General features: G+C 42.4%; 5 protein-coding genes across 5 annotated transcripts; 2 read left to right on the forward strand and 3 right to left on the reverse strand.

Moving 5' to 3' along the window:
• Positions 1 to 882: 882 nt before the first annotated feature.
• On the reverse strand, positions 883 to 22,518 carry LOC125155090 (olfactory receptor 10R2-like). The gene is given in 9 exon segments (XM_047839878.1): positions 883 to 1,035; positions 5,174 to 5,521; positions 5,524 to 5,657; positions 5,660 to 6,047; positions 6,050 to 6,137; positions 9,258 to 9,384; positions 9,600 to 9,678; positions 21,741 to 21,939; positions 22,316 to 22,518. Coding segments are annotated over 9 exon segments (1,719 nt in total).
• A 2,317-nt stretch (positions 22,519 to 24,835) lies between these two features.
• LOC125155780 (olfactory receptor 10R2-like) lies at positions 24,836 to 25,804 on the reverse strand. Its single transcript, XM_047841421.1, is given in 3 exon segments — positions 24,836 to 25,279; positions 25,282 to 25,629; positions 25,631 to 25,804. Coding segments are annotated over 3 exon segments (966 nt in total).
• A 6,457-nt stretch (positions 25,805 to 32,261) lies between these two features.
• LOC125155485 (olfactory receptor 10K1-like) lies at positions 32,262 to 34,134 on the reverse strand. Its single transcript, XM_047840852.1, has one exon. The coding sequence runs from the start codon at positions 33,201 to 33,203 to the stop codon at positions 32,262 to 32,264; it is 942 nt and encodes a 313-aa protein (XP_047696808.1). The 5' UTR covers positions 33,204 to 34,134.
• Positions 34,135 to 49,592: 15,458 nt separating this feature from the next.
• Positions 49,593 to 50,543, forward strand: LOC125155091 (olfactory receptor 10T2-like). Its single transcript, XM_047839879.1, has one exon. It carries the CDS (start codon positions 49,593 to 49,595, stop codon positions 50,541 to 50,543), a length of 951 nt encoding a protein of 316 aa, XP_047695835.1.
• Positions 50,544 to 64,074: 13,531 nt separating this feature from the next.
• Positions 64,075 to 65,019, forward strand: LOC125155604 (olfactory receptor 10K2-like). The gene has a single exon (XM_047841048.1). The coding sequence runs from the start codon at positions 64,075 to 64,077 to the stop codon at positions 65,017 to 65,019; it is 945 nt and encodes a 314-aa protein (XP_047697004.1).
• Positions 65,020 to 72,089: the final 7,070 nt, after the last annotated feature.

Raw genomic sequence — 72,089 nt, forward strand, 5'->3', positions numbered from 1 at the left:
TTTGTTGCATGAAGTGTGACTGTATCCCTTTTTGCTGCGATGGTGTTTCCTTTATTTATTTTTCTCATCTTCACAGTTCTGATTTGAAGTCGTGTATAAGATCACTTCATTCCTGCATCTTCTCAATGGTTTCTTCCTTGTCTTTTCCCTTTTCCATTCCTACTTGGTGAGACTGGGCTTCCCATTCAAGGATCCTTCTCCGGCTTTTGTCCAGTTTTAGTCTAGTGACGGCCACCTCGCCACGTGGTATTTGCGGTCGCTTACTGCACTCGCTTCCAAATCAGTTCGATGCCCTCACGCCGGGTTTCAAGTGTCTTAGGGTGCGGAAAGGAGCTGTCATCCCCCCGCTGGGTGACCGCATCGCCCTGAGCGCAAGCGTGCCAGGTGCCTGCACCTGCCTGGACGCGCGCCCCGAGGGGGCGCCCGGGGACCTGGCTTACCGCTCGCTCCCGGCGTCTTTCCCGAATTTTCTCTCGTAGGTGCACAAGTCAGCTCTGTGCCACAGGCTTGCTGGGGTCCCTTCGTGCACGGCAGAGCCCTCTGTGCCCAACCCTGTCCTCGGTGTCTGGGAAACGGCCTCACGGTCTTGGGGCCCCGGTCGTGCCTCCTGAACCCCAAGGCACCGGAGGGCCCTCTGCGGTTTCTCTCGTTTGAAAGGTTTAGTAACAGAACCTCTCACTTCTAGTACTTAAGATTTCAAAGCATATTTTTGTCTCACTTTCATCATGATCGCGGAGTAACGTCCACCGTGAGCGTTCTGTAAAATTATTTAACTTCAACTGCTTAACCCCCAAACCTAGATGTGAGAATAACACGGCGCCCAGGGCAGGTGGGTCAGAGATCCTGCGTTGCTCCCCACGTGCAGCATGTTTAAAAACCAAATTAGGCTTTCCCTTGGGGGCCTGTGATTGGGGTCCGGGTTCTGCGTTTCACACTCTGGACCCTGTGGCCGGTCACACGGAGGCGAAATCGTTCACTCCTCCACTCTCGGGGGACGTTACACTTCTTGTTGCCCGATGTCTGAAAACTGCAGTTCTACGTGTTTTTTCCAGTATTTAGTTTGTTACGGTGGGGTCCAAGCCACTTTATGTTAACCCCTCTTGGTAGGAGCAAGACTTATTTCCCTCACTGATATTCATTAAGTTACTCAACATCATATCTATCTATATCTACATGTATATATATGTAGATATATATGTACATATATATGTAGATATAGATAGATATGATGTTGAGTAACTTAATGAATATATATATTCATATGAATATATATGTGTGTGTGTGTGTATGTGTGTGTAGGTATACATACACATGATATTTTCATTTACAAATGTGTAGGAAGGGGATCGCCCCTTCTCTACGTGAGGAGTTTGGGGCACTAAGTGCAGATTTAACATTTGGAAAGCAGGAACGATGTTCCTTTCACCTCTGTATCTTTCCCCACGTAGCAGGTGCTTAGGAAGTAGGTGAGGAAAGAGTGCATCACCGGGGCGCCTGGGTGGTTCAGGGGGTTAAGCGTCTGACTCTTGATTTCGGCTCAGGTGGTGATCTCGCAGTTCATGGGATCCAGCCCCGGGTCAGGCTCTGTGCGACAGTGTGGAGCCTGCTTCGGATTGTCCCTCTCTCTCTGCCCCTCCCCTGCTCTCTCTGTCTCTCTCAAAATAAATAAATAGACTTTAAAAAAAAAAAGAGTAAATCATGGATGGAGTCTGAAAGCTGGTGTGTTAATTTACTGCATTGATATCACTCAATTGACTCCTTCCCCCATTTTCCAAGATCTTTCCTAAGGCCACTTTTCCTGCCTAAAACTTCACAAATCGAGGGGAAGGGAACAGGTCTTTTCTGGGATCAGCTGTCTGAGTTCCTTCCAAACTGCTCCAGTTCTCTCCACGTTTTGAAGGGCGTGTGTGCTTTGGCATAACTACGCTGAAAGCATCCAATCTGCACAATCAACACAGTCTTATTTTGTGTCTATTCACATAATGTCAGTTCCTCGATCCCTGTTGTCCAACATGGGCGGGGGGAAGCCCTGATTACATAGAGAGGGATACTGGAGCACCAAATAGGGAACAAAGAGAACACAGGCAATATGAAAAGGAAGTATGTTTGAGAACACTGAAGGGGGTGCCTTGTGCTGTAACAGGAATGAAAAAAGGTATTGGAATAATTGTGGGGCGAGGACATGTGTAAAGCCGGTGACAAGAGGAACAGGGAGATTCAATCTGCTACCTGGTGTTTTTCCTAAAGTATGATGCAATGTCCTGGGGCAACAAGATGTTTGGCAGGACTGAGAGAGAGGGCTGCGGAGGAGAGCAGTTAATGGATGTTTTAATTAGAAGTGAGCATATGTACAACAGCTTCTGCGGAGACTAGGTTGACTTTTTTTTTCATTAAAAAATGTAAAAATTTTACCAAGTAGTTTTGGGCATTCATTTGAAGATGTCGATTATCACTTTAGTGTAATAATCTGATTTATTACACAATTTTCTCCAGCAACATTTAACTGCAAAGGTAATGATGATGAAGTCAGTTAAATAGCTAGATTTTTAAGATATTCCTCTCCTCTTTTATTATATAAACTAACATTTAAAAACGACAAGTGTCTATAGTGAAACTCTGAGGAGAATAATCAGGTGAGATCGCTTGAAGTTCTGACTGTAGAATTAGGAAAAAAAGTCTGATGAGCACGGAGAGTCTTGTAGGGAAAAGCCAGTCTTCCGCATCATCTCTGGATCTAGAAACTCTACCCTCTGCACCTTTCATGCCCTCTTAATCTAAAAAAAAAAAATCTATGCTGAATTAATATAAATCCTAGTGGGGTTTTGTTAAAATGGATAAGAAAGGGAAGTCCTGATGATAAAGCAAACACCACAAGCTTAAGGGCAGTTATAAATAGCATCAATGTTATTGGGGCATCATTGCCATGACCGTGACTTGTAAGTGGGATGTGGTGGGGATATGAGAGACCGGACAGGGAACAAAACTGTGACCACCTGTTTCTGTGACCATAGAGGGGACTTTTCAAGAACCTCAAAAGACTTCCTGATCCCACTTCAGAAAGTCATGTCCAATTTCCCTCAGGCTTCTGCTTCTACCAGCTGACTTTATAAGATTGCCCAAGCTCTGTTGCAACAGAGGAAACTTGTACCGCGTCCCAAATCATCTCGCCTGCCTGCCCACCAATCTGGCATTCTTTACCAGAGTGTACTTTGAGAAAGGGAAGAACTATTCCTTTTTAGGACTCACAGATGTTGGAGGAGAGCATGTGATCCCCGTGGAGCAGAAGTCAAGTGTGAGGGCTCCTACATGGGACTTCTGGAGATCAATCAAATGATTCTGTTCTGTGGAGCACCCAGGATGAAGATGGGAAACATCTGAGCATGTGAACCATCACGGCGGGCGCTTGGCCGCCATTTGTATCTAGTCATAGATACATTGGGTATAAATCGGTATTGGACTCCATGCAGCCACTGTTAATTGTGTTTCTACAGAATACATAGACTCTTTAGCCTTCAAATCCAGAAGAAGGAACAGAACGGAGTTATAAGAGAGATAACCAGTAGGCTTGGTGTTATAAAGTATAAAAAAACTGGATATTCTGGCCCAAAGTCAAAGGCAGAGATTTAAGGGGAAAAATATGAACTATGAGCTTGCCTTAAAGAATAATACAACTAAACCAAACTAACCAAAATAGGCTTCGCAAGGATAGGACTGGGGATAATACAACATAAAACCCCTTAACCTAAAGGACATATGAGTCCAGGAAGAGCACATATGTGACAGAAATTACCAAGAAATGAGAGGGGAAAAAAATCTACACTGTATTAATATAAAATTGACTTCCAGAACAAGGCAGACGACTATACTCCCACCTGGAATGGTGCACCCATTTCCTGGTGACCCATTTGAAGAATACTGTTGACAAAATGGGAAATACCTTGAGAATAACCCAGAGAACGATGACCAGGATTTTGAGGGGTCTGTAACCTGTGATTTGTCATGAAGGTCAAAAGAGTCACCCGCTGAGTTAAAGGTGCTGCAAAGGAAACACGTGCTATCGTCTTCAAATATCTGAGTTGCTGCTGTGTACGTGAGATACTAGGTACAAGATACGCATCTCCAGAGGTAATAACTAGGACCGGAAGGAGGAAGACACACAAAGGTGGGACTTGATAACACTTAGGGATGTTGGACAGTGTCTGGCTCCTGTTTAGCAGTCAGGCAGAGCCAGGATACTGCAGGTGGGACTCCAGAACGACAGGGCAGTGGAAGCGACAGCCTTGGATCCTTTCCAACACCGGTGGCTCATGGCTGTAGTAATGCTTCTCCATTACATGTATCCTATTTACCCACGATTTTTGTGAAGGGTCCTACTGAGATTTTCTTAAATCACTGAGAAGCTCTGATAGTCGAACCTCCTAACCCAAGTTACCTATCTTTCCTGGAATGGAATAAAATCAGTCCCAATTAAATATTCTGAAAAAGCAAAATACTTGTGCAAGTTTAAGAGTGTTTGAGGGGTGTTTGGGTGGCTCAGCCGGTTGAGTGTCCAACTCTTGATTCCGGCTCAGGTTCATGCACGATTGCATAGTTTGTGGGATGCAACCCCAAGCAGGTTCCATGCTGGGCACGGGGCGTGCTTGGGGTTCTCTCTCTCCCTCTCTTTTGGCCTCTCCCCCACTCGCACTCTGTCTCCCTCAAAATAAATAAATAAGACTTGAAAGAAAAGTATTTGAGGCTTGTATCTGACTAACAATCAGCCCAGGTTTACAGCTGCACTCCACAATGCCTACCAAAATAATACCCTGGGGAAGCTTGTACTGTGAGGTTACACCGTGCTATGTAAATGGAAGATGACAGTGCCATCAGCTTCATAATTATAGCCGTGTCCTCAGAAACGGTGGTTGCACAGACATGAAGTGTTGTCATCACAACGCTTTAGGATCGGGGCGCCTGGGTGGCTCAGTCGGTTAAGTGTCTGACTTTGGCTCACGTCATGATCTCACAGTTTGTGAGTTCGAGCCCCACGTTGGGCTCTTTGCTGACGGCTCAGGGCCTGGGACTGCTTCGGATTCTGTGTCTCCCTCTCTCTCTGCTCCTCCCTGACTTGTGCTCCGTCTCTCTCTGTCTCTCAAAAATAAATAAATGTAAAAAAAATTTGTTTAAAAAAAACCAAAGCTTTAGGATAAAATTCTCTTCGGCCAATCACTTTCCAAACGGCCATCTCGACAGCCTTGTTTCTGAGGCTATACACCACGGGGTTCAACAGCGGAGTCACAACTGTGTAGGCCACTGTCGCAAGCCTGTCTTTGCTGGATGAGAACTTGGCTGAAGGCCGCAGGTAGACAGGGGAGGCACGGCCATGGTGGACGATGACCACAGTGAGGTGGGAGGCACAGGTGGGGAGGGCTTTCCGCTTGCCGTCAGTGGATGGGATCTTCAAGATGGTGTGGACAATGAAGCCATACGAGATGCAGAAAAAAGTCAGGGAGATCATGAGTGTTGGGACCCCACCAATGAGCTGATGATCAGCTCATGGATGTAGGTTTCAGTACATGCAAGTTGGATAACTGACAAGATGTCGCAGAACCAGTGGTTGATCTTATTGGGGCCACAGAAAGGGAGTTCAAAGACTAAGAGGGAGCCTATCAGTGAGAACAAAAGCCAATCACAGCACAAGTGGCCACCAGCTGTCCGCATATGTGCCAGCTCATGAGGATAGGGTACCGAAGTGGATGACAGATGGCAGCATAGTGGTCATAACCCATGACCCCCAGCCGCATGCAATTAGTGACAGCAAAACCAAAGAAGGAAAGCATCCGAGTGGCACCGTCGACAAATGAGGTTGTTCTGAGCGGGGACAACAGATTTATGAGCATCTTGGGCAGGATGACCAGAGTGTAGCATGTCTCAGAGATGGGAAGGATCCCCAGGAAGAAGCACATAGGTACGTGGAAGCTGCGAGCCAGGCATACGACAGTGACAATGGTGATGTTCCCACTGAGAACGATCAGATACAGGCACAGAAATACAGCAAAGAGGATGAGCTTTGGATTTCTCCGAGGTTGGAGAAGCCCAGCAGCAACCTCTGTGACAGAGGAGAAATTAGCTTGGTTGACTTGGTCCCCAAGATTGACCTACAGAGAACAGGAATGAAGAAGCAGATTGTTTACTCTGAAAGAGGCGGGCGGCTTGTCCCACTATGATAGAGTAACCACAAATAGAAGGAGGAAGGCGAAGGCAGGCAGGAAATGCCCAAACGATCATGTCAGTTTATAGAACTGTTTCAAAAAATGTAGAATTACACCTGTTTCCAGGGACATTTTGGCATCTCTTGCAGTGCTTAAGTCTAGGTAATGTTTTCACACTGCCCAGTTCAAACGGAGGCGTCTGAAGAGTTCCTGTGTGACAATCCCAACTCTGTCATTTTTCGTCTGTGCCTGTCTTCCCATCTGTAACGTAAAGATGTTAACGGCATCTCTCTCCCGGGGCTCTTATGGAAGTGAAAGCACTTTGCGCAGCACATGCACATTGTAAACTGTTAGTAAATGTCAGCCTCTGCTGCATATGTTGTTTAATCTTCAGGAAATGGTTGCTAGTCCTTCTTAAGTTTCCTTTTGGATGTGCTTTAAGTGTATCTCCACCTGTTTTGTGTGTTTTTTTACCCTGTTTTATTTAAAAAAAAAAACTACTGAGCCAACATTCAAACCCAACTCCTATTTGTGCATATTTTTAGTGATGATAATAATGCATTGACATTAGTTTATCTTTGGACCGAATCCCGCAACCTGTTCGACCCACTGGAGAGAGGGGTGTCGGCAGGAGGCTTTGTGCACCGAAATAGCTCTAAGACCATTTCAGGATCTTACGGTCACGCGGGGCATTGGTCTTACCCCCTGCTTACCACTTTGCCAGGAAGAGCAAACTGATTTAGAGTTCTCCTATAAGTAATTTTAAGCTTCAAACAGAAATCCATCCAACCCATCAGACCTCTCCTCGATCTGAACCATTATATTTCTGCACGTTTTCCTTGGATTTCCAACAGAGCTCACCTCTGCGTTGGGCACACCTGTCCTCGAGGGGTTCAGCTCCCTGTAATTTCTCCTTGCTAAAGGATGGACAGATGCTTGCCCCTCCATTCAACTGAAAGCAAGTATGAATTTAATAAAGTAAGAAAGAAACATCCAGACCAACCAAATAATTGAAAACAATAAAAGCACAGAATAGATTGCAAAATGAAATTCTTTAGCTAATGTAGCTCAATTCCAGAGCCCGGCTGACTGCTGATCCCACACCTCTGGGGGATCGTGCCTTCACCCACGTCAGCTCTGAGTGCATTCGTGTTGGGTTCCCTTGCTTTCACGAGAGCACTGGAAGTGTGAGTGTCCGCTTTATTTTTCCATCTGTGATTCTGGCTCTTCAAAACCCTTTATGCATCACTTGATGGCTAACAAAAGATCACCACCAGGGTCTTCCCTGAGGAACATAATTCATCTACCTCCTCAGTTCCCATCTCTGAGGCTTAGATGCTTTGTCCACACAACGTTTGGGTGGTGAGGTCTAAAGACAGCAGAAGGTCTGTAAGGAAAGACATCTCAGACACTTGCTTCTTTCACTCTTTGGTCACCCATTAGACTTTTCTGGTATACCACTGTCGCTAGAGAATAGTTTCATGAGACATTTGAGAATGGAAGCTGAATGAACTAAATGTTGAGTGATGCCCTATTTTATTTTCTCTCCCCAAAGCCCTATACTGTCCTCCGTTTTTCCAAACTACCACACGTGTGCGTCCCTTACTCTCCTCACATGCTCTTTGTAACCCTCACTAACGAGACAGACTGAAGCTCATGGGATCATTAGGGCTTTTCTAAAATTATCGCTGGTGCCTGGCACTTGTCTATCACTGGACCCAAACACTATCTTCACTTGATTCCCCCACGTAAAGTAACCCAACGGGGGTTATTTCCCTTTGCTCCCTTGGCACACCGTGAGTAGAATCCAGTGACACCCAGAGACCTCACCAAAGGAGACTAAAAAAATTAATGTTGCTATAATTGTTTCTATCCTGAAATGGCTTTATTCTCTTCCTTTCTACTACGACATCTCCATGCGCCAAACTGTGTACTCCTACTTCCTCTGCTGAGAATTCTGGGAAGTATCCCCTGAAGCATCATAGAAGAACTTTTCTTTTGTCTCTCATTAGCTGTGGTTCTGACACGCTGGTTTATATTTGTACTTTCCCAAGCTCCTGGGAGCCATTATTACAATTTTATTTTTGGCACGGTTCCAATCCTTACAATGAGGAAAGAGGATGCAGGCAACCCCGTGGGCTCAAATCTCACAGGGCCAGTTGGATAAAAAGAGAACAGGAAACAAACCCTGACGTTGGCAATGAGTTGGCAATTAGTCCCAGGTTGCCTCGTAGCTCATTAGGAGCTGAAAACCGTGGCAGGTGAAGGACAGAGATGTGCATGTGAAAACCCATATGGTAGGAGGCGACGCAGGGCTGTCTCTTCTGGGGTCTTTCACGTGAGGGAGAAGCCCCTTCCTTGGACATCCCCAGGAAAAATCAAGTCTTGTTCTGGCATTGCAAAAGAAGAAACAAAGCTCTCTCTGTCGGTCAAGTTCCTCTGAACCTCTCAAATTACGTTTCTGCACCAAGGAGAGGATGTGGGAGCACGGCGTGGTGTCTTAGCTGGCAGAACTGAGTCCTCCACGAGCAGCAGTGAGGAGTAGATTTGAGGACCAAGGGAAGGGGTGGGGTGTTTACACGCAGGTCACATATGTGACACCACACTTTTCCTAGCTTCCTGGAGATGACAAGGTCTCCAATCAGTGTCAGCCCCAAGGGTAGGGAATAGGACCAAAACCTGTGGGTAATACCTTCCAAGGCTTGGCGAGCCCAATGGTCTTCATTCTTCCCTGTAATTCTCTCTCTTTTTTAAAAAATGTATTTATTTATTTTGAGAGAGAGAGAGAGAGAGAGAGAGAGGCAGAGAGAAAGGGAGACAGAGAATCCAAGCAGGGTCCACACCGTCAGCACAGAGCCCAACGTGGGGCTTGAACTCACCAACGGTGAGATCACGACCTGAGCCGAATGACCAGAAATCAAGAGTCGACGCTTAACGGACTAAGCCCACCCAGGCACCCCATCTTCCCTGCGATTCTCTGATAGCCTGACCCAAGACAGACAAGTTCCTTGGGAATCATTATTCTTCCTCTTCAGTGACATAATATAAAAATTCCACCGTCTGTACCTTCCCTCATGAATCATGACTGAGTCACACAGGGATGTCTGAGAGCACTGAGTGCACTTGACAGGGAGTGTTGCTGCAGGTTCGGGAGTGGCCCTGGACAGAGATGTTCCTATTGGCAGGTCCCAGCCTGCAGAGCAGCAGAAATTCCTAAGTGAGCTCATTCCTGACTCAGACTCCTCGTCTTTCCAGTTAGATCATTTTCAGAGGCTACCAGCTGAGATCTGACAACAGCTACTGCTGCTTCCAGTAATTGTCAAATGTGCACATGACCCCTGGCAAGAGCTGCTGAATCCCAGGGTTCCTGGGACATCTGGTCCGCTCAGTGCATCTTCCTGAATAAACGTTTCTGCACAGGGACGGGGGCCTCGCTGCGGCACAACACCTGTTCAAAGACCTCCAAGGTTTCCAAGCAGGAAGAAATCTGAAAAATACCACAGTTAGTCACATTTCTGGGGTCAGTTTTGGACACAGTTATGGATTTAGTCCCTCCTTCAGGCACTGGGAGATACTTTTTCAGGAAGTTAAAATTAGCCACTATTTTTTATTAGAGCTTAAACTCAGGTTTCCAGCAAACGTAGAGGAAACATACTCCATCTCAAATATTTCAGTATGGTCCATGCATGCAATCAAAGCAATAGCCCTGGACAGGCTAATCGCACATTCACAGAAAAGATTATCAACTAAATTCAAATGGAGACACTTCTTCTTGAGGAAAGTTTTGTTTGCAAATGCTGTGTATCACCCCCACTGACTTCATCCCCAAGGCTCTAGATCTTCCCGACTACAATGGTGGCTTTCGTGGCCGTGGAAAGACTGTTATCAGGCACCAATCCCAAGTTTGAACAATGTGAACACAGGAAGCATAGGTTTCAGTTATATTTTCCAGCAACTGCTGTAGGAAATTACTTCTAATTTTTATATTTACATTCTTTAGGATTCTGTGAGACGAACGCTCTCAAGAATCTGCATTTCTGTTGCTTCTCTCTCTGCACCTTGCCTTGTATTAAAGTAAAGGGAAAAGGTACTAAGTGAAGAAAAAGAGGATAGTATATAACAAAGGTACAATTTAAAATCTTTTTAAAATATGGGATCTCAAAGAAGAAAAAGTAAAATGAGAATTTCTTTTTTTTTTAATTTTTTTTAATAATGTTTATTTATTTTTGAGACAGAGAGAGACAGAGCATGAACAGGGGAGGAGCAGAGAGAGAGGGAGACACAGAATCTGAAACAGGCTCCAGGCTCTGAGCTGTCAGCACAGAGTCCAACACGGGGCTCGAACTCACGGACCGTGAGATCATGACCTGAGCCGAAGTCGGACGCTTAACCGACCAAGCCACCCAGGTGCCCCAAAATGAGAATTTCTAATACATAAAGTTGTAAACAGTTTTGAACTAAGAAAGACATCTGTGTTTTATATAATAAAAGCAGCTGTTAGAAGAAGCTGTTAAACTTTTTTTTTAATTTTTACTTTTTTTTTTTTTAATTTTTTTTGCAACATTTATTTATTTTCGGGACAGAGAGAGACAGAGCATGAACGGGGGAGGGGCAGAGAGAGAGAGGGAGACACAGAATCGGAAACAGGCTCCAGGCTCTGAGCCATCAACCCAGAGCCTGAGGCGGGGCTAGAACTCACGGACCGCAAGATCGTGACCTGGCTGAAGTCAGACACTTAACCGACTGCGCCACCCAGGCGCCCCTAATTTTTACTTTTTTAATGTTTATTTATTTGAGAGAGAGAGCACGTGAACACGCATGAGCAGGGGAGGGGCAGAGAGAGAAGAGACACAGAATACAAAGCAGGCTCCAGGCTCTGAGCCATCAGCACAGAGCCTGATGTTGATGCGGGGCTTGAACTCATGAATAATGAGGGCATGACCTGAGCTGAAGTGGGACGCCTAACTGGCTGAGCCATTCAGGTTCCCCAAAGCTGTTAAACTTTAAAATTACTATGTAATATAAAAACTAACAAGATATGATGGTTACTTTTTTCTATGTAAATTTGACTGGGCCACGTGGTACCCAGATATTTAGTTGTATATTATTCTGGGTGGGTCTGTGAGTTTTTTCTGGATGAGAATAACATTTGAATCAGTAGACTGAGAAAAACAGATTGCACTCCCCTACGTGGGTGGGCCTCGTCTAGTCAGGTGAACGTCTGAATTGAACAAAAAGGCTGAGTAGAAGAGGTTTCTTTCTCTGAGCCTGGCTACCATAGAGCTAGGACTTTAGTCTCCAGCCTTAGCATCTGCACATGGACTGGAATTTACACCACTGGCTTTCCTGGTTCTCAGATGTTTAGACTTGTACTGGAATGATACCATTGGTTCTCTTGGTTTTCCAATCTGCTGACTGAAGATCTTGGGAATTCTCAGCCTCCATAATTGCTTCAGCCAAATCCTTATAATAAATACCTACGTATTCATCTATTTGATGCATCTAGATGATCTATCTATATAAGATATATGGATATTCTACTGATTCTGTTCCTCTGGAGAATCCAGACCAATACACAAAACAGGCTATGCACATAAATCATAGAAATAAAAATAGAAAGAAAAAAGAAAAAAAATCTTTCAAATTACACTATAAAAAGAAGACTGTGTTATGTTAGTACCTTTGGCTTTCAAGAGAAAGAAGTAAAACATGATTTAGCATAAGGAAAGGGAATCTGTTAGCTTAAACAATGGGGAAGTTCATGACAAACCTGATCAGATATGGCTCAATTCGGGAACTTGCATTATGGGTTATTCTGAGTCTTGACTCAGAGGCCAACCTCAGAGAAATGTCTTTATCCATAATTTACTTCTCTTTAGCGCGTCCCACAATTTATGATTATTGTCTATTAAATAGACAATATAATGTCTGTGATTATATCTCTCTTTTCCAACCCTGTGGGGATCTTTCCCTCTGTTCTACTAAATGTTTAGACTCCATATCTAAGATATTGCCTGATACACAATAGACATTCAATAAATATTTGTTGAGTGAATGCATTTTGATTGAATAAATCTTTTTCCCATTCTCTTTCACTTGACCTAGCTTTACTCCTTGTGCTAGATTTCTTTTAAAAAAATTTAATGTTTATTTATTTTGAGAGAGAGAGAGAGAGAGAGAGAGAGCTAGGGAGGGGCATAGAGAGCTGGGGAAAGGCGTAGAGAGAGGGAGAGAAAGAATCCCAAACAGCACAGAGCCTGATATTGGGCTCAAACTCACGAACCGTGAGATCTTGACCCAAGTCAAATCAAGAGTCAGATGCTTAACTGACTGAGCCACCCAGGTGCCCCTTTGTGCTAGATTTCTTACTCCATGAGCTGGCTTTATCCAAATAACAGGATAACAATGGGGACAAAAGTCTTAAACCTCCATTTTTAGTGATGCAATTCAAAAGACTGAGAGATTCAGTCTACACAGCTATATATGGAATTTAATCAATGTTCTTCCTCTATAGAAGAGAAGGTGGGACACTGTGTGATAGATTTCATGGACCTTTTTAACCAGCCCTATGCTGAGGAATGGAGGGGGTAGGGTTTGTCTCAACAGGAACTCTTGAAATGGTTCCTAGATGGGGCGCCTGGGTGGCGCAGTCGGTTAAGCGTCTGACTTCAGCCAGGTCACGATCTCGCAGTCTGTGAGTTCGAGCCCCGCGTCAGGCTCTGGGCTGATGGCTCAGAGCCTGGAGCCTGTTTCCGATTCTGTGTCTCCCTCTCTCTCTGCCCCTCCCCCGTTCATGCTCTGTCTCTCTCTGTCCAAAAATAAATAAACGTTGAAAAAAAAAATTAAAAAAAAAAAAAGAAATGGTTCCTAGATAAATTGTTTTGTTGTACTGAAAAAAGTGAAAAATAAAATCCAATTTAAATTGGATTCAGTACATAAAAACGAAGAACCATCCATCACACCCATATCTGAACATACATCAGCACATCAGGAGATTAGCTCAGGCAAACTGTGAGTCACAGACCATGATGTCATCAGACCGTGAAGTCATCAGAACTCAGTCTGTTTTCCTAGCTCTCCTTTTTTCTCTATTTCAATTTCACCCTCCCTGGGGTTTTCCTCATTAAACTGAAAACGGGAGGCAAAACTGAGGCCATCTTTCTTTTATATTGCTTGTACAGAGAAGCAAAATAGTAAGAATCTGAGTATATTGTAGGAATTAGATTCAGTTTCTGCTCCCAAGTGTTGTACTCAGAGAAAGCAGTTAAATAGTGACAGCAGCAACATTTCCTTGGCTACAGATTTCAGCTATTGTCCTGTGTCCTTGGATCAATGATGCCAGTGACAGACTCTTGACCTTTTCAAACATCCCGATCATTTATAGTTTTTTAATTAAATTTTCTTCTAACAACACTTACATAATTTCCTATTTCCTGCGTTAATTTCCAACTGAATCACTGATTAAGTAGTAATTAGGGAATAATTTTATTACATAAAAACATTTCATTTCTATTATGAGGTTAAAACTTTCTTAAAAGTAACGGCAAGCAGCAATTCTGCTTCTGGTCTCACTGAGTAAGTCCCTACAAGACCAACCCTCCTAAAGACAATTACTACAAAATCTGGAAAAAACACAAAGGGCAACTAGCTGAAGGCACTAAAGACAGGATAACAGCAGGCAGACCCAGAGTGTAGTCAACACTTGGAAGTAGGTAAGTACACAGCGTAAGTTTTCAGTTTTAATGAAGGCCACAGTCAGCACTGTTTGTGAAAAGATTAAGATTCAAAAAAGAAACCGACAGGTTTCCCAGCACAAAGAACCAGGGGATAGCGTTTGGGGTAACCAGAATGCTGGGAGGTGAAGATAAAATCCTGGAAATGGGAGAACCAGAGAGAGAGCTTCCTTCCACATATATGTTCTGCCCAAATGTCTAGCTGATCCCTGAAGTCTGTATGTGTGGGAAAGACTCAAAGCAGCCCAGAGTCTGAAAGGATTAAACAGAGATTTGAACCACCACCCCAGAGAACAAGTGTTGAGTTTTAGTCCAACCAAGTTACTTGCCTCCTAAAACTAAAAACATCAGCAATTGTCAAACTATTTTAGCCGAGTCTCTACAACATAATATTCATCAGGTCACACTTCATAAAAAATTTAATATTTATTTGTTTTTGAAAGGGAGAGAGACAGAGCATGAGCGGGGAAGAGGCAGAAAGAGAGACACAGAAACTGAGCTGTCAGCACAGAGCCTGACATGGGGCTTGAACGCAAGAACCATGAGATCATGACCTGAGCTGAAATCAAGAGTCAGACACTTAACCGACTGAGCCATGCAAGCATCCAATCACAGCGTTATTTCTATCGCTCAGTAATAATGTTCACCGCTTCCTTCCTCTGTTACCTCCATTCTGATGTTAATTTTATCCTTTGAAGGTTTTTTTTTCTTTTTTTCAGATAATGTATTTTCAGTTCTACCTTCTTTGGGGGGGGGGGTGTCTTTTTTTGTAGTTTCTGTTTCTCCTCTGAGACTTGTTGGATGCTCAACATCACAAGAACATTTTATGTATGTTACTGGACATAGTTATCATAGCTGATTTAAAATCCTGGCCTACTAATTTCAACATTGAGTTACATCTCAGTAGGTCTATATTGATTGACTTCTTTCTCAAGAATGGCCATATTTTTTGGGTCTTGTATATGGAAAGTAATTTTGGATTTAAAGTGTGACTTGATGGGGGCGCCTGGGTGGCTCAGTTGGTTAAGCGTCCAACTTTGGCTCAGGTCATGATCTCACAGTTCTTGAGTTCAAGCCCCAGGTTAGGCTCCTCACTGACATCACAGAACCTGCTTGGCATTCTCTGTCTCCTTCTCTCTCTCTGCTCCCCTGCTCATACTCTCTCTCAAAATAAATGAAAAAAAAAAAAAGACTCAGTGTGAACAAGACAAGAAAACAATGAAAACAGACACACAGAACCCCAAGCATATGGGGAACCACACAGATCAGTCTGACTCATGTGTAATTCGCACTCTAGAAAAGAATGAGCTAGAGAATAAGGCAGAAAAACTATTTGAAAAAATAAAGGCCAGAAATTCCACAAATATTTTTCAAGATACGAATTTACAGATTCAAGAATCCCAACAAATCTCAAGCAGGATAAATATGAAGAAATCCATACCTTGGTGCATCAGAGCCAAACTGTGGCGGCAGAGAGGGGGAGAAGCATATCTTGAAAGCCGATCCCTCCTCCCCCCCAAAAAAAATTAGGGCCAGAAAACAGTGGAACAGAAATGTAAAAATGGTAAGAGAAAAAAGTTAATAAAACTACTAGTTTGGAATTATATTTCCATTGAAAATACTCTTTAGGACTGAAGGTAAAATAAAGACATGTTTACATAATGGGAAACTAAGAGAATTTGTCCCAATAAGCTTAGATTGGGCTAGCTTAAATACAGAAGAAAGGTTTTCAAGCTAAAGGGAAATTGTACAAGACAGAAACTCGAGTAGCGGGGTGTTAGAGAGTACATATGTGAATTTTCCCTCAGTAAATAAACCTGGCACCTAGCTTGAGGGACAAGGCTTGAAATCTAGAATATGCTAAATAATTAGTGACAGATTGGCCTTCTTGGAAGTATGTGTTTCCGTTCAAAAGTGGAGGAAACCTAAGACCTTGGAACCGGGTGTTCATCTTCCAAAGGACTGCAAATAACAAGGGAACAAATGTTCTTCTCCCTCTGTTAGATCGGGAGGGTAAGAACTGTTCCACTCCAAATAAGCTCCCAGATTCCTAACTTCAGGGTTATTCCTATGCAGTACAGACCTTCATGTGTGTTCGTCAACATCTGGCTCTCATCACACAACCCAGAAGGATTAGATCAATAGGAAACTCATCAGTTAGTGCTGTAAGTAATCATCTATTCATCCTCCAAAACTTCCTAAAGGATAATATGAACAAATATAGATATTAAAGATCTATCATCAAAAAGAAATCAATATTACAATTATAAATATTTAAGTAAACACAAAAGATGATTTTTTTCTTCTTAATGTCTTTAGAATACTTATGAATAAAGCAAAAATTACTACATTTTCCTATGAGTTTTTAATGCACACAGAAGTAGTAGACTAGCATAAGGGATGGGGTGGGGATAAATGGATCCAAGTAATTCCAAAGCTTCTCCATTTCAAGTGTAGCCACAACATTAACTCTAGTGGGCTGTGAAAATTATGGATGGAATTGTGTTTCGGCTCTAAAACTTCCTCTAATTGCTCTCAATGTGATACTGGAACCCTTCTCCATTGTCAGCCAACACGACACTAAGTTTTGTCAGTAGAAGACGCTGAGGGGACAGCAGCACTAGATGGGGACCCTGTCCCTGGTTCTGCTGTGCTCTCTTTAGCTTGGAGGCCTACAGTGCAAGGGACACCCAGTGGTATTCCCTCCCACCATTTCAGCTGCACTGTCCCCACCAGCAAATCTCCCAGAAATTTCCATAGTGAGGCACTTCACATGAGTGGCTTCTGCAGTGTCACCAACGGTGGCTCCCCAGCAGGTTCAGAGGTGTAGCTCTTCCCATGGATGGCTTCCCTGAGAAACCTGGAGGGCAGGATCCAGAGGGAATTGCACTGATTCCAAAGCTACCTCTAAAAAGACAGTTTGGTATTAATAAATTTAGGCAAACAGATCCAAATAGAGTGTCCAGAAATGGATCCACGTTTGTGTAGGCAATTAATATCCTGCAAGACTGCCAGGAATTCAGTTCAATAATCTTTCCAACAATGATGCATTTGGATAGAGGAAGAATCTTGTCATCTTCTCTTACCATATAAACATTTAACTGGAAATGAATCATACCCTGCCTGGAAGAGCTAATATTATAAAACTTATTAAAAAAAATCACATTGGAAAAAATCTTAGTGAAATTGGGTTTTGCAAACATTTCTTAAATAAGACTCAAAACATATGAGCTATAAAATTCAAAATCAATAAATTAGACCTTACCAAAACAAAACTCTGTTCTTCAAAAGACACTGGTAAAAAAAAAATGAAAATAGGGGTGCCTGGGTGGCTCAGTCGGTTGAGTGACTGACTTCGGCTCAGGTCATGATCTCAGGGTTGGTGAGTTCAAGCCCCGCGTCAGGCTCTGTGCTGACAGCTGGGAGCCTGGAGCCTGCTTCGGATTCTGTGTCTCCCTCTCTCTCTGCCCCTCCCCCACTCATGCTCTGTCTCTCTCTGTCTCAGAAATAAATAAACACGAAAAAAATTTTTTAATTAAAAAAAATGAAAAGTAAACCACAACATGACTGAAATATTTTGATAATACATATGTGACCAAACAAAGTACGTGGAAAATAGAAAGAACTCACACAATTCAATTAGGAGACAAGGAATCCAATCCAAAAATTGGAAAGGCAGATGCATTCCAGTTCAGAAATGAGTACAAGATGTTAGAAAGAGGCTCAACTAAAGAAAACACAGAAATAGCCGATGGACACACAAAAAGATATTCGGCATCTTTAGTCGTGAAGGAAATTCAAATTCAGCCACATCCAGTTCCATTACGGATCTACCCGATGGATGAAATTAAGACCGATCCATTGTGTTGAGTGTGACGGGTAGCTGGTACCTCTCACCCATTGCTGTGGAGAAAGTCGGACAGCAAACTTCTTTGCCTAATTGTTGGGCAATCTTTTAGAAAGCTAACTTATATGTGCTACATGACTCGGCAATTCCACGCCTAGATATTTGTTCCACAGAATAACAACATCCCATATGTTACGGAAATGTGTGAAAATTGAGAAGGGCACCATGACCGGGTGCCTGCACAGACACTCTGCAGTGTATTTAGACAAAGGAGCAGAAACAATGAACTCCTAGGTCACACACAGTGTGGCTACATTTCAAAAAATATGCTTCATGGAAGAGACCAAAAAAGCAAAAAGAGTACACACTATACGATTCCATTCATATGAAATTCTAGTATCATCGAATGCGGTGGTGTCTAGGAAACTGACCAGGAGGGGGCACGAGGGACAATGTTGGGGTGACAGAATGCTTCCTATGGATCATGGCGGTGGTTACATGGTATATATATTTGTCAAAACACCTAAAACCATACACTTAAAGTGGGTGTCTTTTATTATACATAAATTATGCCTCAATATCTTTGGTTAAGAGATGAAACATAAACGAACCCAACACCATGTATAAAAGCTCATGGTAGAAACTTGCTACCAGCAAATGTAAGAGGAGTTTTCCCTAACCTTGGTTTAGGAAAATGTTTTTTAGACAAGACCCAAGAAGCACTAAAAATGAAAGAATAAATTTATGAGTACATTTAAGCAAAATGAAAAAGCTCACTCACATTCAAAACATTACTGAGAAAATAGAAATGCTGGCTACAGACTTGTGGAGAATATTCACAATACATGTCTCTTACAAAAAGAACTTTAACCCAGTGTCTGTCAATAACTCCTGGAATTCAATAATTAAAAAGCCAGTCTTATCAACATAGAAGACTAGAACAATGTACTAAAAAGATATATAAATAGCCAATCAGGAAATGAAAAAAAAAGCATTCAGCATAATTAGATATCAAGGTGATACAAAATAAAACTAAATGAGATAGTACTTGCCCCACTAAAACTACCTATATTTAGAAAAACAAAACAAGAGCAAAACAAAACCCCTGTCAATACCAAAAGTTGGAAAGAATGTGAAGCAACTGGTAGGAGTATCACGTGCCACACCCACTTTGAAAAACACTGGGCAACATCTTATAAAATTAAATATGTATCTACCCAGCAAGAGAGAGAGGAACAAAAGCAAATATCCACCAAAGACTTTTACAAAATATGTTCATGGCAGGTTTATTCATAATAGCAAGAAGAGGCAACAACCTAAATGTCTACCAACAGGTAAATGGATAAGCCTATTTTGGCATACTCTTACCAGAGAATTCTAAACAGCAATGAATGCCATGAGATTTTTTTTCAGCAATGAAAAAGGAGATCCTGCCATTTACAACAATGTGGATGGACCTTGAGGACATTACACTAAATAAAGTCAGACAAAGAGAAGTACCATATGGCCTCACTTGTATGTGGAATCCCAAAAAGCTGAGGTAACAGAGTCAGAGAGTAGGAGGGTGGGAGCCACGGGCAGGAGGGTGGGGAGGAGGGAGTTGTTGGTCAAAGGACGCACCCCTGCAGTTATGGGTTAGTTCTAGGGTCCAAGGTACAGCTTGATGACCTTAATTAACACCGCTATATTATATACTTGAAAGTCACTGAGAGAGTTGATCTTAAATGTTTTCACCACAAAAATAAAAGTAATTTGTGAGGTGATGGAGGTGTTAGCTAATCTGACGGTGGTAAGCATTTCTCAATATACACGTATATATCATTGCATTATATACCTTTACCTTACACAATGCTGCATGTCAACACAGCTCAATAAAGCTGGAAAAAACAAAATCACTACTCTGCTGTCTCAGGGCAGGAAGCCAGCTGGAAAACGGCATGGAATAACGTTGAGGGTGACAGATCTGTCGTATTTCTTGGTTGCTCTGGTGGTTAAGCGGGTGGATGTATTTGCAAAAATTCATAAATAACTTACACTTAAAATATTTGCATTTTATTTATGTAAATTATTCCTCAATTTAAAAGTAAGTTAGGGGAAAAGTGAATGCAAAAGGACGTTAAAACTCCCATGACGACATTTTAAAAAACTCAACCCACAAAATATACTCAAGAAACTCAAAACACAGCATCAAAATTTTTGAAACAGCAGAGGAAAAGAATGATTGTGGGGTTTTTTTGTTGTTGTTTTTTGTTTGTTTGTTTCTGGTAGTCCTAGTATCGTGAGAACAAGAACAAAAAACAGCCACCAATGGTAAGAACCTAAAAACCAACTGGCCAACGTGAAAACATGATACCAAACAAGGAAAGCTTATTGCTCTGTTAACAGTTGGATCCTTTGCGATGGCAGCACAGAAGGAGCTCTTGTTACAAAACTAGGAAGATAATGGCGGCCCAGTCTCCCCTTTGGGAGGGCAGGTAAACCAGTCTCACACCAATGAACTCAGACAAAGATCACACAGAAAAACCCAGCAGAACAACATCCCTGGAGGCATTAGCGGAGTGCCTGTGTAGTGACAACCCGGATGCAGATTCTCCTCCACAGAAAGGCTTGTAGGGATGACCCGGATGCAGATTCTCCTCCACATAAAGGCTTGTAGAGATGACCCGGATGCAGAGTCTCCTCCACAAAGGCTTTGTACTCCGGGTGAGGGCCGTGCTGTGGGTGGGCGGACTTCAGCTGTGTGCCTCTCCGGGCATTTCATCAGCAGCTTAGACCCCTCACCCTAAGTAACAACGTCTCCTGCAGCAATGCACAGCCAAACCCTGACTGATGTGGGCTTATAAATTCCTGGCCATCTTGGCCCAACGCAGGGGGCCCCCCTTGCATGGCCATTGTACCACAGAGTTCTCACACACACACACACACACACACACACACTCCCAGGGATGGCTGACGCTGTCACTGGGAGTCCCTCCAGCCTGACCTCTTCCTCAGCCCAAGAGTCCCATCCCACAGGTGTTAATTCCATGCGTTTACTAATAAGCATCGTACATGGCCGCACCCTTTCCCAGTGTGCTTCCTGGGGAACTCGCCTTGCAAGAGCCTGGACGTCCACAGAACGGATGGAGACTTATACCCAATATTTCAGAATACGCTGGGAAGAATTAAAGAAGTAATAGAATGTGCAAAATTATAGTCAAGATCGGCATTTAAAAGAATTCCATTACGGGTGACTGGAGGAAGAGAAGTCTCGGAAAGTGAAAGGACAGATTAGGAAGCAGCTAGAAATGAATGAAAAACCACTTCATAAATGAGGTCTAACCTTGAAAGGGCGTACGCGTGAATGAACGTGACGGATGGGGCCATAACCGGAAAAGCAGATGTGAAAGAGGGAAAACTAGAGAAAGAATGACAAGAACTGTAGAGACCGCATCCTCTAAATTCTATCCTTATAAAGTGTGAAGCCAGGCAAACCCTGAGGCTGGGAGGAGAAGCCACAGGAGGTGTTTCTCGTGGAGAAGGCAGGGCAACCAGATGTTTGCGATGGTCTATTTTTGACCTGTGTAGGTTCACTCTGAAAATGCGTTGATATGCCAATCGCGATTTGTACGTTTTTTTCTGTTAGTGAGTTTTGTTTCTGTAAAAAGTGAACATGATACACCGTCCTTTCATGAATGCAATATTTTATATAGAGGTGTCAGTGTTAATATTTTTTGGTCCTGTGCACTTTTAGATTTCCTCTGAAAATGTTTTGCTCTTCTGTTTTGACCTCTGTGTTTCATGTTCAAGGCTTCTTCAAATGTCTGGCAAGCCTTGGATGTTGAAATCTACTCTGGGCTGTGGCACCCAAAAAGCTTCTAGAAGCTCTCCGTGCGTGGGTGAAACTAAGACTGGGGGGGTGCCCAGCAGGAGAGCCAGGCAGAGCAGAGTCACACATTTATTTTGAGCTAAGTGATAACATCCAGTCACCTTGGGTGGAAAGAAATCGTCCCGTTTCTTAAGGGACTTGTTTAGGATAGCTGTCACCTTCTGGGAGTTGAGGGGGGAGAGGCCGGCGACACCCTGTGCTGTGATCACACTCAGGCTCACGCTCACCGCGGCTTCAAGTGGAGCTCCTCGAGTGAGGCCTGGTGTCTCTGCTCCGGAAGGGAAACCTTCCCGTCTGACCCTGGCACGGAACAGAAAAGACTAGAGGCCAACACTCTCAGGTGAAGAGTCTGCAGTCTAGTTCCTGAGCTCTTTGTTACCAACTCGTGGTGAGACGGGTATGAAATGCGACAGGTTGGGCAAGTGTTCCAGAACGTGATATCACTGAGACATCCCATCAGTGGACACACCTTTCGGGAGACAGAAGGGGACACTCAGATGTTTTCCCTTTCATTTTTCAAGTACTTTGTTTTCATTGTGTTCACTGAAGTATCAGCTGGTGATGATATGGACCAAGGAAAGAAACCGGTCCTTCCTGCAGATCCTCTGAGCCGCATCAGCTGAGAAGCCGCTCTCCTTCCTGGGACATGAGCCAATCTTCCTCTTTCCCGAAGCACCAGGGAGGCCTGATTGCGAGGAGAGAGTCCGCACACAGGTCTGTGCTGTCACTCGTTGCTCTCCGACGGTTTCCCACCTTCTGCAGGTTTCCCACCACCTTTCTGCTTAGAACCGCTTTTTCTTTGGCCTCTATCACTTTTTTACCCCTCGTGTATATTATTCTCTCCTGTTTGCTTCTTGACGAGTGCTTTCGTGTTAGCATTTTAGTGGGTTCTGGAATAGAATATATACGTTGGATTCCAAAAGGTTTACTTAGCATTCGAAACACACAGATTCCAGGGGTGTCTGGGTGGCTCGGTAGGTGGAGCATCTGACTCTTGATTTCAGTTGAGGTCGTGATCCCAGGGTCGTGAGATCAAGCCCCATGTCAGGCTCTGTGCTGGGTGTGAGGCCCACTTAAGATTCTCCCTCCCTGTCCCCTGCTTGCACTCTGTCTCTCACAAAAGTTTTGTGAATTTAAAATGAAAATAAAAAACAGATTCCGTAACAAAATCCCCAAGTCAGTATCGCTAGAAATAGAATAGGGAAGTATTTGCAATCAGCCCAATGAAACCATGACAAATCATATACACACAGAGCAAATAATGATTTTGCATACTAAAAGGGTTTAATTACAAAATTAAGATAACACCCATACTATGCGTCCTATTTCAACCTAAATAAAAATACTTCATAGGGAATAATTCAGAAAAAAAATAATAATAAAACACAATGAATTGTAAACATAAAACTTAATACCAGTCACATGGTCTCACATAACACACACAAAAGCTAAAAATAAATAACAGAAGTTATTTAAATATTAGCCAGGACATATCTATAATAAATTAGCAAATATTCCACTTGTAAATAATATTTGGTCAATCAATGACAGTTGCAAATGTGTTAGGAAGAAAAGAAAAAAGAATGGAATGAAATAACAGAGACGGACCATCCCATACTTAGGGATATGTTGTGCTTTAAAGGCCTTGGTTATTTAACTAGTAAGAATGAAAATAATACAAGACTTAATCCAAAACCTGAAAAATGGGAAACAAAACCAGGGAGAGAGATAGTAATTTTGAAATAGAATTATTGATGATTATACACTCTAATTTGAAAGTCTAAGTAAACTTAACAAGAGAGAACACAGTTACGTTCCACCTGAAAATGCAGTCACACGTGAACTATGAACGTCACTTTCATTCGGTATGCTTTAAAGAGAATACTGATAAGCTGCTGTGTGTCCAGAAGCCTGCACCCAAGGAGGCACAGTGTCTGAAATTCAGGTAGGCAGTGGGAAATGTCCTGATTGTAACTATCTCCAACATCTGGGAGCCAAGATTGGACTCGGGGTATGACACGAGAGACAGAGAACGTGAAAATCATAGAAAGGTGAGTATCCACTACAACGATGAGGAAACAACAGGTACCCAGTCAGTGCAGGTTTGGTTCCCCAGGAGGTACTGGGTTCCCCAGGAGGTACTGAGGAAGGACCTCTGAACAGGCGAGAGGAAGGACCTCTGAACAGGCGAGACGTAGGACACGATAGCTACCCAAGTCATTCTCTTGAAGTACATACTCTGATGACAACTTTGACACTGGGTAGCTTCCTCTCCTTAATGGATTCAGTGTGCAAGGCCACGTAGACCCCTCTCCTCCAACTTCTTCATGGAACTGGATGGTTGACTGTTTTTTCCACGCATTTACATAGCACTTCTATGTTAAATAAGAAATGGTTCAAAGGGGTGGTCAAAAAACCTGTGAAGTAGAAGAGGAAAATTATCTTTATTTTCCATATTTTAAAATTTAGATTCAGAAAACAATCATAAGTTTCTTTTTTTTAAGTTTTTTTAATGTTTTTATTTATTTTTGAGACAGAGAGAGAGCATGAGCAGGGGAGGGGCAGAGAGAGGGGGAGACACAGAATCGGAAGCGGGCTCCAGGCTCTGAGCTGTCAGCACAGAGCCCGACACGGGGCTCGAACTCACAGAGTGTGAGATCGTGACCTGAGCCAGAGTCGGAAGCTCAACCGACTGAGCCGCCCGGGCGCCCCAATAATCACAACCTTCTTAGAGTCGCGACTTAACCAGTGTCAGGCTGAAACCTTATAATTCCTAGTACAGTAAATGATTTCCCCATCATGTCACACCCCCACATCTAAGCCGCCTTCAAACCCAAGCACCTTGTTTTAAGCTAGACGTAACCTTAAACAAGGAGTATAATCAGAGCTTTGGGGCAAACAAACCAAAGAGAGAAGAGGTAAAAGTTTCTAGGAGCCTTTGAGAACTGTAAATTGGAAGAAAGGAGGAGGAGACTTAACCTCTAGCGACACACACTGTGCTGTCTCCAGTAATCTTTCCGACCACCTTGAGAGGCATAGATTACCATGCCTGCTTTACATAAGAGAACAGATAGGCCCTGCAACGTCAAACAACTCGACCAAAACCACACACTTATATAGGTGAATATTACTAGAAACTTTATGACTCAGTGGCACATTTGGCCCAAATGTGGGCGTACCGTATAAAACATTCCAATTATAAAGTCTTAAGAGAAAACCCCGTCTTTGTGATCATTTCCCGAATGGCCAGCTGCAAACCTCTGTTCCTAAGGCTGTACACCATAGGGTTCAACAGTGGGGTGATGATGGTGTAGGTTGCTGTCACTGGTCTGTCTTTGCCTGATGAGTATTTGGCTGAGGGCTGCAGGTAGACAGAGGAGGCACAGCCATGGTGGACGATGACCACAGTGAGGTGGGAGGCACAGGTGGGGAGGGCTTTCCGCTTGCCGTCAGCCCACGGGATCTTCAGGATGGTGTGGACAACGAAGCCGTAAGAGGTGCAGAAGAAGAGCAAGGGCACAACTAGCACCAAGGCGCCACAGATGAAGAAGACCAGCTCATTGGTGTACGTTTCAGCACAGGCAAGTCGGATGACTGGTGAGATGTCGCAAAAGTAGTAGTTGACCTTGTTGGAGCCACTCTCTTGTTGGCTCTCTGTTGGAGCCAGAGAGGGAGGCTGAAGACCAAAGTTGTTCCCACCAGAGATACTAGGAAGCCACTAACAATACAGATTGCTGCCCACTGGGCACATACCCTCCAGTTCACAAGAACTGGGTAGCGCGAAGGCTGGCAGATGGCGGCATAGCAGTCATAACCCGTAACTCCCAGAAGCAGGCAGTTGGTGACGGCAAAGCCAAGGAAGAAGAACATCTGGGTGGCACAGCCCAAGAAGGAGAGTGTCCTGAGGACAGAGAGCAGGTTGATAAGCATCCTGGGCAGGGTAACAATGGTGTAGAAGACCTCCGAGGTTGAAAGGACACAGAGGAAAAAAGGACATGGGGGTGTGGAGGCTGCGGTCCAGCCGGATGACGGACAAGAGGGTGCGGTTCCCACTCGGGATGATCAAATAGAGGCCGAGAAAGAGGACAAACAGGACAGGCTGAAATTCGCCGAGGCTGGAGGAACCCAGCAGCAGGAATTCAGTGACCCGGGAGGAATTGGCCATGGAGAGCAGACACCACAGACCAAAGCCAGTGTAATCAGGTCGAGAGACCCTTGGGACAGAGGAACCAGGGAGACTTACCCTTCATACCGTAGCCAGCACCAGTCTGGGGCGAATGGGAAACAACTGGCAAGAAAGAGCAAAAAAGGATTATAAGTCAACCAAAAATTGTCCTAAATAGATATGCACCCACAGTGCTGTTTTCCTGCCAGGGATTTTGACAGTGAATCTGGGGACAAGTGTCCACATGAAGGCACAGGCATTTGCTCCAATAAAGCCTGTCCTACAGCCCCCCGCCCCCCAACTCTGCTCTTGCAGACTTACGTAGTTTCCACTTGAGTTTTTGGTAATCTAATATTCCAAAGAAACTTTACACTAGTTATGACTTCAAGTGGTCACCATTTCATCCATATTACTAATCCATGGATTCCACCAGCAATGGTACCAATGTCTGAGGGTCCACCTCTCACCTGCCTCTAACACATTCCTCAGCTGAGGAAGCAATCTTGCCTGTCTTTGTGTGGTTGGCCTCTGAAGAATACAGTTCCTTTTCATGAGTAGCCTCTTACTCCCTTTCCATGCAGTTATTCATTAAAAGTTAATTTGATTGGGGGGCACCTAGGTGGCTCAGTTGGTTAAGCGGCCTACTTCGTCTCAGGTCGTGGTCTCACAGTTCGCAGGTTCAAACCCCGTGTCAGGCTCTATGCGGACGGCTGGGAGCCTGGAGCCCGCTTCTGATTCTGTGACTCTGTCTCTCTCTCCTTCAAAAATAAACATTAAAAAAAAATTGTTAAGTTAATTTGGTGTAGAACCACTGTTGCCGTCTCAGAAATAGCTTTATGATTCTCCCACACACTCTTGTAGGACAGTAGGGGCTGATTTCCCTAACAGAAAATATGCAGCTGGAAGAATTTAGTTTTGCTTCAACATTCACTGGTGGCACATTTGGTTGCACATCTTACCCTGCTACACCTAACTTGGAGACTCAACAGACCAACGTTCCCCGGATGTCCCTGAATTCCTAGTAGGGAGGCTTAGATACTTCCCTTGATGCTTCTGAGAACTTATTGTCACTGGTGCTAGATTACATATATTTTCATTAAAATATTCTTGCCCTTTCCCCTCTCTCTCCCAGATCTGGTCCTTCACCTGGATCCTGTATCTCAATAATGAGTTTCAAAATCCTGCTAATCACATCCGCTGTGGATTTGTGAGAAATGTTGAAACACGTAACTTTTCTCCTCGGCCACATCCAATCTATTTTTGTTCTGCAATACTTCTAGGATCCATTTCTTCCTTTCTTTAGGAACTTACCACCTGTCTGGACTGCTCCAAGAGCATGATAAACCGACCCTCTGGATTTTATCTTGTTACGCTCTAAGCCATCCTCTACTATGGCCCCAGAGTTGTCTTCATACAGGACAAATCCTAACCTCTTACCAAAATTAGATGACCCTCAATTATCTATGAAGTTAAGACAATCATGTTCTGTGTCTCATACTTTTCCCAAATGTAACTTTCCACTCGTAACTGCCACCGTATTCCCCCACATGCACTTCAGCATTGAGGAACTTTGAACAATCAGGTCATTTTTCAATCTACCTTCTAAATCTGGAAATCGTCCATGCTTTATGTTTGTGGGGATTGTTTTCTTCTTCTTTTAATTGTATGAAATTCTCAGTTAAAGTAACATGCACACATTGACTTCTCCCTACAACTTCCTAGTCATGCTTTATTATCACTTTGTCTTTGTCTCTTCAGCTATCCCTAGAACCTGATTGTCACCACCGTTATGAGGTCGTCTTTGATTTCACAAACTGCAACTTACCAGAGACCAGAACTTGCCTCTCTATGCATACAGCAATGTCTAGTTTACAGCAGGGGCTTGAGAGCTTACTGAAAAAATAAATAGTCGTGATCCCAGGTTTTCTTCTGAATTATTTCAGAATGCCCAGGAGGTTTGATTTCAGGCGTCTTCCAAACTTGTTCCCTTAATATTAATTTAACATATATTATTAACCTTCGGCTTCAACATTTTGGGATGAAAAATGTCTCTGAAGCCATTCTCTAAATGCAGAGACAAAAGAGCCATTAAAAATTGTTGCTTTTTGGTTTATCAAGTGATTTTTCCCATTATCTCACTTAGCTAAACGTTTTGATTTTCACTTAAATAACACTTAGTCTTGAAGATCTTTTCAAATACTAAAATTTCTATCATGGTTTGCTCTTTTCCTTAGGCACAGTAGCAAAAATTTGAAATGGGACTAAAATCAGGAGCTTTCACTGGAACAAAGTCCAGTCAAAAGTGAAATGTCATCTCCACTTTTCCAATGCCCTGGCTCCATTCTTTAGTGCTTTCTTTTTTATGGGACCATCCCCAGGAAGAGCAGTGACTAGTTAGCCGAAGACGGTTGGGGTTCTGAAAGGAACTAAAGGCCACATTACTGAGTGACCATGCCAAGACCCTCCCCTGTAGCACTCACAAGACATCATCTGCTTTTTCAGAGTCATCCTTGGAACCTATGCCTGAACTCAAATTTGAAAATAAATTCACTATAAAAAACTTCATTTCTCTTTATCCTGGTTGGTGATGCAGCATACAATATTTGATTAATAAAAGACAGTGCCCTGAGCTTGGAAAGAAGGATGCTATGAATTCAGAGAAGAGCATTGGGAAGATAAGGAGTGTGGGGGGTGGGAATAAATACAAGGAAAAAGTGGGTAATTCAATTGTATTCTTAACAAGTGGAAAAGGTGAATTGATTTTTCATTACTTTGTTCAAGGACTTCATCAGTGTGGGTAAAGCCAGTTCCTTGAGCGGGTTAAAGAGACAGCTAATTCTCCACTCTTAATTCCATTTACAGCCTCCTTTTCTAAATTTCCATCACACAGGAATTAACTGACATACTTACAGTTTTCTATATACACTTTTGCGTTTCAAGACTTTATGCTGAGACAGTGGGTGTGCAAGACATAGAAACGAAGAGGGAGGGAAGGAGAGAGAGAGAAAGAAGGAAATCTCAGCCTCTAATATTCTCTCACCTTCATCTGTGGCCCTCCCATCATTCATATTTTTGAAAGGGAGAGTTTGCTGTTTCTACTATATTTAATATTTAGTATATTTCAAGCTTGTTTCCTGTGTCTTTATCAAAATACTCAACCTGTTATATCCAAACTATTTCATCTTGATTTTGTCTCCAGTAGATTTGAAACCCTCAGGGATAAGGACCATGCCTTATTCCTTCTGTATCCTTGAAACTTAACCCAATATTTAAATGAGACATAAGTGCCTGACGAATAAATAAATTGAATAGTCCATTAATGAATTGTTTCCCTGCTGACCTCCACCTTTATCCTCAGTTTCCACTATTCACTTATCCTTTCTGTCATTTGATCACATTTCCTACTACTGATGATGGGGGAAACTCGGTCAAAGATTCATGGGACAATGCCACGATTTAAATATTTACATACAAGAAATGACTGGCGTGTCACTGCTCTTTTCAATAAGGAAGTCAAGGTCTCTAAACACAGATAAAAATTTCACAATCCCTCAAGTCAGAGGGCTCTTTCCCAGTGACATCCTGGTGTCTTCATTCTCAGACACTTCCTTGAAATGTCTATAAAGGTTTCTAGGTGAAATTTGCCAAAACTATCTTCTCTGTCATAATTTGCCAGAGGCCTTCTTCCATTTTCCATAAACTCTCTGGACCAACATGAGAAGACTCTCTACCTGACTCCACAGAAAAATATAACCTTTGCCTGTTCTCTGTGGGTAGTTTAGCTAATGCCTCGATGAGTATCACCGATGGTCTTTTCTTTCTACATTGGCCTCAATGCGTTGGTGGTAATTAAGATCCTCTCCTCCACAGGGAGCTAATTACCACATTGTGCCCGATGCTTGTCCATAATTTCCCCCACTCGCAACTATAGTAATACACTATGAGAGTTTGTTGGCCAAAGAGAAGGTCTTTTCTAATACCCCATAGGGATTAGTCAGTTTCCTCTTAGAAATTCTTGGGGGACTTATTGAAAGCTGGAAGTTTTCCGGGAGCCATTTGTTAAAACAAACATCAATGGAGTGGCCTCCACGGAGGTTCCTTCTATAATGACTCTAAATTTTCATTCTTAGGTGGAATAAAAATGTAAATTTTACATTTTCATTCCTGACATCTGTAAGAGTTGAAGAGAGATACAAATTAAGGACAATATTGGAATGGAAGAGGTAACAAAAGTGTTTCAGACACCTGTTAAACATACGTGTTCCTAGAATACAATGTGAACATGATCAGTATTTGTTCAATAAATAAATAAATAAATAAAATTTGGATTACGGAGAAGAATGTGGTAGTGCCCTGGTGTAGGCAGGTTTTTGTTAAGACGTCTCCTTTGGTAGAACTTCCTCCTAATTTCAGATTGCATATTTATTCCCTCTGCCAGTGAGTCCGAACACTTGGGCTGGAAATAGGGCACATGCTAGAGGCTGACGAAAGTGATTCAGAAAGACTAAAAATACAGAGTTGGGAAATTATGTACAGCACTCACAAACCAAACAAGCAAGAGAGGTATCTCCACGTTTGACAATTTAAGGTTCAGGCCGGGAGTATTAAATTAACAACGAAAGAGAGTAATAAAACAAAACAAAAATACTTTTAATGCCAGCAAGTACAATTCACAGTGAAATTGTGATAGATGTGAATTTATGTCCTCTCCAAGAAACACTGATGCAAACTTCATAAGAAACTATACAATATTTACAAGGACACACACTAATAATGGGTAACTTTCATATACCACTCTGCTCAAACAGGTCAGGAAGAAAAATATAGCTAAGAATTTAGAAGGCCTAAGCAGCAAATTAGTGAAGTACATCTGAAGAGCATTTATTGTACTTTATGTTCTAATGAAAAAGTACACATGTTCATTTCAAGGCACATGAAGTGAGTAGGTATATTGGCTGTGTATTAAGCCACAATAAAACCTTGAATGAAGGTCATAAAGTGGTAAGAATACAAACAATATTCCTTAATCCCAGCATAATACACTGTTAATGAAAAACAAAGTTAAAAGGCTCTTCCATCTGAGAATTTAAAAATCTATTAAATAATTATTGGTCAAAAGGGAAATACAAAGCGAAAGGAAATAAGGTCCCATAAATAATACCAACTACATACTGTTTAGTAGAATACATGGGTTAACTTTAAATGTTTTTTTTAACATTTTACTTACTTATTTTCGAGAGAGAGGGAGAGAGACAGAGCACAAGCAGGGGAGGGGCGGGGGTGGAGGTCAGGGGACACAGAATCCAAAGCAGACTTCGGGCTCTGAGCTGTCAGCACAGAGCCCAATGCGGGACTTGAACTCACAGACCACAAGATCATGACCTGAGCTGAAGTCAGATATTTAACCGACTGAGCCACCCAGGCGCCCCTACATGGGTTAAGTTTAAAGCAGTGATAAGAGGAAATTTCACAGCCTAATTATATATAAAAAATAAATCAAAAAATAAAAGTACATAGAAAGGATCAGAAAGTTAGAAATAAAACAACAATTTACAGGAAAATTCAAAAGAATAATAATACAAATAAAATTTCAAATAACGATATGGGGTGGGAGAAACAACCCTAGAATTCATCCATTTATTCACACATACATTAGCTCTTTGAAAACAATACACAAAACTTACAAACTACTATATGAACCAGAAAAAAAAAATTTAACCCAAATATACATAGTATAAAATGACACAGAAAATAACCATTTCTAAGATATTTTCAAAAGTCAGAACATTTGTGCACAAACTTTATAATTTTCAAAGCCTAGCTGAGATGAATAATTTTGTAGAAAACTGAATTCCAGATGTGATCCGCTCAAAATAAAAATGGCCTTAGAGGTCAATTTTCTTACAAGGAATATGACTATGGTGCTTTCCCTCAGAAAAGACACTCTACCTGTATCTTTCACAGAATTTCAACAAACATTCAAACATGAGGTGATCTCAGCTAACATACAATCACAATTCAATAAATACTTCTTTAAGAAACAGGGAAAACCCCGTTGTAATCTTCAACTCACGTAATGCTAAAAAATCTTGTGGACATGTCAGTAAAATGCAAAAAGCTAAATGCTTAGAAACAATACCTATCACTGAATGAAAAACTTGGAAACTAAGCTTAAAGATAATGATGGATTCTCAGAGTAGCAAGTAACCAAAACTTTGACTGCAAATTGAAAAATTTCCTTGAAACAAAAGCACGATGGAAAATATTAGAGAACCAACAAATGAAAAATTCCTCAAAAATAATTAAAATGTGAATACAAACTTATTACAAGCTGATGGATAAAATGACTAGAACTGTAAAGTATGAAATGATTCTAGGCATCCCATTTATAAAATAAAAGTTGCACAAAAGGCATACAATTCACTGAACAGTTCAAATTTAATTTTAATGAAATCGTTTAGTTAATAGGATATGAAGTATGGCCCATTACCCTTCGAAGGGCTGACTTGAACTCCTGATTTCTCAGACTGTAAATCATTGGATTGAACAGCGGAGTCAGGATGGTGTAGGACACAGATATGAGGGTGTCTTGACTTGAGGAGTAGCTGGACTTGGGCCTTAAGTAGATGAAAGAGGCACAACCATAATGAACAGTTACCACGATGAGATGAGAGGCACAGGTGGAGAAAGCCTTGTACCTGCCGGTGGAGGATGGGATCTTCAGAATGGCGGAAATGATACGAATGTAGGAGATCAGGATAAGTAGCAGGGGAACGACCAAGACAAACACACCAATCATGAATATGACCAACTGGCTGAGGCGTGAGTGGTGCGATGCCACCGCGAGGACAGGGGCGATGTCACAAAAGTAGTGACGGAGCTGGTTGGAGGCGCGGAAGGGCAGGCGGAATACCATGGACGTGATAATCTGTGCGATAGTAAAGCCACAGGCACAGGCAGCAGCCACGAGTCCCACACACACCCCGTGTCCCATGAACTCCGTGTAGCGCAGAGGGTTACAGATGGCCACGTAGCGGTCATACCCCATGGCCGCCAGCAGGAAGGAGTGAGAGCAGCCGAGGAAGAGGAAGCTGAACATCTGGATGGCACAGCCCAGGAAGGAGATGGTCTTCTTCTGGGCCAGGAGGTCAACCAGCATCTTGGGTACGATGACGAAGGTGTAGCAGGTCTCAGAGCAAGAGAGGACAGCGAGGAAGAAGTACATGGGGGTGTGAAGGGCTCTGTCTAGCACGATGGTGGAAATGATGATGGCATTCGTGCCCAGAGTGAATAGGTAGAGAGGCAGGAAGGCAACAAAGAGCAGCCGCTGCAGCCCGGCCAGAGAGGAGAAGCCGAGGAAGACGAACTCTGTCACCAGGGTCCCGTTGCCCCGCTCCATGGACAGCACCTGCAGAAAGGAGAGTCATGGACAGAGACAGAGGCCAGGATCCGGGAAACATATGGGAAGCTCAGCACAAAGTCTGCAGGCAGCAAGAACTTCATTCCTCCTTGGAAAGCTCTGCTAAGAAAAGGATCAAGGCGAAATATACAACCAACCAACTGACGGCCAACTAGGAGGCATTCTCTAAGACTAAGACCATGTTATCTCTCTAGCCAAGGATTAAGGAACTGTCTGTTTCCTTTTGCATCTTCCTTAGGGATTATTGTGTTTCTCTTGCCCACTCCAAGCCCAAGGAAACTAGCTCTCCAGAAGGAAAAACTAAGTTTAACTTCAGCCATCTGAACTTGGAATGTGGAATGAAGGAATGAGTGGCGTTGGGACACAGCATACGAACCTCAGTTTATCCAACCATAGGAAGGGAGAGGAAGAATTAGATGATGTCCAGCAAACGTGTGAGGGGAATTGTGTTTGTTGATGACTTACTATATGCTAGGATATGTGGTAAGCACTGCATATATCCATGTCGATTATTCATTACAATTCATTCTTATGGCAGTACCCCAAACAATAAGGAAAGAAACACCTTTAGTGTTATCTCTGGCAGACTAAGCCAGCGATTATGGACATTACTGGAGGCTCCACACTGGAACCCTGAGCCAAGGGGGGAACAGAAGACAGCACTGCTTTAAAGAAGGTCTCCTTTCCTAGGAAGAGAAGAGTCACCAGGGTGGTGAAAAGAGATTCACTACCTTTGTGGCATTTGCAGCTCGCCTCCCTTTTCCCATTTTCCATGCCTCAGAGAAACTCAGAGAAGAGAGTTCTCCCCAAAATGGTGCAGAGCTTGTCACAGAGCATGAAAAAAAAATGCAACAATTGGTCTGTTTTCCAGGTTCCCGTGTCCCGTCATAACTCACAGGCTTTATGTCTTTTATATATTATTGTCAACAAGATTCCTTTTGAATATTTGGCTACTAAACATGGTCTGCAAACTACTAGAAAGGAGCATTTCTAAAGTCATTTTTAGCGCTTATATCAGATCATTTTTTACTGGGTGTATTTCCCAACTTTCTAAGCCTAGTGAGTGAAGAAAGTGTTCTCAGGAAGCAAAATCACCTAGCCTTTATTTAGATTGCATCCAATCTTTATTTACACACCTTTCAGTGTATTTATATACTTTTAGGTTGAGGAATTATTTCCATCTGCCACCAGAATTGTTTGTTTTTGTGTTCTTCTAGCCAAGAGAAAACCTTAGATTCTTAGATTTTAAGGTAAATGATGGGAAATTTCTGAAACTCATTGTATCTATGCCTAGAATTTAGAGATAATACATTTTTGTTCTTTCTTACATGATAGAAACTGGTTCTAAACTTCAATAGATATAATCATTCATTCATTTGAAGTTAGTATTAGGATACTCACATACGCTGGTTTTAAATTTCTTTAACAAATAAGAGGAATTTTTAATTCTGCAATTATAAGGATATTTCTGTTAAATAAAATATGAAATATGTATATACCCCGCCTATCCCCACTATATACATATGTATGTAATAGCTGTATGTTTACTATACTAAGAAAAACAAAACAATGAGACAATATCTGTACATGACACCCTCACCAGGACAAATGGATTTCCATCTATTTCAAGACACTGAGGCAAATCTGAATTTATGCTCATTAGTTATCCTTGTCTTAGCCCCTTTCAAAGATCTTTCTGGATCTTCTTTCTCCTAATCCATGCTGAATTCCCACTATGCCCTCACTCCATTCATATGATATGTAGAATTCTGGAAGCTTGAATTTCCTTGATTGTGAAAGAGTACCCAATACCAAAATATTCAATACCAAATACCCAGTACCCAATACCAAATAATCTACCTAATTACAAATAACGAGATAATTTTTGGTATCTACCCAACACCAAAATAATATTTTGGGTTGTTCGTCACTCAGACCCATGAGAACAGCTGATTTCAGTCAAATGGACTTTTCTTATATACTATGAATATAACTGCACCATCTAAGTGAGTTGTGTGATCAGTATATATGCCCTTTTTGTGGTGTCTGGGGACCCAGAGGCACAGTCCATCTGAGAAAGCAGTGCTCGTCCGCCCAAGAAAACATCAGAGACCACCACAGTGAGTTAGGTCTATACTATGGATGGAAAGATACAAGAGCAGAAAAATTTTAAGAAGGTTTTCCAGCCCAATACCAGCACGCTGTAAAATTAAGGTAAAAGATCCTTCCATTTGATGTAAGAAGACCTATATGTTAGGTCTAGCTTTGTGTAACTTTGGGCAAGGCACGTCATTTGGATATTTGGTCTCTTTAAAATTAAAGGGGCTGGAGTAAGCAGTCACTGTAATGAACTGTCAGGACGCATGGAAAAGTATTTCAGCAGAAATTCCTTGAACAGTGTCTTGCAGAAGGACTTTTGACTTAAGGTGAGAGTGGAGTACCGACCCCTAAGAGTCCTTTCCACTCAGGGAATCCAAGATTCTCTCAATGGTGATCCCTAAAGTGCCCTTATATTCTAGAACTTATGGATGGAATTCAGGTTATGATTCTAGGATATGACACTCGCACACCTTATCTTTCTAACTCCTTAGATTCCTCCTTGGGATATTATGTAACCTGGATTTAAATAGTGACTCGACACATGAGGGTACTGGGTACCTCAAAAAAGAGGACAATTCTACATAAAGTTTGGACGCAAAACTTTTGAGACATTCAGATATTTATTTTAGGAAAAGCCCCAATCAATAAACTGAGAGAAACTATGGAGGCAGCATCAGATAGTAAAGAAGATTTTATCTTCTTAGATACACATGAAAAACCTGAACTTGCCCTATTAAAATGGAGTCTAAGCATCAGATTTCCAATATAGCTAACAACAGTCATCCATGAATACACGGCAGAGAGACAAGTGAAGGCTCAGTATCTGTTTCTTTTAATCCATGAGCCATCCAATCGAAAAGAAAGGAAAAGAAAATCTAGCTAGGAACAAGACTGACCCAGTCTGGTCATTAAGAAAATTCAGAGAACTTTATGGAGCATACTGAATCACTCTTAGGACTTTGAGTTAAAAGTAGCCCCTGATTCTCAAGCCTGCCACTTACAGGAGCTGCCATCACTTGATCTCCTTTGTCAGGGGTGGGGTTGATGTTCACAAGCACCACTCATCACTCAGGTTCACGCACCACAAAGCCCCAGACTACGTCAACATCCCCGCTGTTCAGTAAGTACCTACATTGCCCTCTTCCTTTCAATTCAGACAGAAGGAGCTGTTCGGTATGTGGGAACCCTTGACAACTAGATCCTAAGCCAAAGATTAGAATGTGAAGAAAGGAAAGCAGAGAGAGTGAACCTGCCCTACGTAGAAGCTCTTATCTGCATCAATATAGGAAGCCTCTTTCACCCATCAGGACCCTCGACCTCTCCAGCCAAAGTCACTCTCTGTAGACATTCTGGTGACCAGCAGGCAGTGTGGTTATTAGCAACATGTACTGTGATCGTTGGACTCCTGAGGCTGTATCTACTACTGGAGACATCGTCTTGGGGTTAATTAGAACATCAAGCCTGTTTGGGAAAACTAATGTCACCAATTTCTTAAAGGTACCCTTTGCCGAGGAACCTGGGGAGAAGGAGCCATGAGCAAAGTTAGCCCGTGTCTTCATTGGAAGTTCAGTCCATCTGTGATAGATTGTGAAGGAGAAACCACCATAATAAAACCTGTATTGCAGAGACCATGTGGAAAGGTTTCATTGAATTTCTGTCAGGGAAAAGAGTATGTTATGTTGGGAATAACAGTATATAAAGTTACTTCTCAACTTTAGTGCTTGTAAGAGTCAAAATAGGACTTGATTACAAATTCATCTTCTCGGGTTCTTGTCCATAGATATTCTAATTAGAGACATTGAGATATTCTGCCAAAACCTAAGTTTTTGGCACGTATCTTCAGCGTACTTGAGTTCTATCATTAAATTGTTTGTTGTCTACAGATGTTTTTTTACTGGAGTGACTAAACAAAGTTGTCACTTTCAACCAAGTGAATCCAAAGTGAGTATAGTTCCAGGCAAACTCCCAGCATGAACTGTGAAGGCAGACTGACCATCAAAGTTCGAAGGTTTACCATGGAAGAATAAAACACTGTTGAGAAACGACGGGTAATATGGAGGCTCACCCTTCCCAGGAGTAAGCGGCCTTAGAAATAAAAAGAGCGTGCTGTGGGAACAGGAAGAAACCAATAATACAGAGACCCAGAGAGGACCACTCAGGAATTAATGTGTGCATATTTGAAACTCAGGCTTTGACAGAAGTGACCTCTCACGTCAGTAAGAAAATGGTGATTAGCTAGTGAATCATACTGGCAAGCAGGCTCCCTCTCTGTACCCCACCACTCAAAGGAGGTGTCCTGGTAGAGCAAAGAAGTGGCTTCCTGGAGCCTCACTAGCAGCACCAACCGTGTGACCACCCTGGATGGAGTTGTGAGTCTCCTCCGAACTCGCAAACAACGTACTGTGCCCCTGGGCCAGCAGCCAGCACGTGTGAGTCTGGGAATCCGTGTGAGAGGAGACGGAAAGAGTTCCTTCCTTTGCACCCTGACCGACACCCATAAGGTTGGGCTTTGTAGTTCAGAGCCATGATTTCTCCCAGGAGTGTTACCTGTGCCAGGAAACTCGAGACGGGAAATTGAGACTTGCCCTTGGCCGCTTCAGTCCGCTTTGGTCTACAAACGATCTAGAGGCAGAAAGGGGTTTATTCCTCTAGCTAGGGTAATTGGTCCGATTTCGTTATGCTTGCCACAGAATCGATTTTATTTTTCGGGACGCGTTTCCTCAATCTAAGAATTTAAACTTAGTTTATCTATCTGTAAGTTACAGATTTTTGCCGAGTATCCTTTAACAGAGGAACATAGCTACATATTTCAAAGAATATGTAGATTTTTTGAAAGATACACTCCTCAGTGTTTAGGCTTATCAGTTCCAGAGGTTACCTGTCATTTCTTTCTCCCATGACAGAAACAATAGGTATTTTTTCTCTCTTTAAAACATTTTTAATCTATTTTCACTTTTGATTTGGAAACTTTTTCCAACTTCACAGAAAATTGTACATATTTAAGATATACAATACGATGCCTTGATATACGTATACATTGTGAAATGGTTATCACAATAAAGCCCCTTAACATATCAGTCACGTCACATAGTTACAACCTGTGTGTGTGGTGAGAACACTTGTGATTAGCATATACAATATATATTTTTTCTTCATATATATATCTGTATATATATACACACACATATGTTTTCTTCACCTATTCATCCATTGATAATATAATTTAGCTGTGGGCTTTTCATCTATGGCCTTTATTATGTCCTAGTAAATTCCTACTCTACCCAATTTGTTAAGAGTTTTAATCATGAATGGATGTTGTACTTTGTCAAATGCTTTCTCCGCATTTTTGTTTTGATCATGTTTTTTCTCTCCTTTTGTTAGTGTGGTCTATCACACTGATTGATTGGTGCATTTGAACTTTCTGCATTTCAAGAGTAAGTCTCACTTGATCATAATGTGTAATAATTGTAATGGTCCTTGTATTCAGTTTTCCAGGAAACTGAATTGCTGAGGACTTCTGCATCTGTGTTTATCAGAGATACTGGCCCATGATATTTCTGTGCTGTCTTTGCCTTTGGCGTCAGGGTAATATTACCCTCACGAAAGGAGTTTGAAATTGTTCCCTCTTCTATTTTTTGGAAGAGATTAAAAGGATTGGTGTTAATTTTTTATCACACGTTTGGTAGAAAGTACCCGTGATACTATCTAGTCTGGGCTCTTCCTTGCTGGGAAATTTTCGATTACAGATCAATTTCTTTATTTGTAATTGGGCTTGTCAAGCTTTCTGTTTCTTCTTGATACAATTTTGGTGGATTATATGTTTTCAGGAATTTATCCAATTTGTAGCAGTACAATTGTTCATAATAGCCCCCTATGATCCTTTCTGATTCTCAGGCATACATTGTACATGTCTCTTCTTTCATTTTTTATTTCATTTATTTGAGTCTTCTGTCTTTTACTTCAATTACTCTGGTGGAAGTTTTGTCAATTTTGTTTTTATTTTTGTTTTCAAAAAGAGTAGACTTGGTTTGGTTGATCATTCTTTTATACTGGCTTTCTAGTATCCTTTTGGTGTGTTTCTTCTCTAATAATTATTATTTCACTCCTGTTAACTTTGGGCTTAGTTTGTTCTTTTTTTTCTTCTTTCTAAAAGTATAGTGTCAGTTTGTTTATTTGAGATCTGTACTTTTTTAGGCATTTATGGCTACAAACTTTCCTCTTAATTCTACTTATGCTGCATCCTGTACACCCTACTATGTTGTATTTTCATTTTTTGTTTGTCTCAAGATATTCTTTAAATGCTCTTTTAAATTCCTCTTTGCCCCAGTGATTATCAAGAGTGTGCTCCTTTAGTTTCCATCTATTTGTGAATTTTCGCATGTTCTTGCTGTCAGTGATTTCTGATTTCATTCCATTGTAGTCAGAAAAGTTACTTGGAATGATGTTGATTCTGAATTTGTTGAGACTCGTTTTGTGTCCTAGCATGTGATCTATCCTGGAGGATGTCCTGTGTGCACTTGAAAAGGCAATGCATTCTTCTGCAATTGGATGGAGAGTTCTGTATATGTCTGTTAGATCCATTTGTTCTATACTGTTGTTCCATTCTTCGTTTTCTTGACCAACTTTCTGTCTGAATGATCCTTTTATGGAAGGTGACACTTTGAAATCTCTCCCTATTATTGGATTGCTATCTGTTTCTCCCTTCAGAGCTGTCAATATTTGTTTTACATATTTAGGTGCTTTAATGTAGGGTGCATATATATCCATAATTGTTATATCTTCCTATAAATTGGCACTTTTATCATTATGTAACGATAATGATACAATAGGTATTTTTTGTCTCTTGTAGCAGTTTTGACTTCAGTGTATCTTGTCTGATATGAAGAGAGCCACCCCTGTTCTTTTTCTGTTTACCATTTTCATGGAATATCTTTTTTCCATCCCTCACTTTCAGCCTATATGTGTCCTAAAAAGCTAAAGCGAGTCATTTGCAGGCAAGACATTTTTGGATCTTGTGTTTTTATTTATTCAGTCATTCTGTCTCTTATTTGGAGAATTTACTCCATTGACATTTAAAGTGACTAGTGAAGGACTTACTCTTGCCATTTTGTTCATTGTCTTCTGATTGTTTTGTGGTTTGTTTCTTCCTTTCTTCCTCGCTCGCTGTCTTCCTTTATGGCTACTGTTTTTTAAGGAACACTACTAGGGCAGGGAAGAGTATGTCTGGAATCTAGGAGAGAAGATAGGGCATCTTTTATTACTTCATATACAAATTTTGATTGAAACAACCTAAATTAGGCAAAGTCACAATGGCTAGATTGCTTGGAAATATTGAGGTGTTGGCTAAGTTCAAAAGACTGTTCAATAGGTGAAAGAAAAAATCATAAATAACTATGACAGTCTTGTGATAAATTCCAGAAATGAGGGTTGCAGTAGCTGTGTTTTATTTTCTTGCTTGCCTAATGATGTATATATCTGTATATGTTAACCATACTCCCCCTTTTCTTAATAAACTAGTATATACAAGGTGTGCTGCTGGTGATAAACATCATAATTCAATATTTAAAACAAGGGCATCAGGGAATACTTAACCCGTGGCACCGTGTCTCCTTTTTTTGAAGGTGAATGTGGACATACTGTGTGAGGTATATTTGCATCATATTAGTTACTACTGTTTGGAAATGGAAACAAGAAAAGAAGGTTATGTATGAATGTTGAATATCCAAAAGGAAAAATTGTGCTGGTTATATTTTGTTGATACTTCATATCATGCTTATAATTCTAAAGCTCTCTTTACTGTACTCTTCTAGAAGGACAGAAATCCTCAAATTCCTGGAGTCTGTCCAGATTCTTTGTGTCAAGGAGCAAGAATTCCTATACCCTCAAAGGTCCTTCTAACTGGACTAAAGAATTGACATGAGATAGATTAACAGGAGAAAACCAATTAAAATTAATAGGTGTACATATGGAGAATCCCCAAAGACATGGAAATTCCAAAGACAGTTAGGCAAAATGAGGTCTATAATGTCATTCCCAACTAAGGAGAAGGGGTAGGGGTCTGGGATTTCAGAAAAAAGGAATGCACTTCAGAAGGAAATAAAAAGAGCAGATGTTTGGTAATTACATGTTTGCCCTACCAGGTAGATGGGTCACTCAGATCAAATTTATCTGTTAATAACCTTTATTTGGGGGAATCACCACCAGTTTAGATTCTTCTGTGTGGTTAAGGCAGGACAAAAGTTTCCGTTGAGCCCACAAGGTCTCAAGTGCCTTCAGCTCAAAATAACTCACATGCCAAAGTGGTACATTCTGGGAGAGTGAAGGGAAGGGGGAGACTGCCCTGAATCCCTTCACTTGCCAGGAGAATTTGAGACATATTTAGAGCTGTGTAGATAATGGAAGAGAAGGAAAGGCAGTGTTTTCTGGGAACATGTTATGCCAGCAGATGGTAGGTACGGGCTTTTGCCCTTGGCATTTGGATTTCCTGAGAATCACTCTCTAGGGCTGCATCAGCCAAAACCATAGGTGGGGCCTCCCTATAATCCTTTTAAATGCTGAAAGTCAAGAACAACCCTCCTGACATTCCTTCTCTTGGCCTTCAACAGATATATATCTCTAAGTCCTCTATCAAATCTTTCATTACTTTAAATACCTCAAGTGGATTTGCTCTCAGAAAACAGCTATGTATGATCTGACATCAATCTTTGCAGTAGATGCGGGAGGTTTATGATAATGTTATAAATGTATACTTTCACTAATTATCTGTGGACAAGTCAATTTCTCCATGACATACATACATATATATATATATATATATATACACACACACACACATATATGTATATACATATACATATGCATGTACCCATATACATATGCACATATACATATACATATATGTATATACACATATATATATATAATGCTTTTTTTAACCTTTCAGTTCTAGTCAAGATGAAAGATAAAAATGTTATTTGCCTCTTTTGACATTCCTTTGATTACATCTTAGTAGGGGTAAAACATTTCACAAAAAATTATCAGGTATTCCTTCAACTTTTGCAATTTTTCTACTTATAACACTTTCTTATTTTTCTTTTGCTTTTGGTCTTTATGGATTTGTAAGACTACGTGGTTCACAAATTACATTTCGACTTTGAATTAAAAGGGTTCCAACTAGTTTTTTAATTTTTATTAAAATATTTTCTGCCATTGAAAACTAACCTTACAGAGATTCCTTTATATGCCATAAAATGTTTCCAATTTAAATGTACAGTTTGGTGAGTTTTGAAAGATGCATATACCCAAGCAATAACCACCCCATCAAGATATAAAACACTTCTACAACCCCCAAAAGTTCCTTCCCATCTGTTTATGGTCAATTCCACTCAACCCACGCCTGTAGAGAAACACTAAACTTGTTTTTATTGATATGGTTTGATCTTTTCCATAATTTCATAAAAATGAAATCAAATAGCATGTTCATTTTTGTGTCTTCTACCTTTCACTGAGCGTAAGGGTTTTGAGACTCACTTATTTTGTTGCATTTATCCGTTTTCTGTTTATTGCTTAACAGCATTCCATTTACAAACACACCACAATTTATTCATTTGTTGAACTGTTGGAGGACATTTGGCTTATTTCCAGTTTGAGGCTAATCGGAGTAAAACTCTTATGAAACGAGTCTCCAATTCATTATGCAGACATACATGTTCATTTATCTTTGGTAAGTATCTACGAGGGGGATGGCTGTGCCAGCTGGTAGAGGTAAATCTAACCATTTATAAAGTGTCAAACTGGTTTCCAGAAAGGCTGTATGGTGACTAATTTCTACCAGCAAGGCAGGAGGGCTCCAGCACCCTCACATCCTGTCTGCTTCTTCTACTGTTCATCTTTTCAACAGCCCACAAGGGTAGTGACATTTCACGGTACCTTGATTATGCATGTACTTGAAGATTAAGTGTGCTGGGCAGTTTTTCATGTGCTTCTGGCTATTTGTAATTTCTTGTGAACCAAGTACGTGTTCAAAGCTTTGACTGAATTTTCATTAATTGGTCTGCCTTTCTATTTTTTCTTCTGTAAGAGATACGTTTGTATTCTGGATAAGAGTCTATTATTAGATATGAATTTTGCAAATATGTTCTCCTACTATGTGGTTTACCTTTTAATTTCATTGATTATGCCTTTGCCATACTAGTCTTAATGAAATGTAATTTGTAGAGGCGCCTGGGTGGCTCAATCGGTTAAGCCTCTGACTTCAGCTCAGGTCATGATCTCACAGTTTGTGAGTTCGAGCCCCGCGTCAGGCTCTGTGCTACTAGCTCAGAGACTGGAGCCTGCTTTGGATTCTGTGTCTCCCTCTCCGTCTCTGCCCCCACCCCCCAGTTTCCTCTCTGTCTCTCTCTCAAAAAATAAATTAAAAAACAATAAAAAATTTTTAAATAATATAAAAAAGAACTATAATTTGCAAGCCATTTTATTTACAGCTTTAAAGTACACAGCTCAGTAGTTGACCATATAATCAGAGTTTTGCAACCATCAACATTATCTAATTTTGGAATAGCAACATTTTTGATGTAGGTGTAGTTCAATTCATCACTTTTTTTTCCTTTCATGATTCATGTTTTCTATCTTCTGTCGATCTAATTATTTGTCTACTCAAAGTTGCAGAATTTCTGAGTTTTTCCCCCCAAATTTGCATAGCTTTGATATTTGTAGGTTAAATTGTGTATGACTTTTGGCAAAGGTCAAGGTTTGTATTTTTTAATATGTACATCCAATATTTCCATCACAGTGCATTGAAAAGACTATCTTTTCTTCATTGAAAAAACCTTAGCATCTTTGCCGAAAATCAGTTGGGCATATGTGTATGGTGCCATTTCCACAGTTTGCGTCCGTTCCATTGATTCAAGTGTTCAGTCTTATGCCAATATCACATGGTCAGTGTTGCTCAGTAGCTTTTCTTGGTATCTGGGTCCTCTGTTTCTAAATTGTGTTCATCATGTATGATATTTAAATTTTTTTAATTATTTAGTATCTGGAATCCAAAAACAATACAAAACAAACAAACAAAAAGAAATGGAAACAGACTCATACATACAGAGAACAAACTGGAGGCTGCCAGAGGGGAGGGGGTGAGGGAGGGGTGAAATAAGTGAAATGGATTAAGAGATTCAAGCTTCCAGTTATGAAATAAGTAAGTCACAAGGATAAAAAGCACAGCATGGGGAAGAGAGTCGGCCCTACTGCAATAACCCTGTAGGGTGACAGGGGGTGACTACACTTGCCCTAAACTGGCCCATCTCTCTGGTATCCTTCCTTCAGAGGACAGATGCTTGACCTCCTCGTCTTTTCTTACTTTGCTTCAATTTACACTCGTCAGCTCAGCAGGACCGCCGTGCTCTCTTTGGGTTCCTTCGGTAAATGCACATAATATGGTCTCAACCGATGAGCTCATTATTGAGCTAAATGCACTGGTGAATGGATACCGATGCTTGCCTAGTAGATGCGCAGAAAGATGCTCATAATATCGGAGCTGCAGTATGGAAATTAGTGGAAAGAAAGCCTTGCTGGTACAGTCCTTCACCCCTCTCTCTCTAAAATGACCTATGAATTTAAACAATTCTTACCTTTTTTAAAATTTTTGTTTAATGTTTATTTATTTTTGAGAGAGGGAGAGACAGAGTGCAAGCTGGGGAGGGGCAGAGAGAGAGAGGGAGACGCAGAATCCGCAGCAGGCTCCAGGCTTCGAGCTGTCCGCACAGAGCCTGAGGCGGGGCTTGAACTCACGAACCGTGAGATCATGACCTGAGCCAAAGTTGGACGCTCAACCGACTGAGCCACCCAGGCCCCCCAAAACAATTCTTTCTTTTTTTTTTATTTTTAAAAAAGTTTTTTTTTAACGTTTATTTTTGAGACAGAGAGAGACAGAGCATGAACGGGGGAGGGGCAGAGAGAGGGAGACACAGAATCTGAAACAGGCTCCAGGCTCTGAGCGGTCCGCACAGAGCCCGATGCGGGGCTTGAACTCACAGACTGTGAGATCATGACCTGAGCCAAAGCCAGCCGCTCAACCGACCGAGCCACCCAGGCCCCCCAAAACAATTCTTCCTCTTAAGTATGTGTGTTCTCCTCCTCAAAATTCAGATTAACACCAACAAGACTCTTATTTGTATTAGCCCGATTTCTTTCTTTCTTTTTTCATGTTTATTTAATTTTGAGAGAGAGTGCAAGCAGGGAGAGGGGGACAGAGAATCTGGAGCTGTCTCTGTGTGGACAGCAGTGAGCCCATTGTGGGGCTCGAACCCATGAACCACAAAATCATGACCTGAGCTGAAGTCAGACGCTCAATCGACTGAGCCACCCAGGCACCCTTCTCATTTGTATTAACCCATAGCACACATCTATCAATGAGAACCTCATATTTCTCAGAATTAAAAACTAAAACATGAGAGAGAAATCCATGATTTCTTCCCTCCTTAAATAGCACAAAAATCCTGAGCCCTTCAGAAAGAGATGTGTTGTCAGGGAGAGACACAGAAGAGGAACGTGAGGAGTTGGAGACCCCAAGCATGAGTAAGGATCCAGTGCAGTGTCCTGAGAGCACCTCAGGCTTAGCCCTCTTTGCCTCACTTCTACATCCGCCCTTCTAAACACCAACCTCTTTTCAGACACAGAGCTGTAGCTCTAAACTTAAGAATGATAGAGATCCCTGGAGCCAATTTCAAGAGTCCCAGCACCTACCCCAAAGAGTCCTCATTCAGAGGATCCTGGGTACAATCCCGCGATAGGCGGCCTGTAAACCACCACCATCGTGGACTCCGCCATTCCCTACTTTGTGAAGCCCTCCCCACCAGAACAATGGAAACAATCACCAGAGTGCCTGGAACGACATCAGTACTCAATGCATAAGGATTAAAGCAACGAACTGATGGATGCGTAAAAGGATGTCTGCATTTACGCATGTATTTGAAAAGATTGATCTAGCAGAGAAGTGTCGCAAAGGTTAGAATTTCCGCCCCTTTGGGTTGCAGGCGTAGCTGAGATGCACTGAAGCAGCAGAGATACAGGAACAATTATCTGGTTTGTTCAACTAGCATCCTTGAAGGAGGAAGAAACCATATGAGATTTGTCAAGGATGGCATTTATGTAACCCCTTAAAGCAGTTCATCTCTATCTAGACTCTACAAGGCCAGTGATTAAGAGAGTTACAGTTCATTACTTCATTCAGCAAGTGGAACCTTGAGCCAAAATGAATGACCTATGGGGGGAAAAAAAATCATAAGATTCAGAGCTCTCCATCCTTTACACAGATCAAGTCAAGCACAGAATGTATTTGATTTTTTTCTCAAGGTTTTAATGCCCACGTTCCCCAAACTACCTCCCCCCGAGGCCTCACCCCCTAGAGTACCTGCTCTACCTTTCTAAGACCCAGGGATTTCACTGGGGTGTCTGCCATCAGGCACACAGAGCTGGTGAAGTCAAGGCTGTCCGCTTGGCTCCCGCCCATCTGGCTCACAAAGCTGTCTTTCCTTTTTAAAGGCTTATAGCCCCGGACTTCCCGCAATCAGTTCTGGGGGGAAAAAATTCTGCGGGATGTGTTTACAGTTTACCTATTCGTCTCTCCGTTTATACGTTGCCAGGGTCTAGAAGGGAACCCGGGATTGGGCAGGAACCCTGCCTCTAAATGTAAGTGTCTCTCTTGCATTGGGGCTGCAGCACCAGCCTTTCCTCTGAGCGGCATCGTCCGTCAGTCACGCGACAAACGTCCTGGACGCCAAAGAAAGACTCAGAGGCAGTGTAGCTGGTGGACGCCATGCACGGGCGAAGCGGGTCAGAGCATCGGGGTCCAGGGGGGAGATACAGGGACGAAGACAAAACGGGCCGGGGAACGGGTCCTGCCACCTGAACGTGGAGAGAGCAGAGGGAGGGAAGCATTACGAATGTAAACCAGCAAGCTTTCCAAAACAGACTGAAACCAAGATGTAGGAGGAGACATCCTGGACGACAGGCCAGGTCTACACTTGAGCTGATGGAAAGCATCGGGGGCACCGTAAGGGTGGCAGAACAAGAGGCGGGAGGGGGTGGGGGGCAGGCTGCCTTACGGGGCCGCACAGAGTCAGGAACACGCTGATCTGTCTCCTCAGCCACCGGTACGTAGGCACACAGCACAGAGGAGATGGCAAACACAGGACCCAGGTTAATGATGGGACAGAGCCCTGGATGGGGGAGCTCACGATGTGTGACACCCAGTCTCATTTCTGCTGCGAAGCCACCTAGATCTTCACATGGTGCCTCTACGGGCTTCAGCTTCCTGACTTGTCACGTAAGACAGGTGGATTAGATAGAGCGGACACGTCCTCAATATCCACTATGAGTCAGGAAATTGATTGTGACCGTTTGGTGCTCACGTAACGGTTTCTGCCCTTATCACTGCCATTTCAGATGGAAGCCCGAGGCACGAAGATGGATTTCCACGGAGTCACAAAGCCGGTCGGTGTCAGAGCCATGGTCTCAGCCTCACGGCCTAGCCCCCGTGTCTCTTTGCTTCTGTTCCAACCAATGGTCCCAGAACAACTGACAGAGAGGTAGACGTGCACGGTGATCGAAGCCTTCATAGCCACTCAGAGAAGCCTTTCAGGAGATAAATATGAAGCAGGGGATGAGCGGCCGGGCTAAATATTGACTGCGGGGGATAAAGGACGGTGGGAAAGGAAATGTGATGTTATTTGTAAAGACGGAGGGACAGAAGTTAGTGACGTGTGATGGCCGTGGACCAGCCAGCTTGTCTTACAGTTGAGGCCAGAAGTGTGATCTAATGCTCAGGACCAAAGCACCTGAGATGACGATCCAGACAGAGAATTCCAGAAACAACGTCAGGAGAAATAATTGAGAGAACTAGGAGTGTTAGTCAAGAGAATAATAAGACCCGGAAGAGGATTACGATGGCTCTGCTGAAGTAACTAAAGGGCTATCCTTGATGAAAACTGATTAAGCCCCTTGCAAGTGTCTGCGGAGGACACATCCAGACCCACAGGTGGCTGAGTCAAGGAGGAATATCTGGTTCATCTATGAATCCGGAGGTTCTCGACAATTAAGGCGCTTAGCGAGAGAGCAGCCTGCACTGTGGCTGTGGGCTTCTTACAACTGGACCTTGACTGTAGTGACAGGACATACTTCCCAGATTTCCACGAAACATTCACAGAATTGCATGCAAATTGACCAAGGAGGTTCCCGAGCTTTTTTTTTTTTTTAATTTATTTTATGTTTTTACAGAGAGAGTGTGTGCAAGTGGAGGAGAGGGGCAGTGGGAGAGAGAGAGAAAATCTTAAGGAGGCTCCACGCTCAACACAGAGCCCAACTCAGGGCTCGATCCCACGACCCTGGGATCACAATCTGAGCTGAAATCAAGAGGCAGATGTTCAACTGAGCCCCCACCCAGGTGCCCCCTGAGCTTTCTCTGACATAAAGATTGTCTGTCTGGTTGTCTCACATTTCAGTACTATGTGCTCTTAGATCGAATGACAGGTCTACCCCCAAATGATGGTTGACAGCTGTTCTTAGAACATGCTGGAGGCAATAGAGACCAAGGCAGTGCTGGAGGAATAGAGGCTTCATCACCCTCTGTGCAGAGTATGAGCTGTATACTTAGGCTCTTAATCCCAAATTCCTATGCACTCATGACAAGGAAAACACCAGTATGTGGGATCATTCTAAGCCCATCCCAAAGGTTTCACAGTTGATTATTTATCATCAATAAATCTCCACACTTCTAAATAAATGAGAAATATCGCATGCAAGCAAACAGTATTTGAGCTAAACATCTGAGGGCCTGGACAGAACTGTTTTCATTGGTTTTTGGTTTTTTTCTGAATCAGATTCTCATAAGATGATTCTTCAGGTAAGTGATTTTTTCGAGGGCTATTGCTCTCATGTGGGTTAAGTAAATGGCTTCATCTTTTCGAGCCTCGATTTCTTCTTCCATAAAATGACAGGATTAGGTGAGATGAGCTCTCAATCATCACCTCTTGATTTAACACGCTGTGTGTGAACCGTCAGATGTCCTGGAAGTGGGACATCTTATGTCACTTCTCCTCACACCTCCTGCTTTCCCTGACCCCATGATCAGTGTGATTAGGGTTTGTTACTCGTTTTTCCAAACTAGTGTTTTCAGCTTTGTGCAGAAACGCATCATCTCTTTGGGGGCATTTCTCTTTTGTTGAATTCTTTGTTCGCAATTTCAGGACGTCTGGATCAGATTCCCACTGACCAATGAAGAGACAGAACCAGAGCATGACCACTGAGTTCATCCTCGTAGGCTTCTCAAATCAGGGGAATCTGCAGATCCTTCTCTTCTTCGTCTTCCTCCTGGTTTACCTGACCACTCTGATGGCCAATGCCACCATCATGATCGTCATTCGTCTGGACAGGACTCTGCACACCCCAATGTACTTCTTTCTCTTTGTCCTCTCCTGCTCTGAAACCTGCTACACCTTGGTCATTGTACCAAAAATGCTGACAAACCTGCTTTCCGCAAGCCAGACTATTTCTTTCTCCGGATGTGCTGCTCAGCTCTACTTCTTCGTGGGCTTTGCCTGTACCAACTGTTTTCTAATTGCTGTCATGGGCTATGATCGCTACGTTGCCATCTGCAACCCTCTCAACTACGCACTGGTTGTCGGCCGAGCCACCTGCGTTCAGCTGGTCCTCGCCTCCGGCTTCTGTGGCTTCCTCATCTCTGCGGTGGTCAATGCCTTGGTGTTTAGCGTGCCTTTCTGTGCCTCCCATCGGATCAACCACTTTTTCTGTGACATTTCCCCGGTCATAAAACTAGGCTGCACGGACACCAACCTAAAGGAGATGGTCATCTTCTTCCTCAGTATTCTGGTGTTGCTGGTTCCCTCTGTGCTGATCTTCATCTCCTACGTCCTGATCGTCTCCACCATCCTCAAGATGGCCTCGGCTGAGGGCCGGAAGAAGACCTTTGCCACCTGCGCCTCCCACCTCACGGTGGTCGTCGTCCACTACGGCTGCGCCTCCTTTATCTACCTGAGGCCCACGTCCCTGTACTCCTCAGATAAGGACCGGCTCGTGGCAGTGACCTACACTGTGATCACCCCACTGCTCAATCCTCTTGTGTACGCACTGAGAAATAAGGAAGTAAAGACGTCTCTGAGTAAAGTTCTCAGCAGGTACTCATTTCCCAAAACTATGAGTTGGTAAATCAGGAAAGTTATGTTCGTGAAAGTGTCCTGGATAGAAATTTAACTTCATAAACAGATCCGTCACTCTCCTTGGTCAAACAAAACAAAACAGGAACAGATAAACCAAAAAACAAAAAAAAGGAAGAAATGAGGACTTCAAGGTACCTTGATTCTTTATTGGAAAGTCCTTCTTCATGGTTAGCCTCTATCCACTGTGGAGGTTATGCCAATCGGTCCCCAGAAAGTTATGTGAATATGGAAACTCTTAAACACTCAAGTCATGCAATTTTTGTGCACTGGAAATGTCAGTTTTCTTGGCTTTCACGACAAATGATACATTATCCTTCTGAGAATGCCCAGCCTTGTGATGTTCTCCTCCCACTGAAGGAACCAGTGGCAAAGGTCTTTTAAGTTTCTGGATGCTTTTCTATATATTTTGGGGTTTACAAAGAAAAACTTATAGGTAAAAAGAAATGAATTCACTTATAGATAAATGAGAAAGGAATTCAAGTTCTAAAAGACCAATGGTAGAGTAGAAAACACAGCCTTTGGACTCACAAAATCCCGGATTTGAATCTTGATTTGGATAATTTTCCAGCTAAATGCCCTGAGGCAGGTTTAACCTCTCTTACGGTCAGTTATCCCCTGGGTAACATGAGACTCCTAGCACCTCTTCAGTGGGGCATTTTAAGAACTCAATAAATTAAAAATGCAAAGCAATCCCATGCTTGTCTGATAGAAGGCATGGGTATTCACATTCTTCCTTCCCTTTCACCTCTCCTTCCTTTTCCTTTCTTACTTCCATAAACTATGATTGTACTAAATGTCAGATACAGTGGGAATTTAAGTTGAACACTCAAAAGCTCTGTTGGGGCACCTCGGTGGCTCAGTCGGTTGAGTGTCCACTTCGGCTCAGGTCAGGTCACGGTCTCACGACTCATGAGTTCGAGCGCCGCGTCGGGCTCTGTGCTGACAGCTCGGAGCCTGGAGCCTGCTTTGGGTTCTGTGTCTCCCTCTCTCTCTCTCTCTCTGCCCCTTCCCCACTCGCGCTCTGTCTCTGTCTTTGTCTCTCAAAAATGAAGAAACATTTAAAAAAAATTTTTAAATCAAATGAAAGCTCTGTTGATGCACCTGCTACTGTGTGCAAAGCAGTAAGGTGTTGTGGGCAAAGAATGAGGTGCACCCTTCTTTCCTTCATGTCCTATTATAGGAAGTGACCAACTTTCAGTCACCTGTTTCAGTACCTCATACATATTCCACTGAATTTACTGTGGTTTTGGTTGAAGGCGAGTTTCAATAAAACAAGTGAATTTTATTTAATAATTTCACAAATTTTCATTTCTCAGCCTTTCACTTGAGCACACACTAGGCTTTCAAAAATGTTTATTCAATTAATAAACAATAGTAAGAGGCAGGTCATTGAGGTCTTCTAATTTACCTGTAAATATAAATAATCGCATCACTGAATGGATTTTTTTCTGGATCTTCAGTAGTACCTTTACTATTGATTTAATGAGATACTGAATAAAGATTCATTATATACTCTCGACTCAGAATGTGTTTTCTACTTTCATTCATTTATCAAACAATGAATTATTTGGCATCTGCCACTCAATAGGCACAGTGAGGGTAATCAAGACAGAGAGGTGAGAAACATTGTAGACAAAAAAAAAAAAAAGAGAATTACAGCGTGGTGCGATAATTTCTTGGGACGCAGTGGCTGCATATGTGTGAAGATCTAACTCAATCTTGGAGAAATAAAAATACAAATAATAATAAGATCTAACTCAATCTTGGAGTAAGTACTATTGAAATTGAGGCCTGAAAAATAAGTAAAAACTAAGGAAGTGAAGAGTGGCAGCGAGTGTTTTGGGCAGGTGCACAGACTCAGAGAAGGATTGTATAGCGTAGATGAGTACATGTATGTGTTTGTGCCAGAAATAGACCTCCAAGGTGACAGACCGAGGTGACAAAAATAAGGCAGAAACGGAATCCTATTAGGAAGGACTTTGCAGATTAAATTAAGGCAGCCATATTGAACCCAATTATATGAACAAATGGGGTTTATCCAAAGGTTGCTTGACTTAACATACTTTACATTTCAAAATGACTACATTCATACCAAAAAAGGACCAACAGAATGGCAGATTTATTGATTAAATTAGATAGGTATATAGAACAGATAGGAGTAGATACAGGATATAAATTGTATATATGTAATTTTTTGTGTTTGTCAAGGCAATTCTATATATAGTTTATTTTAAAATATGATTTGCATATTTATGATACAATTGGATAGACACAGAAAAATTCAATAACATTTAACACACAATTATAAATAAAAATATATAAAGCTAAAAACAGACTTTCTTGATCTGATAGAGTATGTTTAAAAATTGATAGCAAATTTCATTTTTAATGATGAAAGAGGAGGAAATGTGCCTTTGATTTCACAAATAAAACAACAATGTCCACTCTCTCTACTTCTATTCAATACTGTACTGGAGGTCTTTCCTAGTGTAAGGGAAACAAATAAAATAATAGTAGTTTGAAAGGAAGAAATTAAAGTGTGCATCGAAAATATCCTTAGGAACATAGAAATTACATAAGTATATACAGATGAAAATGAGAATTAATAAATGAACCTATTTACAAGGTTACCTGCTACAAAGTCAATCATACAAAAAAATATTAATTGTATTTCTCTGAATCAGCGGAAAAGAAAATCCCTATATCTAGGAATATGAAATACAGAAATGCAAAAGAACAAAAAGTTGAAGCAATCGTTAAAAAGCACTGGTCTAGAAAACTTACATTTCCAATGAACAAACCTATATAATAATGTTGCAATGATAAAGATAGTCTAACGCTGGTGCAAAAACACGTGCCTTGAACAATGGAAGAGAAAAGATCACTCAGAAATAAGCCAATATCTATATATTCATCCTATGATGGCAAAGGTAATATGGCAAAAGTTCAAGTGCATCCTCTCATATCTGGAATGAAAGATGATCTTTGCAAAAATAGTGCAGGATCGGTGGATAGCCACAGAAAAAGAGAATCTAACTGTGTCGCGTATCGTACACAAAGTCAATTCCACATGCATATTAGAAGTAAGTGTTTAAGGTTAAGCGGTACATTTTCTAGAATATTTAAAAATATATTTATATTTAAAATATATGAATATTTAAAAATATATTTATATTTAAAAATATATTTATGATCTTGTGGGTGGGAGAGGGTGAACGGGACGAGCGAAAGGGGTGAAGCAGGGTGAGAGGTATGGCAGGGTCAAGAGAGACAGGAAGTGGGCGGGGATGTTTCCTTTTGTTGTCCCTCACTCCCAGGCCCTGAATAGGTAGTTGAGTGTGAACTGCACAGGTGAGGGTCTGGACAGTCTTAGTCCAGACTCATGACCCAGGTGGGCTGAGACGAAGAAAATACAGTTCCTCTTTTCATTTAGGCTCCAACTCTGAGGTTTTAGGTGTGATATGGTCGCATTGTTTTAAAGACCTTCTTCCATTCTGCTTAGATGTCCAGTAATTAGTTATGGCTTTGTTAATATGATCAGTACCTCCATGTTGGAAACCACAGGGCTCATGTGTTTCATGTCTGTGAATAACATGATGCTTAATTATTTTCATCATCTCTTGAATGACCCAGTGTGAACTTTGGTGCTTAATTCTGAAACCAAACTTAATACATATATGTGGCCTCAGTGTATACATTTCTGTGCCCTCCTTTCAGATGAGTCCTTAATGACTCCCTCTCGCCAATTCACTTTATTAATGTGTTATTATTTTATTTTTGCCCTAATTTCTTATATGTTAATATAGCTATGCCTGCCTGAATAGCACATACTTAAGTCATCTCAACTCCATCTGGGAATGTGACAAGGTCGTATAATTTAAGATCTTTGGGTTATAAATAAAAAGTAATCCAACTCAAACTAATATTAATGAAAAATAAACCTATTGGCTCAGGTAAGTTGAAAAGTCCAGTGTCGCAATGCTTTCGGGCACAGGCTGGCGCAGAGTTCCAGAAGGTCATCCTCAAACTGTCTTCAAGATGTGTCTCAGAGCTCTGCTTCTTCAGACGTGGCTTCATTTTTAGCCTAAACTCAAGTCTCCTGACACCTCCAGCTCATAGTTCCCCACAGGAACTTTAAAATGAAGCAAATGAATGAAAGTGAGGCCAAAATTTGAAAAACTAAAGGCAGTAACAGTGGCCATTAAAATATCTTGTCTGGAGAATGTCTATTCAGGTCCTTGACCCATTTTTTAATGAAGTTATTTGGCTTTTGGTGTTTTGCTTTTGAGTTGTATGAGTTCTTTATGCATTTTGATTAATCGCTTATCGGATACATTGTTTGCAAAAATTTTCTCCTAGTCTGTAAATTGCCCTTTGGTGCTGTGGATTGTTTCTTTGCTGTGCAGAAACTTTTTAGTTTGATATATCTGATTTTTGTTTTTGCTGCTTGTGCTTTTGGTGTCATACCCAAAAAATTATTGCCAAGATCAATACCAAGATAATATTCTCCCCGTTTTCTTTGAGAAGTTTAGAGTTTCAGGTTTTATGTTTACGTTTTGAATCCATTTTGAGTTGGTCGATCTGTGTGGTGTTATATATGGGTTCAATTTCATTCTTTCATATATAGATAGCCAGTTTTTCTCAACACCATTTTTTTTAACGTTTATTTATTTTTGAGACAGAGAGAGACAGAGCATGAGCAGGGGAGGGGCAGAGAGAGAGGGAGACACGGAATCGGAAACAGGCTCCAGGCTCTGAGCCATCAGCCCAGAGCCCGACGCGGGGCTCGAACTCACAGACTGCGAGATCGTGACCTGAGCCGAAGTCGGACGCTCAACCGACTGAGCCACCCAGGCGCCCCTCAACACCATTTTTTTAAGTTTATTTATTTATTTGGAGGAGGGGGGCAGAGAAAGGAGAGAAAGAATCCCAGGCAGGCTCGGCGCCATCAGTGTGGAGCCCAACATGGGGCTCAAACCCATGAACTGTGAAATCATGACCTGAGCCAAAGTCAAGAGTTAGATGCTTAACCGACGGAGCCACCCAGGGGCCCCTCTTAACACCATTTTTTGAAGAGACTATCCTTTTCCCATTTTGAAGATACACAAAAAAGTCAATAGGTGTATGAAAAATTGCTCAACATTACTAATCATCAGGGAAATGCAAATTAAAAGCATGATGAGATATCACCTCACACCTAAACTAAATGTCTAAAAGAATGAATTTTACCAAAAAGACAAAAGATAAGTACTGGCAAGGATGTGGAGAAAAAGGAACTCTGGTACACTGTTGGCAGGATGGTACTTGGTATAGCCATTGCAAAAAGCAGAATAGAGGTTCCTCAAAAAATTAAAAACAGAGCAATCATATGGTCCAGCAATCCCGCTTCTGAGTATTTATCCAAAGGAATCAAACTCGGGATATCAAAGAGATACTGCACTCCCATATTCATTGCAGCTCTATTCATAAGAATCAAGATATGAAAACTAAAGGTCCACATGGAAGGATGAATGGATAAAGCAAATAGAGCATATATGTACAATGGAATATTATTCAGCCTTAAAAAGGAAGGAAATCCTGTCATTTGCAACAACCCAGATGGGCCTAGAGGACATTATGGTAAGTGAAATCAACCAGTCACGGAAGGACAAATGCCGTATAATTTCCTTATAAGGGAGCCTAAAGTAGTCAAACTCATAGAAGAGAGTAGAGAGCAAACGGATGGTAGCCAGGGGCTGGGGAAGGAGGAAAAGTGGAGATGTTGCCCAAAGGGTACAGAAGTTCAGTTATGCAAGATGAGTTCTGGACGTCTACCATGCCACACAGTGCTACAACTCACAATACTATATTGATACTTAAAGCTGGCTAAGAGGTTAGACCTTATGTTAGCTGTTTTACCACAAAATGATGATGACGACGACGACGACGATAATAATAGTGACGGGAGGAAATTCGGGAGCTGAAGGTCTACCGCCTTGGTGGTGGTGATGGTTTCACGGGTGGGTACTTACCCCCAAACTCATTGAGGTGTCCACATTAAACATATACAGCTTTTCACATGTCAATAATACGTTGATAAAGTAGTTTCTTCAAAGTCATGGAAGTGAACAGTAGGCATCGATAACCAAAAAAGCTCAGCATTCAAATTCAGAGATACTGAATTCCACTTTTCTTACTTCCTACTTCTTCCTGGGCATTATTTCTTGTTCCCAGCTATTTCTTGCCCTCCCTGTTGTCCTCCGTATCCTTATTTCCTCATCTACCAGATACTCGATGGGTCCTGTTCTGTGCCGTGTCATTGTTTGGGGTTTCCAACATCCATCCACATGTGGTTGGAAAGTGAGGCTGAACTCACCCTCATTCCCAGCATGGCCACAAGGCTGGGGGAAACCAGAGATTTGGGAGATCAGAAAATACTTCTAGGTATTTTTGTGTAAACGGAGAAGTCGTTGTGCCATTGGGGTGGCACTTTCTGTGACCATCGATTCACCCAACACTCAGCACATATTGCTTCAATATCCCCTACATACAACAGTGCGCTATATCAGTTTCTGGGTTATGGAGGAGAGAGGCAGGAAATAGGAACGTGGTTGGAGGGGTGAAACGCATCTCCTCTCAGCTCACTCCCACCGGGGCCTTCACTATAAAAAGCAACATTGCTCAATCCACCCTCTCAGCCTGACAGGAAAAGGCTTCCCTAATTTTAAGTACAAAAGCACATTTTAGGCAAAACAAACATGTTTTATAATGTACCTATCATCATGGATTCTCTGCATAAATTTCCCCTTTGCCCTTTCAGTAATGTGTAAAATGGAGAAATCAACTTAAAATTAGCCAAATTTTCTAAAATTGTTGCGTGTTGCATCTGTGAGTGGCCGGGAGCCTCCTGTTCCCCAAGCCCTAATGCCTGGCCCCAATTTTGAGCAATTTGGCATTTAGTGACTTGCCTCTATTTTCCACAATCAACTCATCCGTTAATTGAACCCAGTGCAACGTCGCCATGACAACGACTCTGGCGTCAGGAGACCCAGTGAAGAGCAACCCGCTGCCAATAAATACAATGAAAGTGCCAACTCTTCAGTGGCCACCGTTCGATGTGGGCTGTGGACTTTGGTCAAGTGGCACAAATGGCGGGAGGAAACTGGTTACATTTGGTAGGGGTCTAAGTCCCCAGACCATCTTCCCATCCCTGCCCCTGAGTAGAGATCAGTAGCCTCGGCCCCATTTTGACCTTTCCTCTTTCTCCACTTCGCTTGGGTTCTGTCGCTGGCAGGCTCTGTGCCTCTCTTCCTCTGAGGAAGAGGGAAGGCAGACGGGAGCCCATCAACGAATAACAGACATCCTCTTGGACAGAACACCCATCACGCTGAGAAACCGGACAATGGACAGGAAGTGAGAGTAAGTGGGACCCATGGTTTTACATCTCAGGTAAGACACAGAGAAGGGCGATGGGCCCACGCTGGTGCAGTGCCAATGGAAACAGACACTGTCGCAAGGAAGGATGTGAACTCCAAATAATGTTAACCAGGATGATTCAAGCCTTAAAATGAATTTCTGTAAAGCTATGCATGTACATTTTATAGATATTCTAAATCGACTGACTCACTGGTGTTTCTTAGATTTACACAGACACTGCCTCAGTGCTGATTTAATTCAGTAGGGCACTCAACAATATTTTAATCACACAATCTCTGTTCTTTACAGCAGGAACACTTAACAGGAGATCTACCCTCTTCATAAATGTTAAGCACAGAATACCGTAGTATCTGTACAGAAGCGACGCTGTACAGATCTCTAGAACATACTTCTCTTTTATGGCTGAAATCCATACCTATTGAACAACCACTCCCCACTTCTCCCCCAGGCCCTGGGAATCTCCATTCTGCTCTGTTTCTAGGAGTTTGACTCTTTAGCTCCCTCCTGAGAGTAGGCTTTTCTCTGTTGTGACTGGCTTACTTCATGTCGCATAATGTCCTCCAGGCCCATGTTGTTGCAAATGGCAGGATTTCCATTTTTTAAGGCTGAATAACAATCCATGGCGCACGCGCACATGTGTGCACGTGTGTGTGTGTGTGTGTGTTTATGTATACGAAATCTCCAGTAATAACCTTTTTCAGAAATGGTTGTATAAAGTGGGGTCTAGGTACAGGTTCTAGAACTTAGTAAGTGCCCTGCAAACAATGATGGTTGACAGAGATGAAGACACAGAAACCCCCAGGAATACAAAGTCAGAGCCAGTCAGAAACACGGACTACAGCACAAGCTCCCGGAGACCAGGTGGGTCAGCAACAGAACACGGAACTAACTCCTACACACACAGATACACAAAGAACAAGTTAGTACCTACATAATAAGCATGTTGAGGAGGCTTCGTAACACTGTGAGAATCACATTCTGAAAGGCAGAAGACCTCTCTTCTGCTGCTAACACAGCCACTCAGGTGCCTTCTGGTCTTGGGGACTTCGCAGCATTCTCTGAAGCTCGATTCCTTCATCTCTCAGATGAGACGGCTGGTAGGGGGCTTCAAGATCCCCAGGGACTATGACATTTATGACTCTGACTTCCTGCAGATGCTCTGGTAAGAGACAGGGTTAATGCAGCATATCTTTCCCTCTCCCGTGAAGGGAAACCACCTTTACCATCTTTTCTGATGCCGGCGGAGTGGGCCAGAAAGTTATCAAAGTCACGGTCTCAAAACCATCTGCCCCATTTTGATTCTAAATGATAATTACAGAATAAATATCTGCATAATACTTAGCCACTGCAACAGTATTTTCTCGCTCAGTTTGGAGAAACCTTGAAAGGTAAGTTGGCTGATTGTCAGAGTGAACCCCATACAAAGATGAGTAAATTGATTCAGACACATCAAAGTCTCAAAGCTAATATGTGGTGGGGTCAGGACTGGAGCCCACAGCAAAAGGGTAACAGAAATCCTGTCTTTAAGTACCTTCATATGGAAGGAGGGTGACAGAATACTGCTCTGCTGTTCTCACCAGCCCATGTGTGGGTGCACACACACACACACACACACACACGCACACATGTGCAATACCCCTATGCCAATCAGCAGATCTCTAGCCTAGTGTTGGTTCTACTGGCTGTGTGAACTTGAGAGGTTTCCTCAAACTCTTTGCTTATCATTTATAATGGAGATGTTAAAAATAATATCTACTCATGGGTTCCTTATGAATACCAAATAGGACTGCGTATATTTATATTATATATAAAACACTATTTGCACTCAAGAAGATGGAGAACGTGCAAATGTGAGTTCGTATTATATCGCTAAAAGATGGCTCTGAATTTTAGTTGATAAACTATTACCCAAATTATGTTCTATTTTTTTCTGCCTGGAAATGTGAGAAGGAATACTGTTGACTAATGATTGGGATGACGGTCCGCCAAGGAACTAACTGAAGTAGACTTTGGGTGGGCTTCATTTGTGACCCCATGGTGAAATTCATGGTACAGAAACAGAAGAAAGGCAGTGTCTCTCGCTTCACAGACCTGGATACACACATGCATTTCCTTTGGAAACAGGAAATCTGTGTCTGTTTATACAACAGAATGGCACACGTTTGTTCAAAAATTCTAAAGGGCCAGTCAACATTAAGGGAAACATTCAGCTCAATCACAGTGTTTACATGAGTAATTCCAGTAATGCCCATATTTTTATCAAAATGCTTACAGGTGATATTCAAATACAGTTTGTTCTTCAAAGCCTTCCATAAATTGTTTGTTTTTTCCTCACTATTTTCAGGACATTTTGCTTGTACGTCTTTCATAATGTTTATGATGATCTGTCTTGTAATATGCCTGCTGTGCGATTCTCTCTCCCCAGAGAAAGGAACAATGACTTCACTCATGTTTACATTAAAAAAAAATTTTGGGGGGGCGCCTGGGTGGCGCAGTCGGTTAAGCGTCCGACTTCAGCCAGGTCACGATCTCGCGGTTCGGGAGTTTGAGCCCCGCGTCAGGCTCTGGGCTGATGGCTCAGAGTCTGGAGCCTGTTTCCGATTCTGTGTCTCCCTCTCTCTCTGCCCCTCCCCGGTTCATGCTCTGTCTCTCTGTGTCCCAAAAATAAATAAACGTTGAAAAAAAAATTAAAAAAAAAATTTTTTTTAATGTTTATTTATTTTTGAGAGAGAGTGAGCAGGAGAGGAGCAGAGAGAGATGGAGATACAGAGTCAGAAACAGGCTCCAGGCTCTGAGCCGTCAGCACAGAGCCCGGCGCTGGGCTCAAACTCGCGAACCGTGAGATCATGACCTGAGCCGAAGTCGGACGCTTAACTGACTGCGCCACCCAGGTGTGCCCCACATTCATGTTTACATCTGCAGTGCTTAGGACATAATAGAAATCATGACATCATAAAACATGAGAATTATGGAACAATGTATTCCAGTCTTTAGGAGCTCAATAAATAGTTGAGTTTAATACCTAGATACACAGTTATTTAAAAATGCGTATAAGATGTGCATTATTGATAATTATAAAACATCCATAAGGAGAAATTCCTGAGTTTATATTCATATGTGACAAAGATTAACTACAATTTATCTTCTAATCTGGTCTCATACTGCCCCCCAACAAAATAGAAAATTTAGGAAACCTCTTTTGCTTTCTACTAGGCGTAAATAACCCGCATGGATGACTCTGGCTACAGAGCACCCAGACACCGAAGGGCCGGCATCGTCCTTCAAGGTCTAGCCCTGGCTTCCTCCAGCACAGGGCAGGACTGCGTAGAAAACCAGATTACTTTCAGTCAGGCTTGGGGAACCTCAGGGGAATGATAATCCCTCTTTAATCGTCCCTCCCTTGGAAAGTATAGAAAAGGCAATATCGCCAACTTGCCATGAGTTAAATGCTCATGATCTCACTGATGAAAACATTTCTGGTCCCAACCCCCATCAAACAACCATAAAGTAATGAAAGGGAAGTATTTGTTGAGCATTCCTATCTACTAAATGAGACCCTTTCATACACATAATTTCAATGAATGTTCACAATGAATCCCTGGGAGGCAGGAATTGCTTTTCTCACCATACATGTGAGAAAATGAGACTTAGAGAATTTAAGATCTTGCCACTAGAATATGCCAGAGTCAGGATTAAAGTCCACAGCCGTTTAAGTTCCAAACACACTTTATTCCTACATTACTCAACTTTACATGTGCTTATAAGAGATCATACCCATGGAAATTCATTAGTAGCCCTGAGAATCGGGGATCCTACAATTAGATAAGAGTATATTAGTAATAAATAAACCTTCTAATCAATAAGAACCCTTGTGTCAGGCATCGAACAAAGAACCAGGGGAATACCGTAGAGGAAGAGAAGGTCTGATGCGGGGGGGGGGGGGGGGGGGAAGGGTTACTATGGAAACAGGAAACTTCAGGGGCAGGTCGGAAAACTGTGCTTCCTCGAACTATTTGTACATCTGGACAAAAATGATAGAAACTCATGATACTTCTCCAAGAATGCTGTAGTTCAACATTTCTGTTACAGATACAAAGAACCCCAGAAATAAGCACAAAAAATATTCTTTTCCAAGGATGTACAAAAGATTTGTCCCCTCGGGGCTTTCAGTCACAGGGGCGTATCTGTCATCTCAATCACTACATCATTTTATAATAATCTCTTCTTCTGCAAACGTCTCACCCTGAACCATGAGGTCTTGGACTGGATCTCATTCATATGTGTGTCCCTAACACACAGCATCTGGTCATAATCACATTGCTTAACACTTGTATAGCACCTGAAATTTCTTGATTTGGGAGTTCTTGGGTAAGGTAGGGTACACTGCCATTAACCTTTATCATTAGTATTAGCTAAGATAATAATTTTGAATGATATGCTTCTTTAAGTGGGATAAACACAAGTCTACCTTATAATTCCCCTCCCATTTATTTACATTCCAGTATGCTCTAGAGAGTAACAAATGTCCAAGGGATTGGGAATACATAGAATTCTAATGGTGCTCTCTTCAGTACTATATTCCTATTGTAAACTGAGATTTCTCTTTTTGGCTTGAAAGATAAAACTTAGCTCCTGTAGCACAGAAATCCTTAGGCATTATTGGTCTTGTACAATCCTCATGCCCAGGGTGAAAGAATGGTGAGGATTCTTACTCTGCAAGTTCTAGGAAGGAAGGCTTTCTGACATCATGAGGTAAGTAACAACATGTCAAGTGAACTTTTTAATTTGTATGACTAGGAATTATTGAGAAGCTGTTAGGTACCTAATACGGTTCTAGATACTGAGGAGAATTCAGGTGAAAATACATACAATTACATCATCCCCTCAAGGGTACAAAATCCAATGGAAAAGAGAGATGAGAAAAATGCAATACAATATTTCAAAAGTAAGTAAACAACAAATCAGATTGGCAATTAATGTCTTATATGAATTCTGAGACAGAAACATCTCCTTTATGGGGAGAGATCAAGAAAGTTCGTGATTTGGCTGGGGCTTCAGAGTAATGGTAAAACATTTCTAAATTTAAAAAATGGATAACAAGTTAATGTCAGCAAGGAATAGAGGCAGAGAAGACACAACACGTCTGTACGATAGTGAGGCATCACATACAGAACCATAGATGATCACAAAAACATTTTGGTTTCCAAAACAAGGGGTTGGAGTATAAAGCCATGAGTAAAATTTTGAGGAGGGGAGCAACATGATACCATTTATATTTCAGAAGTTGTACTGGGCATCAGGGGCAAGATGGACCGGAGAGATGTGGGGTGGGATGGGAAGGATGGGTTCAATGGGGTATCTGTAGGCATTAAGAGAAGTGATGGAAATGGACAAGAGTCCCGAGGAAGTTCTCTCTGCAGGAGGAAGGACTCTGAGGTGGGAATTGGAGGATGCAGAGGTATATTCCATCCTGGAAAACTTGTTCCAGATTGGAGAACAGAATGAAGGCTTGGAAGCAAGAGTCTGAGTAATCAGAGTACAAGAAGGTGGAGGCAATGACCACACCAGAGAGTGTGGCCAACGGGGGCGGGGAGAATGCAGGTGCAGGTCATGGGGAGGTGGGAGCTAAACGTCGGAGTGTAAGAAGAATGCTAAGGGGAAGGTGCTGAGAGTCATAGACAAATTCACCTCTCCATGTAGTGTGTTCAGATGATTCACTCTGCAACTGACGGTATGGGACAGGGTGGGGACAAGAAGCCGATGGCAAGGTCTGTGGGATAAACAAAGCGCGGAGTTACAAATGTGCATAACAGCCACAACGTGCAAGAGAAGACGGAGGGAGAGTCGGGTCTGAGAAATGTCAAGAATGGTTTGCCTATACTGTTAGGGTGACTCTGGACACTCACCTGGTTGTCCACGTGGCTGATTTTAGGCACCTTTTTGTCTTAAAATTAAACCGCATGGAGGGGGAATCATGAATTTAGAGCACGGATCTTAACACCTGCTCTATCGTGGCCAATTTCTTGTGACTCTACTTGTTTTCAGAGGTCTCTCTTGACACTATCTCCGCCTCTCTTGGATTGTCGCTGAATGATGTACCTTCCATGGAGCGGGGCAACGGAACCCTGGTGACAGAGTTCGTCTTCCTCGGCTTCTCCTCTCTGGCCGGGCTGCAGCGGCTGCTCTTTGTTGCCTTCCTGCCCCTCTACCTGTTCACTCTGGGCACCAATGCCACCATCGTTTCCACCATCGTGCTAGACAGAGCCCTTCACGCCCCCATGTACTTCTTCCTCGCTGTCCTCTCCTGCTCTGAGACCTGCTACACCTTCGTCATCGTACCCAAGATGCTGGTTGACCTCCTGGCCCAGAAGAAGACCATCTCCTTCCTGGGCTGTGCCATCCAGATGTTCACCTTCCTCTTCCTCGGCTGCTCTCACTCCTTCCTGCTGGCGGCCATGGGGTATGACCGCTACGTGGCCATCTGTAACCCTCTGCGCTACACGGTGCTCATGGGACACGGGGTGTGTGTGGGACTCGTGGCTGCTGCCTGTGCCTGTGGCTTTACTATTGCACAGATTATCACCTCCGTGGTATTCCACCTACCCTTCCGCACCTCCAACCAGCTCCATCATTTCTTCTGTGACATCGCCCCTGTCCTCACGGTGGCATCTCATCATACCTACCTGAGTCAGATTGTCATCGTCATGCTCTGTGCACTGGTCCTGGTTATCCCCCTGTCACTGATTTTGGTGTCCTATATTCACATCATCTCTGCCATACTCCAGCTTCCTTCCACATTGGGCAGGTACAAAGCCTTCTCCACCTGTGCGTCCCACCTCATTGTTGTCACCATCCATTATGGCTGTGCCTCCTTTATCTACTTACGGCTCAAGTCCAACTACTCCTCAAGCCGAGATGCTCTCATATCAGTCTCCTACACCATCCTGACTCCCTTGTTCAATCCGCTGATTTACAGCTTGAGAAATAAGGAGTTCAAGTCAGCTCTTCGCAGAGCTGCGGGAAAAACCATTTCCCTGCCACGATGTTAACCGAGCTCCTGCTCTTCCCAAGCCATTAAAGCACAAGGCATACCAGGAAAAATTCCCAGAGCAGAAATGATTGAGCACGTGAGCACAGTTTTCAAGAGCAGAGATCATTTCCTTCATTTCCAAGCATAAAATTCAGAAAAACGCATCTTCTTGCTGTGATCACATTAAGTATTGCTCACTGAAGTTTTTTCAGCTGAGGGAAAAATAATAGATGGCGATTATAGGAAAACTTGGGTGTGTCCAGAACTCTAGGCTATGGCAAATACTATCATTCAGTCTCAGCCAGATGAGAAGCCGACCTGAAAAATACTGCGCAGCCCTGGTTCTCTGTTTCAGGGACCCAGGAAGTTCCTGTTTCCATATTTCTCCCTTTCTGGGTATTTCCTGAATTTTGGTTTTTCAATATTGGCAGACCACAATGTTTCAATGAGGTAATGTTTGCGCACTGAGCGGGACCATGTTCAGCGCCTAAGATGCATCCAACTAAAGTCCAAGCAAGAAAATTCTGGAAGAAGTGATCTGTTTCTGTGTTTCTGATGTATTATGGGAGCTGACTTTTTTCTAATTTTCTATGCACTGACACAAGCGTAAACTTGGTTAGTACCTCTTGAAGATACCGTCGGAAGCATGGGTTAAAGAGAACACCTAAAATGTCACAGCGTGGCCAACAAAAGGAGGCTAAGCTTCAACCTTTTTCACTAACTCTTTGGCAAATAGAAATCCCTGTGTAACGAGCAAACAGTTCCTGTTCTCCCTGAAGCTCAGGAGTCTGCATGTGCAATGGAGACCAGAACTTGCCTGGGACATTTTGGTTTTCTCTCCTTCCTGCAGGAGTGAGAGTAAACAGGGCTCTCGGCTCTGGGCAGAAAGCTGCCTTCTGGCTTTAGGTGTTGAGATGCACCTGTCAATAAAGGTCTTCTAACTGAGTTATCTGTTTCCGCATTTTTCCTTTTCCTTCCACCAGATGCCCATCCATATCCCTGCCTGAGCTTGAAGCAGGAGGGAGGGGACCCGGATGTCTCCTTTGCAGTTCCCGGTTTGTTGCAGGATGGTGAGCTTGCCTGCAGGGCTGTTAAGTCAACTTCACTTCTTCCATTTCTTGAGGGTGGGGCCTGAAAAGCACAGAGACTAAAGCGAAGTTCATTTCTTTGGCCATCAGGTTCTCTCTCCCTTGGGTCTGTTGTGCAGCCAAGGCCCAGCCTATCAAGTGACTCGCGAAAAGGAAATAAACTGGTAACCCCCAGGAGTCAGCCTCGTGCATTAATTGTTCAAACCTGCAGGGTGCGCTGCTGTTTCAAGGTTGTTACTCCAGGTGTGCACTTGGGGCAGCCCAGAGGTCACACGGTAGGATCTATACTTCGTAGGTAAGGAACCAGCTGTCGGAGAATTAAAACGTCTTGCCCCCTGGTGAGTAGGGCCAATGCTGAGCCCCCATCATCTGCCTCCTTTAATGGCTCGCCTTCAGTGCTCTCACATGACCCCTGGCGAAGAAGGACCTTTTTAATTAGTAGACGGTTAAATGCGTTAAGTATTCATCTTCGGCAGCAGCAGACGACACCATGTGGCGTAAGACGAACTCTCACCGATGGAATAAATGGCCTGCACATCACACTGTGTGGCGAATCCCCTTCCTAACACGGAAGGGGATTTGAGTATAGGTGGGGGGTGGGGCCGTGGCATAAGAAAACCTCCCCCGCTTTCCTCTGGTCTTGTCTAAGACTCGTGGGCACTGAAACTTGGAGTCAGATAGCAGAACCCTGATAAGTGGGTAGAAAGGTCACGTGTGTTAGAATGACTCTTTTCCTGGGATAATTTGCTAGCACATTATCCCTATATAATCCTATATAATTTTTCGTCCTTACTTTTTTTTTATGTGACCAGAGAATTCGTTTGACCTCGGGCCTGACCTCATGGGTTAGAACTGAACATCCTGCTCTCCTTCCTCCTCTTTCACACATATACTCCCATGTGCACTCACACACACACGCGCGCACACACACGTGCACACACGCACACAGATGCCTGTGTGCACACTCACGTGCACACATATATACACGTGCACACGTGGTGTATAAACACATGCGCACATGTGTCCACTCTCACACACCCATGCACACACAGATAGATGCATGCACACACATGCACACACTCATACACACGCACATATGCACACACGGATGTATGCGCGCACACACTCACAGACGCTCTTGGTTAATTGCAGCTCCTCTCTGTAGTCCTGTGTAACTTGCAGGAAAGTGGTAAGATCTTCAGATCTGGGGTTGGCCTTAGTGAGAAACAAAGCTCCTTAGGCCTTCAGATTAAGCTGTTATTCGAGCTGAGCGCATAAATTCAGCCAGTAATAATAAATTCATGGGGTGTTTTTTCCTATTCAGGATTGTCATCCATGAATACATCATGGGGAAGGCTAAACCAAGGCAGAATTAGGGATCAGGGAATTTCTGTGACCTTGGCGGTAAGACAATATATAGCAATACGATTGGATTTGTGGCCTCTCGGCTGGCCTCGCGTATTAAGACTGATTTTCTTTTTTAACTTTTCTGTTTTTTAAATTTTTGAGAGAGAAAAGGCACAAGTGAGCAAGGGAACAGAGAGAAGAGGAGAGAGAGACAACCCCACGAGGGGCAGAGAGGGAGGGAGAGAGAAGCGGCCTCACTCTAGCGGGACTCGAGCTCACAAACTGTGAGATCATGACCTGAGCCAAAGTCCAATGCTTAACTGATTGAGCCACCCAGGTGCCCCAAGACTGATTTTGAAGATCCTGAGTAGCACTAAGCAGGCCAATCACAATTCAATTCACAACTCAAGAAAATATAACTTTAAGCATGTCAACCTAAAGTATTTACAGATTAGAAAGAAAGATTAGAGGAGAGTGAATTACAGCTGGAGGCGAGACAGCGGTTAAACCCCCACCACAGAGGCATCCACACTGAGGAGGGTGAGTTAGCGTGAGCCCCGCCAACAAGATTCTCCCACCTCATGGAGTTCTGTTCCATATAAGTCGGTGAAAGATTATTTTTAAATGCAATTTTAGTTTTCCTACTCATTGATCTATAACAATATTAACATTCACAAGGATCGAGAATTGATCAGATTAACTGGGTATTTACACTCAGAGAAAAACTTCAACACTAAACTCCTGATCCTTTCCTCATCTCCCTTGATGATTTTATTTTTTTTTTATTTTTTTAATGTTTATTTATTTTTGAGACAGAGAGAGACAGAGCATGAATGGGGGAGGGTCAGAGAGAGGGAGACACAGAATCGGAAGCAGGCTCCAGGCTCTGAGCCATCAGCCCAGAGCCCAACACGGGGCTCGAACCCACGGACCGTGAGATCGTGACCTGAGCCGAAGTCAGACGCTTAACCGACTGAGCCACCCAGGCGCCCCTATGATTTTAATGAGATATCACAAGTGCACACATTTTCAGAAAACCAGCCATTGTGAAATTAAAGATGGAATTCTGCGTGGCCCAGGTCAGTTCTGCACGTCTCCACAGGACATCTTTCCTTTGAGAAGACAATCGCTCAGAAAAGCGTCCTGCACACTCCCGTGCCGTGAGTCCCTCCTCCTGCTCTCCTGGCGATTAAAATGTGTCCATGGCCCAAGTGCACCGGTCTGAGTGAGGGGTTGAGCCCAGTGACCAGACATACAGACAACATCTGTCTAACAGGATGAGAGAGACCATCTCACGGCAAAAACAGGGTTCCAGAAATGCCCATCTCCTAGCACATTATCCCTATGCCTTATGCACCTGCTCAACTTCTGTTTATTAATTCAAACTCGCTCAGCGCTCCATGTCATGACTTCCTCTATCTTTTCCCCCCAAAAATGTCTGCACTTTCTGAGATGACTTTCCGCACTATTTCCTTGAACTATTCCACTTAATCTTGACCTTGCCAAAAGGAAAACCTTTTGGAACATGATTTTGCTGTTTGCTTTTTCCCTCCAGTGTCTCCGTCAAGAAAGTTGCTCATTCCCCCTGATGAATCTTTATTAGCAAGGTGGAAAGGACTTTGATGCAGGAATCTTTCCCAGGGGGTGTGATAGCACAACAATAGGGCAGACGTTGTGTCTGTGCTGGGCAAGAGACAGAGAGACGTCGCTGGCAGCTACCGGGGGAGCAGCCGCTCAGGATGAATTTATAGAAGGAGTGAACTCTGCAGAGGGGATACGCGGGGGTTGGGGGGCGGGGGAGAGTCGACGGCTGCACTGGGTGCGTGTCCACAGGGTTCTGAAGGGTTAAGAGCAAATCCTTAAACACCATGCATCCTGGAGACCAAGAGGAAAGGGTCAGGTCTGGGATACATGTGTCCCTCTGGGAGCTCAAAACAGCTGTGTGAGAAGGTCAACAGGTATTGGCAAAAAAATGGGGACGATAAATTATTGATCTCGCAAACGTCTCGCAATACATTTAGCAATTTCTAGTCGAGCTCTAGTAAAATAAAATTTTTATTTTATTAGAATATAAAGAAAAACTCTTTTCTGAGGGATACAGAATAAAACCTGTATAAATGTGTACACTTTGTACCAGGATAAGGTGTCTCAATTCTGTAGAGATACCAAGTCATCCTTTTTGCATCTTTAACTTCAAATCGATGCCAATATCTCTTTTTCGATAGTGTGATAAACACCCCTGCATCTCTAATGAAAGGCTAATGGCAGATGATGGTACAAACTGCCCTGCTGAAAGCAAAATGCACCATAAAACGACAATCATTAATTTAGTGTGACAGTAAAGCAAACTGGACCCACGGATCAAAGCGCAGAACGGAAAATCCAAAAGTCACATTATTATGCAGCCAAATAATTGAGGAAGGGTTATCTTTAAAAGAAATGGAGCTATGCACATCATTTAATATTAAAACAATGCCAATAAGATTTTATTTCACACTTTTTTATTCCAAAAATTGATCAGCTATCACAACATTTTACAATATGGTGACTTTAAAAGAAAACTTAAGTAAATACAGTCAATCTTAAGGAGCTCTCTAAACATGAAAACGGAAATAGTAAACAGGAAATTATTTTAACGTATAAATGATTTATACAATATCGCTTAGCTGTTACTTAAAATGAAGGACAGGGGCATCTGGGTGGCTCAGCCAGTTAAGCATCCAACTCTTGGTTTTGGCTGAGGTCACGATCTTGGGGTTTCGTGAGTTCAAGCCCGGCATCGGGCTCTGTGCTAGCTGCTTGGGATTCTCTCTCTCTCTCTCTCTCTCTCTCTCTCTCTCGCTCTCTCTCTCTCTCTCTCTCTCTGTCTCTCCATCTCTCTGTCTCTCACTCACCCTGTCTTGGTCTCTCTCAAAAAAAATAATAAACTTGAAAAGATGTTTTGACATAAAATAAAGGGCCAAATGAGCAAAACTATTTAAGCACTTATAAAAGCAATCACTCATTCATAGCAATATAAATATAGAAAAAATTTAAAGGTCATAAACATAAAGCCAAACAATTCAAAAAATAAAATACATGAGTGAACAAGCAATTCAAAAAAAAGAAAACCTAGCACTCTATGAAACCCATTTAGGAAGACGTGCAAGTGAGTAAGGAACTGAATTAGCACCGAATTAGCACCGAGGACGGTCACGAGGATTACGTGAGACGACAAGGGCGAAGTTGCTCGTAATCTCCTGACCCATGGCAGCCAGCAGACGACAGCCGGTGTTCTGCACGCCCCGCACCCCCAGAGTGGCCGGGGTTCCTGCAGCCGGGCTGCTGAGTGCGGGAACAGGGTCATCGAGGTCTGAGGGAGCTGATGCCAGACTGACTTCAGAGAAGTGTCACCTGGCCCCACCCCCAGCAACACGCGAGAGTCAAGGCTCAGCGTCCCTGCCGGAAGTGAAAAGTAGCAGCTGCTACTTTCGCCAGTAAAAGGCAGAAGATATTTAGTCTATACTGTTGCTATTACTCATGTCCTGTTCTGCTGGCCTTTTCCGCCTAGAGGTTGACTATTCTTGTGTGTGTTCGCAATCTTGCACTGTCTCACTCGCTCATACTTTGCTTTTTCTTCGGTTTTCTTCTCGCACGCGCGAAGGGGGCACAGTGTACTGGGTAAGGGCGTGGATTCGTAGCCTCACTGTCTGTGTCCAGCTCCTTCACTCGCGGCTGTGTGACTGTAGGCAAATTACTTCATCTTTGTGTTCATCGCCTTCCTCATCCGTTAAATTGTGACATGATATTATTTGTATGATCAACTACTGTGAGGATTATATTGCATTAATAAATGTAAGGTTATAACAATGCCTAAATATAGTGCATTCTGTATAAATGCTGTTGGAATTACTCTTCACACATTAACCATCTGCCCTATGCGTCACGGCATGACCCACCTGTCACCCGCTGATAGGAAATAGGCTTGACTCAGGTGCTGTGTCCTCACGTGCACCGGGTCTGCCCTGCCTTCCTTTATGTAGCTCCTTCTCCAACCGCTCGTAATGAGATTTTGTAATTGCTCCGTACAGAAGTCTGGCATATGAATTCTTTAAACTTATTTCTATTTTGAGGATTTTGTACATAGCATCTTTCTTTTTCTTTTTTTTCAAATCCCTTGTTGCAATGTTTGGAAATGCATGAGATCTGTAATGCAATGTTTTAAAGTTTAACAGAACTGCTAAATATTGTGATTACTTCAAATAAACTCTTGTAAATTCTTTTGGACTCCTACACACATAATAACATCATTTGCAAGTAAAGACAATTTGATTCTTCTTTCCCAATCTTTTTTTTTTTTTTTATCCTTTTATTCTACTCTCTGGAGCCTCCTGTGAAACATTGAATAGTGAGATGGATGAGCTATTGGTATTTATCTCAAAGGAACAACTTCCAACGTGTCGCTATTAAATTTGAAAATTTCTCTAGTTTCTTTGTGTATAAACTTTACCAGATTAAGAGATAGCTTTCTCTTTCTCATTTGATACAAGTTTTTTTTTTTGAATGATTATATTATTGTTCTTCTTTAATTGGTTAAAGTGGGAAATTTTATTACAATTTTCCTAATGTCAAAAAAGAGCCCCTTGCATTTTGGGGCTACACTCAGTGTAGGTCA

Source organism: Prionailurus viverrinus, chromosome F1 (genome assembly GCF_022837055.1).
Source record: "Prionailurus viverrinus isolate Anna chromosome F1, UM_Priviv_1.0, whole genome shotgun sequence".
NCBI classification, from domain to species: Eukaryota; Metazoa; Chordata; class Mammalia; order Carnivora; family Felidae; genus Prionailurus; species Prionailurus viverrinus.

Bases quoted from the DNA above. Each gene is read 5' to 3' on its own strand.
- LOC125155091 (XM_047839879.1), top strand. From the start codon at position 49,593: ATGAAGAGACAGAACCAGAGCATGACCACTGAGTTCATCCTCGTAGGC.
- LOC125155604 (XM_047841048.1), top strand. From the start codon at position 64,075: ATGGAGCGGGGCAACGGAACCCTGGTGACAGAGTTCGTCTTCCTCGGC.
- LOC125155485 (XM_047840852.1), bottom strand. From the start codon at position 33,203: ATGGAGCGGGGCAACGGGACCCTGGTGACAGAGTTCGTCTTCCTCGGC.